The sequence below is a fragment of the Salvia splendens genome, chromosome 2 (genome assembly GCF_004379255.2).
Source record: "Salvia splendens isolate huo1 chromosome 2, SspV2, whole genome shotgun sequence".
NCBI lineage: Eukaryota > Viridiplantae > Streptophyta > Magnoliopsida > Lamiales > Lamiaceae > Salvia > Salvia splendens.
Genome location: NC_056033.1, coordinates 20,958,395 through 21,027,617, shown reverse-complemented (window position 1 = coordinate 21,027,617; position 69,223 = coordinate 20,958,395). Strand labels below are relative to the sequence as shown.

General features: G+C 36.5%; 9 protein-coding genes and 1 long non-coding RNA gene across 17 annotated transcripts; 4 read left to right on the top strand and 6 right to left on the bottom strand.

Moving 5' to 3' along the window:
• Positions 1-18,385: 18,385 nt before the first annotated feature.
• Positions 18,386-23,142, top strand: LOC121791367. Its single transcript, XM_042189341.1, has 8 exons — positions 18,386-18,543; positions 20,354-20,845; positions 20,935-21,010; positions 21,139-21,266; positions 21,364-21,434; positions 21,544-21,625; positions 22,428-22,477; positions 22,874-23,142. Exons 2-7 carry the CDS (start codon positions 20,435-20,437, stop codon positions 22,446-22,448), a joined length of 789 nt encoding a protein of 262 aa, XP_042045275.1. The 5' UTR covers positions 18,386-18,543; positions 20,354-20,434; the 3' UTR covers positions 22,449-22,477; positions 22,874-23,142.
• A 790-nt stretch (positions 23,143-23,932) lies between these two features.
• On the bottom strand, positions 23,933-28,740 carry LOC121762739 (mitochondrial import receptor subunit TOM40-1-like). Its single transcript, XM_042158724.1, has 11 exons — positions 28,436-28,740; positions 27,588-27,669; positions 27,367-27,466; positions 27,184-27,279; positions 27,012-27,062; positions 26,790-26,855; positions 25,172-25,273; positions 24,968-25,036; positions 24,791-24,874; positions 24,358-24,453; positions 23,933-24,236 (listed from the first exon to the last, which is right to left on the bottom strand). Exons 1-11 carry the CDS (start codon positions 28,554-28,556, stop codon positions 24,180-24,182), a joined length of 924 nt encoding a protein of 307 aa, XP_042014658.1. The 5' UTR covers positions 28,557-28,740; the 3' UTR covers positions 23,933-24,179.
• A 1,038-nt stretch (positions 28,741-29,778) lies between these two features.
• LOC121775750 lies at positions 29,779-30,483 on the bottom strand. Its single transcript, XM_042172790.1, has one exon. It carries the CDS (start codon positions 30,481-30,483, stop codon positions 29,779-29,781), a length of 705 nt encoding a protein of 234 aa, XP_042028724.1.
• A 3,469-nt stretch (positions 30,484-33,952) lies between these two features.
• LOC121791319 (adenine DNA glycosylase-like) lies at positions 33,953-36,872 on the top strand. 2 transcript variants are annotated; one of them, XM_042189321.1, is made up of 7 exons: positions 33,953-34,406; positions 34,488-34,547; positions 35,070-35,189; positions 35,250-35,347; positions 35,519-36,039; positions 36,150-36,247; positions 36,480-36,872. In XM_042189321.1, exons 1-7 carry the CDS (start codon positions 33,984-33,986, stop codon positions 36,555-36,557), a joined length of 1,398 nt encoding a protein of 465 aa, XP_042045255.1. In that variant the 5' UTR covers positions 33,953-33,983; the 3' UTR covers positions 36,558-36,872. The 2 variants fall into 2 exon arrangements, with proteins under 2 accessions (XP_042045255.1, XP_042045250.1); XM_042189316.1 differs by having other exon boundaries at positions 33,955-34,406; positions 36,147-36,247.
• A 532-nt stretch (positions 36,873-37,404) lies between these two features.
• LOC121791360 lies at positions 37,405-38,300 on the bottom strand. Its single transcript, XR_006048553.1, has 3 exons — positions 38,162-38,300; positions 37,839-38,081; positions 37,405-37,733 (listed from the first exon to the last, which is right to left on the bottom strand). It is a non-coding gene; the product is annotated as an uncharacterized LOC121791360 (long non-coding RNA).
• On the top strand, positions 37,505-38,560 carry LOC121791333. Of its 2 annotated transcripts, XM_042189327.1 has the most exons (5): positions 37,505-37,646; positions 37,720-37,789; positions 37,862-38,058; positions 38,131-38,203; positions 38,284-38,560. In XM_042189327.1, the coding sequence occupies exons 1-5, from the start codon at positions 37,557-37,559 to the stop codon at positions 38,439-38,441; spliced, it is 588 nt and encodes a 195-aa protein (XP_042045261.1). In that variant the 5' UTR covers positions 37,505-37,556; the 3' UTR covers positions 38,442-38,560. The 2 variants fall into 2 exon arrangements, with proteins under 2 accessions (XP_042045261.1, XP_042045259.1); XM_042189325.1 differs by having other exon boundaries at positions 37,862-38,203.
• A 226-nt stretch (positions 38,561-38,786) lies between these two features.
• LOC121791348 lies at positions 38,787-42,720 on the bottom strand. 2 transcript variants are annotated; one of them, XR_006048552.1, is made up of 7 exons: positions 42,440-42,720; positions 42,293-42,327; positions 40,671-40,859; positions 39,709-39,759; positions 39,387-39,451; positions 38,907-39,226; positions 38,787-38,822 (listed from the first exon to the last, which is right to left on the bottom strand). XR_006048552.1 is itself a non-coding variant. In XM_042189330.1 (6 exons), exons 1-6 carry the CDS (start codon positions 42,505-42,507, stop codon positions 39,131-39,133), a joined length of 504 nt encoding a protein of 167 aa, XP_042045264.1. In that variant the 5' UTR covers positions 42,508-42,720; the 3' UTR covers positions 38,787-39,130. The 2 variants fall into 2 exon arrangements, 1 of the variants encoding a protein (XP_042045264.1); XM_042189330.1 differs by having other exon boundaries at positions 38,787-39,226.
• Positions 42,721-44,481: 1,761 nt separating this feature from the next.
• Positions 44,482-49,746, top strand: LOC121791305. Of its 2 annotated transcripts, XR_006048510.1 has the most exons (7): positions 44,482-44,655; positions 44,749-44,847; positions 45,777-46,002; positions 47,108-47,199; positions 48,273-48,380; positions 49,198-49,409; positions 49,493-49,746. XR_006048510.1 is itself a non-coding variant. In XM_042189309.1 (6 exons), the coding sequence occupies exons 1-6, from the start codon at positions 44,560-44,562 to the stop codon at positions 49,357-49,359; spliced, it is 783 nt and encodes a 260-aa protein (XP_042045243.1). In that variant the 5' UTR covers positions 44,482-44,559; the 3' UTR covers positions 49,360-49,746. The 2 variants fall into 2 exon arrangements, 1 of the variants encoding a protein (XP_042045243.1); XM_042189309.1 differs by having other exon boundaries at positions 49,198-49,746.
• A 199-nt stretch (positions 49,747-49,945) lies between these two features.
• On the bottom strand, positions 49,946-55,250 carry LOC121791293 (auxilin-related protein 2-like). 2 transcript variants are annotated; one of them, XM_042189303.1, is made up of 9 exons: positions 55,096-55,238; positions 54,439-55,013; positions 52,059-53,682; positions 51,834-51,975; positions 51,638-51,732; positions 51,446-51,511; positions 50,912-51,001; positions 50,559-50,735; positions 49,946-50,244 (listed from the first exon to the last, which is right to left on the bottom strand). In XM_042189303.1, the coding sequence occupies exons 2-9, from the start codon at positions 54,924-54,926 to the stop codon at positions 50,206-50,208; spliced, it is 2,721 nt and encodes a 906-aa protein (XP_042045237.1). In that variant the 5' UTR covers positions 54,927-55,013; positions 55,096-55,238; the 3' UTR covers positions 49,946-50,205. The 2 variants fall into 2 exon arrangements, with proteins under 2 accessions (XP_042045237.1, XP_042045231.1); XM_042189297.1 differs by having other exon boundaries at positions 54,439-55,250.
• Positions 55,251-59,791: 4,541 nt separating this feature from the next.
• Positions 59,792-62,731, bottom strand: LOC121791270. Of its 3 annotated transcripts, none has more exons than XM_042189284.1 (3): positions 62,375-62,731; positions 60,684-62,264; positions 59,792-60,595 (listed from the first exon to the last, which is right to left on the bottom strand). In XM_042189284.1, the coding sequence occupies exons 2-3, from the start codon at positions 62,258-62,260 to the stop codon at positions 59,971-59,973; spliced, it is 2,202 nt and encodes a 733-aa protein (XP_042045218.1). In that variant the 5' UTR covers positions 62,261-62,264; positions 62,375-62,731; the 3' UTR covers positions 59,792-59,970. The 3 variants fall into 3 exon arrangements, with proteins under 3 accessions (XP_042045218.1, XP_042045223.1, XP_042045212.1); XM_042189289.1 differs by having other exon boundaries at positions 60,684-62,261; XM_042189278.1 differs by lacking the exon at positions 62,375-62,731 and having other exon boundaries at positions 60,684-62,368.
• Positions 62,732-69,223: the final 6,492 nt, after the last annotated feature.

Here is a 69,223-nt window from a genome sequence, read left to right as displayed (position 1 = left end):
TATGCTTCCTTGAACTAAGTAATGCATAAAAAATATTCCAAGTTGTAAGCACATTTCATTTTCGTTTAAGCTGAGAACAAACACCAATAATATAAACATGTAAGATATCATAGAATTTCAAATAACCACAAAACAATTCATACATCTTACATCCATAGAATTGCACATTTATGGTTATTTGCAATTCCATGATATTTTACATGTTTATATTATGGGTGTTTGTTCTCAGCTAGAATGAAATGTGATTACAACTTGGGATATTTATTATGCATTACTTAACAAGGAAGCATGATTCTGAATTATACAAGGAATGGAAAAGTAAACTCGATATTGACCTCTTGGTCAATGATTTGAAGTTGATTCTCAATGAGAATCATCCTTCTACATACCATCTACCTAATGAGGACAAGGAATGGCACACTCGATGGCATACCACGGATTGTCATCTCAAGGGGTTTCTGTTGGCCACGATTGACAAAGCCCTTGAGAGGTTTGACGAACCCATTAGGCCATCTATCAACAAACCTAAGTGGTTTGAAGAGGTGTCCTCCAAGGCTAGAGTTGTGAAGTATTTGAAGAATGAGAGATTGAAAGATGGCCAAAACGTGGGTAATTATGTCATGCATTGCTATTTTCATGAACTTCTCATGTCGGGGCAGATTGACCCAGAAACCCAGCCAATCATGATCCTTGATGGTTTCCCAGAAAGCTATAATGAAGTTAGGAATGAAATTTTGTTTAGTGACAAATCAATTTCATTTCTAGAGCTTTATAACAAGCTTGCCAGTGCTCAAGCTGAGATAAGGAAGAAGAATGGTTGTGTGGCGAATAACTCTTCTAACCTAGGAGACGAGTCTGACATGGCAGAGTGTTCAAGGGAAAACTGTGACCTTTGTATTGAAAAGGAAAAGGCTTTTCCCGGTTCGTGAGGGAAAAACTATATTCAGGTCAGACCATTTTGAGAGCAGTTTTGTGTTTTTGAACGGTGAGAGTTTATCTTGCTTATATTTATTTTTGTTGAATTTTAGTTTTTGATATTTTGGATATTGTTTTTAATGTCACCGTGGATTATTTGTTTAGAATTTTTATTCCTAGATTATCAATTACTATTTTGGAATATCAATATCGTTTTATAATGCTTGCATTATTGAAAAAATGAATTTTGATTATCTAGTTGTTGTCATCATGAGATAAACAAATTTAATATCAAAATTTTACTTGTGGTTATTCTTGTTTATTCAATTATGAAGAAGTTTTACTTCTAATTTTGTTGTTCCAAGCACTTAAACCACAATTAAAATCTATTTTGTTCGAAACACAAGAGCACCAAATTATTCGATATGCCTCATCTCGAAATCGAAGAAATTAATTAGGTCAATCGTACAATCAACCATCAACTGAATTAGGTCACAAAACACCAAATAAAAATTTCACTCGTCATTTAATTCACAGACGGCATTAAATACAAAAATTAGTGTTTGAAAATCAGGGTTAAAAAAATGGGGCGCTACATATTTAGAGTGGATCAACAAAAATGGGGCTGCTTATATTTCAAAGAGGGACAAAACAATGATTATAGAACAAAAAGTCAGTACCATTTCAAAGTTGAGCATGTTGTTCAACTGAAATATATTCCATTACCAGAATATAAAGTTTGATCTATTGATGTCTACGCCAAAAAACATTGCAAAACACAACTAATTGCACCATAATGATTTGTAGTCCTTTTTGTGTATTTTGATTAATTACGGCCGCTCACGTGCCCAACAATTTTTTAGAATAAAGCCGTAGGATTTAAGTAATTTCAACAATCAACACTAGCCCCACTATCTATATTAAATCAGCTCAAGCCCAACACTCCAAAAAATTCCCACAAGGTAAAACCCATATAAAGAATAAAGACAATAAAAAAAATAAGTAAAATGAAGACACAATTCACGCCAATCCATCTCTCTAACTCAACCAACATTGGCGATGTATCATCCCTCTCTCCTCTCTAACTCAACTAATTGATTTTAATTGATCAGTTGCAGATTTGAGGAAGGAAACGCATGAAGAAACATTCTTTGGCCTCAAGAAATTTATTCCCTAATTGGGCTCAGGATTTTAAATTAATTAATTGCTAGCCCTAACTTTGTATTTCACTTAATTGCAATTTAACTACTTTATTTAGTTTACTGTACTCAACTTCGAATTGAGTCAAATGAACTTGCTACTTTGATAATATGAATTCGGTTCTATAACATTATGTAGTGTCTTGTTATTCTAAGCACTCAAAAATTATCTTCAGTTCAATAGTGAGTCACATATTTATGATTCAACAGAAGTTCGTTCACCACACAAAGCATTTGAATCTCATACATATATCTACATATTCTTCCTTGCATATGTTATCAACGCAACTACAAATTTCTCCTTCATGTCTCGTCTCTTAATTAAACGATATTAATTTCATCGGTCGCACAATCAATTCACATAATTTAATTCGTGAAATAAAACACCAACCATTAATATAATGCATTAATTTCACACGCCACATTTATTTAACTAAATGTCACGACATTTAAAAGAAATAAATTCCGTAGAGTTAGGATTCAAAATTAGGGTTCAAAAAGTTGGCCATTACAAGACCGTTGCAGAGATAGTCATAGGGGTGAACATTCAAGTTTCGGTTCGGTTTTTTTTGCCGAAACTAAACTAAAATCGAAAAACTAAAAAATGAAACCGAAAAATTAAAAATTGAACTGCAAAAACTGAATTAAACCGAAAAATCAAAATTGAATGAGATTTTAAAAAAAAACATACAAAACCATAATATAATATATATTATACGTAGAATACATAGTATAATACTCCCTTCGTCCCTCTATAGTAGAGGCATTTCTTTTCGGCACGGGATTTAAGAAAAATTATTTTAAATGGGTTAAGTAAAAGGAGAATAAAGTGGAAAGGAAAAAGGTACAGAGATGAAGAGAAAGTAAAGTACTATTTGCCAAAAAAGGAAATGACTCAGCTACAATGGGGCAATCCAAAAAGGAATACGACTGAACTACAGAGGGACGGAGGGAGTATAATACTATCCTCGTCCATAAAAAATAGATAAGATTGTAAATGACACGGGTTTTAATGCATAATTGGTAAAGTAAGAGAGAGAGAGAGGGAAAATGTGGTGAGAGTAGTGTTAGTGGATTTTGGGGTCCACATTTAAAATGATGTGTAGGGTTAGTATTTGGTTTTTCAATTTTTCAGTTTTTTTCGTCCTAACCAAATCAACCCGAACCGAAAAACTGAAAAACCGAACTGGATTTCAAAATTTCGGTTTGGATCGGTTCGGATATTCGATTTTGATTGTTTTCTCACCCCTATATATTCACATTTTAATGTTTTCTTGATCTTCTTCTCTTGAACGGATTTCCATTACATTTTTATATAAATCATGCATTATTTCATGCACCAAGGAGAAAGTGGATTAATGGACTGAAGCTTCATTAGCCAACCTTATAAGCATTTGACATAGTTTCTGATACCGCTCATTACTTTGTAATTTAGAATCTTCGTCAACTACATTACATATATAGTCATGTACTACACCAGTTCTAGCTTCTTTTGCCCACCTATTAAGAATATAAGTCTCTAGAAGCAACTTCACGTCTAACACATAAACACTTTTCACAGAATGACAACATATTAATCCAACCATCTCAAACATTCGACAACTACAATGAATCATCTTTGTATTAGGATCATAGGTCACCCTCCATTCCCTATCCTGATCAATTAGTCCTATAACACATCCAAATAATTACCTCGTTTCATCTTTATGCTTTATATATGCAGCGGCAAACAAGACAAACTCATTCCGGAATAGATCAAAAATTGATGGAGTATAAATCTTAGCAAGTTGATGTAACATAGGAGAGCTCTCTAATCTCAATCTAGGTAACTTTTGGCGTGCTACAAAATCACACTTTAGTTTACTATATTGTTTATCCTCCACAACCCGCTCAAAATTCTTTAAAAAATTGAACAATGTTTACGTTGGGCATCGTACAATTCTTGATGCTAGAATTGATACTCTCACTAAGGTGTGTGCTTCTCATACCAAGCGTGAAGGCTTTTATATAGCAGCGTGCCCATTTTGCCTTCACACTGTATATGTGTTTCAACCAAGTGTTGTCTTGAAGATTATATTGTGTTACCAAGCCTCTTCAAACTTGATTTCATCCTCAAAGCCATAAATACACATCTTAAAATCTGTCAAGAAACACGATCCTTCCTTCGTAAGGTTTCCCAGATGCTTAATTCCATTTTGCATTAAATGCCAAGTGCATAACCCGTGAAATGTCTCTGGCATTACCTCATGCAAGGCTTTTGCCATAGCTTTATCCTGGTCGGTGAACACAGTGAGAAGCCTTTTTTGTTTGTGTGCCACCAAAAAAGTTTCAAACAACCATTTAAATGATGTTGTTGTTTCATCATACAAAAGTGATACACTAAATATGACAACTCTTCGATGATGATTGAAATCGGAGAACACGACAAGTGGTCTATTATCATGATTTGTACAATATGTGGTATCCAATTGTTGGGGTTTGGTGCCCCTTACACACCCGAAGTCATGCATTTACAAATAAATCATGCATACGGATCTATTTGACCGATTATGGGATTAAATATATCACATGTTAAATATTCAATTGCATACAAGAATGCACAATAAATCATCATTAGGAAATAAAACCCTAATTCATGATTTCCTACGGTTTAGAATTATAGAACAGATTCTCCAAAGAATCGTCGATTGCTTGCGCCTTCTCCATGTGATGTTCTTCCTACTCAACCACGAACCTTCTAATTTGTATCTTGAACTCAGATAATGGCCTTTGGGTGGGCAAAGCTTATCAAAATCGAAAAGGGTTTGATTAGAAAGAAGACAAAACTTTGGTATTGTGAAGAACTGAAGAAATCGTCCACTCACATAGGAGGGGAACGAAATTTATGAGTTAATTAGCAATAATTCTCCTTTCAAATCTCCTTTTATATAGAGTTATGATGGATCAGATTAGGGATCCAAGGAGGTTGGACTTGGGCCAAACCAGTTGATATTTTACTAATTTAATTGAGCCTCAATTTAATACAAGTCCAATAGAATATTATTATCAACCACTACAGTAAAATAATATTTATCCATCCAATCTCAAATTAAGAGTAATTCAGGCTTTTTACCACTTTAATTTATTATTTCATGTGTTTAAGATATAAATATCTATTAATTAATTTAAGTCTCTTATTTAAATTTAATTAGTTGATATCTTTTTCCAAGAGTTGTCTAATTTGAAATCTTTATTTATTATTCTGGAATAAATTCCAACCGGCCAAGTTTCTGAATAATAAAACCTTTTTTGAACACCTCTTGAGGATATTATCAACCTGGACTCACCCACCACACGATTCATTGCAATAATAATACTATCACCTCTAGACATTAATCACCACTACCCAATATATTAGGATTCTTGGATTATGAAAAATCAACACCTTTTGATAAATCAAAGTAATGCATAACCATTGTATGCTCATTGTTATGTCAACAATGATTAAGAAATAAGAATCACCGAGACCTCGTCTTTCAGTAAATAACAAGAAAGACTTATCCCAACTGTTAGATCTTTCGGTGCTATACCATAGAAGTGTCGTTTATTTCCTAAGGTAAGGAAACATGCGGACTAATACTCTTGGGGTTTGGAGTCCCTTGCACAGCGGAAGTCATGCATTCACAAATAAATCATACATACAAATCTATTTGACCGATTATGGGATTAATTAACTACATGTTAACAATCAAAAAAGCATGCTAGAACGCACATAAATCATGTAAAAGGAATTAAAACCTAAAACATGAATTTCCTACATATTAGAATTACCGATCTGATTCTCCAAAGAATCGTCGATTGCTTCCGGCTTCTCCACGTGATGTTCTTCGTACTCAACCACGAACCTTCTAATATGTATCCCGAACTCAAAATCCGACCTTTGGGTGGGCAAAGCTTGTCAGAATCGAAAAGGGCTTGATTAGAAAGGAGACAGAACTCTAGTTCTGTGAAGAACTGATTTTTCGGTCCACTCCCTGAGAGGAGCACGAAATTTATGAGTAAAAATCGACTTTAATCTTCTTTCTAATCTCCTTTTATATAGAGTTATTATGGGCCAGATTAGGGATCCATGGAGGTTGGACTCGGGCTAAACCTGTTGGACTTTTACTAATTAAATTGAGCCCCAATTTAATACAAGTCCAACAGAATATTATTATCAGCCACTATAGTAAAATAATATTGACTGTCCGTCCAATCCCAAATTATGAGTAATCCGGACTTTACCTCTTTAATTTATTATTTCCCGTGTTTAAGATATAAATATCCATTAATTAATTTAAGCCTGCTATTTGACTTTAATTAATTAATATCTTTTTCCAAGAGTGGTCTAGTTCAAAATCTTTATTTATTATTCAGGAATAAATTCCAACCGGCAGGGTTTCTGAATAATAAAACCTTTTTCGAACACCTCTTGAGGATATTATCAAACTGGACTCACCCAGCACACGATTCATTGCAATAACAATACTAGCACCTCTAGACATTAATCACCACTACCCAAGATATCAGGATTCTTGGATTGCGAAAAATCCGCCCCATTTGATAAATCAAAGTAGTGCATAATCAATATCGTATGCTCATTGTTATATCAACAATGATTAAGAAATAACAATCACCGAGACCTCGTCTTTCAGTAAATAGCAAGAAAGACTTATCTCAACTGTTAGATCCTTCAGTGCTATACCACACCAGTGTCGTTTATTTCCTAAGGTAAGGAAACATGCGGACTGACACTGCAACCTTTCACGATAGGTAGCCAAAACCTATCTAGGTTGTGAAATTCTATTTCTCTTCTACAAAGGACCGACTGCGTCACCTTCTGTGAACGTCGTTCACGACCAGTCTACTATGTAGAATAATTAGACTTATTTGCTTCTTATACATTTAAATGTTTGAGAAACATCTTATAAATGCATAAGCAAACACCAATGCGATAAAATTAATTCTTCTCCCCTTGGGTTAAAAGTGGATTGTAGAGTTTATTATATACAAGCAATTCTATCCGTGCAACATGCTCGAAATATGCTTTTCAGTATACCAATCCTAACAATCTCCCACTTATACTCAAAATCATGCTTTCGAGTATACCCACTGCCCAAAACTCTCCCAGTTATACTCTAAGCAGGTCTCGAACCATGATACATCGAACTACCATACTTTTCACCTCATGTGTAAATCATGTTACCATATAGGCATTTTGTAAAAAACAATTCTGCCTGGTTGTTCTATGATGATATCTTGGTACCCATAATGTCTCGTTGTGCACTTTTCCTTAATTAGTTTCATTCTTCCGCTATATGTGATTGTTTAGCCTCATCAGCTCGTGTTTTCCTTGAGTTAGGCATATGACTAGAGTAATTATAACAAAATATAATACTCATACACATACTCAGAATCACGGTCAAAGCTATTAGGAAGTTACTGAGATTAACAACTACCTTAGTAATTTCTAATGAAACCACACTTGTAATTTTCATGATAGAGTCTGTGATGTAATCACACTCCTTCATGACTCAGTTTTCAACACCTAATGTTAACACATAGTCAGAGGATAACTCGATCATCAATCAATTATAAAATCGAGTCGATGTAACCTAAAGGACATAACATGGATGTCTGGTAAACTAGAGCATACCGTTTAGTCTTCTTCAAGTACTATAGTATATTCTTTACCCAATTCAATGTCATTGGCCATGGTTAAAATGATATCATGCTTCTATGCCAACGGCAAAGCTAATATCTAACTTAATACACATCATAGCATATATGAGACTTCCAATTATGGAACTTGTCTCATTCTTCTTGATCTCATTCAATGTCGAAAAACACTCGACTAGAGACAAAATAATCCCGTCTAGAAAAAGAAAAACCTTTTCTTGGAATTTTCAATGCTAAAGTGTCTAAGTATTGTGTACATGTAGGATTCTTTAAGAAAACATACATTCTTTTTCTAGCAATCTAATGACACAGATGCTTACAATGTAACTAGATTTATCTTAAATCCATCATCCTTAAACTGGGCAGACGACCAGTTTCCTACGCTAGATAACCCTCTTAGTTGTTTATCAACTTTTATAGATATCATCATCATAGAGTACCAAGAATACCAAATATAGTGCACTTTCAACTTTCTTGTCCTGTATTACATAACCATTAAGATGTTCCATGCAGATGATCTCCTCAAGACTTCTACTTAAAGAAAACTGTCTTGACAATCATAGTACATACATCCTAATTTATGTAGGCTACAATAGACAATATACAGATCAACTTAGGCAAAAATGGCAAGCGAGAATATAATTCTCTCTGGGTATAACCCTTTGCCATTATTCTAGCCTTTTGAGATCCATGCTTACACTTGCAGGTCCACTAGTTCCCCCTCACTGAAATAGTCTATGGGTAGTATCTCAAGTCTTGCAAACATTCTTGTCTATTTAAGATTGTTATTCAGAATCTATCATCTTATCAAGAATGGTTATCTGAATAAGTCATTGCGTCCTTGTAGTTACATTGATTATGTTCAAGTTGATATAAGACTGAGTCTTAAGACTCTTTTACACCCATGCACTTATTATGTTGAAAAGAACGCTCCCACTACGACACGACTCTTACAATCTTAGGTACAAACGTTGATTTTCTTAGTGCATAAGTTTCTAATGGTATGACTTCTTGGTTAAGATGGAAAATAGATATTCTCATTATCTTGAGAATTATCATGTTTGTTAGGATTGTAGTTCTCCTCATAATCTTCATCAAAGAATCTAGTATTTATGTAAACAAACACATATCTTGCCGTGAAGATTATAGAACCTGTACCTTTTCTATCATTTGGGACAATCATAAAACATACATCAGTACACAACTCCAATTACTTGGATACCTTTTCCAAAACATGTGTTGGAATAACTCCACACCTTGTGATGTGCTGGACTAGACTTGCTTCTAGTCCACAACTCGCGTGTTGTAGAAGATACTAATATTATGGTAGTTTCTTTAAGGTATAACTCATTGTTTCCAACGTATATCCCATCAATGATAAGGTGTTATTGAGTAAAACTGTTCACTTATCGAACTTGTCTTCGAGAGACTTCGATATCTTCTTATATGACTATCCCATTCTTTAGAAGAATGCTTGGAGTAGTCAACTAGGATTTAACTCCCACTACTGATCTTAACTCATTTGCTCGTCTCCTATGGTGTAAACCATTGAGACTTACTAGTCTTTCTATGTTGCATCTCTATAAGTACTCTGAATCCCTTGAACCTCCAAAGGATTCTAACTTATAGTGCATCAACCAGACTTACTTGACCTTTAAGCTATTTAACAAACAAGTTGTTAAAATCTTGATAGTCACTTAAGTTAGACAAAATTAGTTTGAACAATTACTAAGTATTTTCTTGGCCTTATGTTTAAGTACCATAAATACTTTATCATTCATTGTTTAAGAAGTTGAACTGTCGTGTTAAACTCAATCTTTTTGCAATTATATTGTTTAGATACTATGATGTATAATTTATTTTTCTATGGTACTATGATAGATATTCGATCCACATTTCTCAATAATGCAAGCATTATAAAATGAAATTGAACATCGTAGAATCATAAATGAGTTTAGAAACTGAATGTAAATTCATTCTAAACAAGACCTTACCAATAAAACAAAATCTCTAACATCAAAACAAAACAATAAAGTGAGCATAAATAAATAGCTCCCAGTGCAACAACTGCCCAACTGGATGTAGATTTCTCCTTTAGAAGTTGCATTGTTATCTAAGCCATTGTCCTTCTATATAAAATGTCAATCCGACCTACAATGCATCTTCTCTTTGCCTTTTCACCAAATATTTCTTGCCTTTTTTGCTTTCAGCAGGCATTGATGACAATTCAGCTCTTCCCTCTTTCCATTGCTAGTCTCCTGTTCGATTGAACTAAGACATATGAAAGATACAACCTTAATGAATTCGTCAAGTATCATGTTATCTTCCTCCAATAGTAATAAAGTGAATATAATGCCAAAGGTTTCCAACTTTTCAGTAACAACCTTCATATAATCACTTCCTATTACATTTGACAATGAACTGAGTGTAGAAACTATTTGAGTAACTGAATCAGAAGATTCATCAAAACTTTTTATCTCTTTTGGATGTTCCAATAGAATCTGGACAACGTCCTCATTGGATATTCCTTTATCATCGGTGTAAACCAAGACTTGTCTCACTACTTAAAAGAAAGTAGTTTGACCTTCTTCCTCAAAGAACTTATCGAGTACATGCATAAAATGCATTCTCAAACTTTCTTTATAGAATTTTGTCGAGTAAATGGAGGACATGAATTAGTGAGTACAAACTTTATGTTTTCAGCAATGAGAATCTTATCCATTTAATATTTCCAGTCTACATAATTTTGGCCTTCGAGTTTGATTTCTTTAAGGTTCGTAGACATTATTAAGAATTTGGCTGAGAAGAAATAAAACTATTTATCACATACTATGCTTAATACATAATCGCAAACAACCACAAAACAATTTATGTATCTCGCAACCGTGAAAACCAAAATAAGTATGCCTCTAGGGAGGTCATACAAATTCGGATTCCAACAAAATCCTGGTCACAATACCGACGGATAGTCCAGAGACCACTAAGGTGGCATGGCCGCCAAATATTGCCTAAGCATTTACCATAAATATTTGCATCTAGGAATTTCATTTCTATTTTGATACTCCTTCTAGGGAAGGTCGTACGCCACTAACAAAATTTCATAGCTATCTTATAAATATGCTTAAACATACGAACTTTCAATTTCGTAGGATTATGGCTCCCACTAGGGTGGGTCGCGATAATATTAGAAACAAGCTTCTAGTTTAAGCAACCCACTATAAAGAAGTCTAATCTTATGAACTTTCTATTTCGTAGGATTATTGCTCCCACTAAGGTGGGTCATGATAATATTAGAAACTGCTTCATATATAGACCAATTTATGGAGACCATATACAACACACTGTTGTAATTATTGCTTAGTCATTTTAAATATGGCTTTTGCATAATTATCACATAAGTAGATAAGGCACATAATCCACTTAAAACATATTAACACCAAATAAATAGATAAATTCATTTAATTCATGGTGATTAATCACACTGGATAATTATTGAAATTATTTAATAAATCTAGGGAGATTTAAATAAATAATTAATTCCTTATCTTATCCAAAATATAAATTTCGGATTTGATAAATTTATCTTGGATAATGACTATCCAAATTAATTTAGGATTTATCTAGATAGAGTTGAATCTATCTAAATCCTTTTTGGGATTATTCTAGATTTTATAAGAATAAAATCAAATCCTTAAATTCAAGATAAGACTGATCTTGGATTATCATTATCAAAATCGTACTAGGATATTTCAGGATAGAAACAATTCTATCCAAATCCATAAGATAAAATCCAATCACTCTAAGATTTAAGAAAATCTTAAATTATTTAGAATAAGAAACTAGAATATATCATATCTATTATGATTTATTCTAGATAAAATTAACTTTATCAAAATCCAATTAGATTAGGATTATCTTGTATTATCTTTATCCAAATTTATCTAGTTATTTTCTACATAGAAATAAATCTATTTATATCCATAAAATTAGGATAAACTAGAATTAATATTAATTAATTCAACTAGGAAACTAGATATAACTAAACCTATCTTAAATCCAAAAGATAATTACAATACTGGATTAACAATTATTTAAAAAATCTAAGATATATTCTAGATAGATATAAATCTATCAATATGTATATAATAGAGATACATTTAATTATCTAAATCTACTAGGATATTTTCTAAATAGAATTAATTCTATAAATATCCACAAGATAAAGATAAACATGGATTTTAATTATCCAAATCTACTAAGATATATTCTAGATAGATATACATCTATCAATATCTACAAGATATGGATAAACTTAATTAATATTTATCTTAGTCAATCAAAGATTCAACAAGAGATAATAAAATCTATCTAAATCCATATGACAGAAATAAATTTAATTATTCATCCAAATTTATCTAGGATTTCTCTAGATATAATTAAATATATCTAAATCCATAAAATAAGGATAAAATCCAAATTTAATTAATTATTTATCTAGTCTATGTAGGATTCATTTTCATAAAATTAATTTATATAAATCCATAAGACAAAAGAAAATAAATTAATTGTTTTTATCCAAGTTTATCTATCCAAATCCATAAAATAAGGATAAATTTCAACTAATCCATAATTTAATTAAAAAATGAAATTCTTGACAATCCAATTAAATTGATTTATTCAAAACTTATTCTAAATTATATCTTGAAATTTATTAAAATTAGCTCCAGGATTTAGGAAATCATAACTAATTTTATATTATTTCCAAAATTAATTCCAAGGTTAAGAAACCCTAATTCAAGTCTTCTTAGGGAAAAAAACCTTAATTCAGCGCTGCTGATGGAGCTGCTCACGGAGGGACGCCGCTGCTGCCTGACGACAACGTTGTTGCGTCGTCGTCGCTGCATCGTTTCCCCACTGATACATCGGTCCCACTGTTTTGCAGCTGCTGTGAAAACAGCCTCATCCGAGCCCGGGAACTGCCCACGAAAGGCTCCCACTCGAACCGCCACCGCTGCTGTAACTTCTCCACAGCCGTCGGCGCTGTATCACCGCAAACTGTTGTGGCTTCATGTCCGCAGCGCTGCCGGAAATCTCCTCGTAGCCGCGATGCTACCAAACGACTTCAGTCCGCGTAGGTTGTCGCAGTGATACCACAACTCCAAAATCACGTACACTCATTCATACCAACATGAACGAACGAATTGATTTAAACAACCGCCGTCCATGTAATGATTGATTACTTAGTAAATTACACCAAGTAATTTTCGTGATTGGATTCTCGTACATAAAGGTAAAGAGCAACACCAATTACCCACACAATAATTACATAATTAGTTTATACAAATTACGCCAATTAATTACAAAAAGAATCAATTGATTCTAACAAGTAATGAAACACGTAATTTTATAAAACCAATTCTTATGTAAAATCTTTGAAGCATTCAAGCGATTCACATAACATGAAATTAATCCACATAATCAGAGCCAAAAATTGGCTCTGATACCAATTGTTGGGGTTTGGAGCCCCTTGCACAGCGGAAGTCATGCATTCACAAATAAATCATACATACAGATCTATTTGACCGATTATGAGATTAATTAACTACATGTTAAACAATCAAAAAAGCATGCTAGAACGCACATAAATCATGTAAAAGGAATTAAAACCTAAAACATGAATTTCCTACGAATTAGAATTACCGATATGATTCTCCAAAGAATCATCGATTGCTTGCGGCTTCTCCACGTGATGTTCTTCGTACTCAACCACGAACCTTCTAATCTGTATCTCGAACTCAGAATCTGACCTTTGGGTGGGAAAAGCTTGTCAGAATCGAAAAGGGTTTGATTAGAAAGGAGACAGAACTCTAGTTCTGTGAAGAACTGATTTTTCCGTCCACTCCCTGAGGGGAGCACAAAAATTATGAGTAAAAATCACCTTTAATCTTCTTTCTAATCTCCTTTTATATAGAGTTTTTATGGGCCAGATTAGGGATCCATGGAGGTTGGACTCGGGCCAAACCTGTTGGACTTTTACTAATTAAATTGAGCCCCAATTTAATACAAGTCCAACAGAATATTATTATCAGCCACTATAGTAAAATAATATTGACTGCCCGTCCAATCCCAAATTACGAGTAATCCGGACTTTACCTCTTTAATTTATTATTTCCCGTGTTTAAGATATAAATATCTATTAGTTAATTTAAGCCTGTTATTTGACTTTAATTAATTAATATCTTTTTCCAAGAGTGGTCTAGTTCAAAATCTTTATTTATTATTCTGAAATAAATTCCAACCGGCAGGGTTTCTGAATAATAAAACCTTTTTCGAACACCTCTTGAGGATATTATCAAACTGGACTCACCCAGCACACGATTCATTGCAATAACAATACTAGCACCTCTAGACATTAATCACCACTACCCAAGATATCAGGATTCTTGGATTGCGAAAAATCCGCCCCATTTGATAAATCAAAGTAGTGCATAATCAATATCGTATGCTCATTGTTATATCAACAATGATTAAGAAATAACAATCACCGAGACCTCGTCTTTCAATAAATAGCAAGAAAGACTTATCTCAACTGTTAGATCCTTCAGTGCTATACCACACCAGTGTCGTTTATTTCCTAAGGTAAGGAAGCATGCGGACTGACACTGCAACCTTTCACGATAGGTAGCCAAAGCCTATCTAGGTTGTGAAATTCTATTTCTCTTCTACAAAGGACCGACTGTGTCACCTTCTGTGAACGTCGTTCACGACCAGTCTACTATGCAGAAGAATTAGACTTATTTGCTTCTTATACATTTAAATGTTTGAGAAACATCTTATAAATGCATAAGCAAACACCAATGCGATAAAATTAATTCTTCTCGCCTTGGGTTAAAAGTGGATTGTAGAGTTTATTGTATACAAGCAATTCTATCCGTGCAACATGCTCGAAATATGCTTTTCAGTATACCAATCCTAACAAATACTGCAATCTTTCACGATATGTAGTCAAAATCCGTCTAGGTTGTGAAATTATATTTCTCTTCTACAAAGATCCGACTGCGTCACCTTCTATGAACGACCAGTCTACTATGTAGAAGAATTAGACTTATTGACTTCTTATACATTTAAATGTTTGAGAAACATCTTAAAAATGCAAACACAAATGCGGATAAAATTAATTCTTCTCGGCTTAGATTAAAAGTGGATTGTAGAGTTTATTGTATACAAGTAATTCTAATCGTGCAACATGCTCGAAACATGCTTTCGGTATACCAATCCTAACACATCCAATGACATTGCATCTTCAAAGTACTCATAATCAATCGGCATTCTTGCATCTGCCTAAAAAGCATTAGTTATATGCTCTTCCACATCAATTTGATTCGCTTAGTAAAATGATGGATTTTAGATAACTGGTCTTAAAAGTACCCCATGAGACAATCGACTTCGCCATATATCATGCTTCTTTGTATCTTAGATCAAAGATAATTCTTATTGTCTAAGATACTGTAACCAATTCCATCTATTTCCCCAGCTTGTCTGGTGATTTCTAATTGAGCCCAACATCATCTGCTATATTAATCTCATGTGCTTTAACTTTGGTGAAGCGGCGCTGAGAAGATAACATATGTACTGCCTCAGGAAGATGGAGAGGATAATTATGCTCTTTGTTAAACTCATTTACTTTGTATATGCCATTCACATAGGTCACCCTCAATCTTACTTTGCAATTTGTTCAAGTCTCAAGTCGAGGATTGACCGTCAAAGAATCTCTTTTGTCTTCTTTACACACACCTTCCTTACAAAAAATATATTTATATGATGTTATTTGACTAGTTTTTTTTTCTTTAGTGGAAATAATGATTCAAGCATCATCTAAAATATCAAATTCAAAATCGATTCTAGGCTTGAAATCAGAATCTGGACTCAAATTCATTGGTGACATAATTATAGTATGAATCTGTTGAAGCCAATAAATACGAGAAATATCAGATGAAATACAAGGAGAAATGATTATGCATATTAACATCAACGATTATATATGTGAGGGTCACTTCTACTACAATTTCTACACAAAATTCTAACTCTTCCAACATATCTCATACTCCCTTCATCCCATGTTACTTGCACTGCACTTTAATTTTAAGCCGTAAATTTGAGATTAATTTTTTAGTGTAATTAAATTAGAATTTGAAATGTAACGAGATATCACTTAATAAATGAGCTATTAACTTAATCTACCATATTAATTAAATACATTAATTATAACTTCAACTAGAAATAGTGTAAGTAGTTTGTGACGAGCCGAAATGGAACAGTGCAAGTAACATGGGAAGGGGGTGTATTATATATGTGAGGGTCACTTCTACTTCTTCAATTTCAACATAAAAGTCACTTCTACTTCTTCAATTTCAACATAAAATTCTAACTCTTCTAACCTATCTCACTTTTTCTCTTGGAAATAAATGATGGAAAAGTATCGGTGCTTCATTCCTTATTATATTTGGCAAGCTCAATAACAAGCAAAACTGAGATTATATTCATGAAGGGAAACCACACATTCCAACAAAACCTTAAAAATAAAAATTACTTGGATGAATCAAAAGAAATACATTCATGAGAAAACAAAAATCCATACTTGAAAGTTGTCAACAAGCTAGCGTGTGAATAAAAATTAATAAGTGTCAAGTAGAGAAGAAAGAAAATTAAAAAGTGTGAAGCAGAGAAGAAAGAAGATGGGGAGACTGTTTTGTTTTCTTTTGTACGTGAAGAGAAAAAGGAGGGAAGAAATATTTGGGAAAAATAGGAGATTTATTTCAAGAATCGTATTTGCATTTTATTATTCAGAGATCCACCAAAACGATACCGTTTCAGCCACATAAGCGTTTCAACGTGTTTTTTTTAATCACAGATTTGGCGAAAGATGGGAGATTTACCAAACGATGTCGTATGATTGAAGAAAAATGGCCTCTGTGTTTTTAACACAGGGCAAAGGATCCGCTCCCTCATTTTGTGGAGGAAACTTTGATGCGTATTTCAGTACTTCTACAATAAGCAATAATTGACAAAATGAGTTTAACACGTATAAATATTAATCAAATCCTCATCTATCTATTAAATTATCGATAATCACTAGTAGTTATCGTATAACTCCATGTCAATGCGCAGTGAGGTGCACGAACTATTTATAGTAATTAATTCAATCAATTAATATACTCCGATTTCTTACTTTTTCGATCCCTAGTTATAATCACATTTTAGGCACTTTTATGGAGTATTATTTTTGGACAATATCTTTGTTTTTATTTCTCTTTTCATAGTTTTGCCCTTTGATGGCAGAAATGTCTACTATTACCCTACTAACCATTGTTTTTTCATCAATACTTCGGCCATATTCAATACTTCGGCGATTAAAATACGTGCATTTTGCTACTTAGGATTAGGAACGTCTGCTAATAAAGGACACATTAAATTATTTTTTTTTTGGTAAAGACCCACATTGCACTAATTCATTATATTCATACTTTATTATATATTAATATACAAAAATGGGCCCACACTCCGTTAAATTTTTCACTAATTTTCTTTATAAAGTTAAATAATTTCTTAAAACTCACGCTGAGTCAAGACGTGTCCTTTAGGGATTATTCATTTGTAGGACCCAAAGTTTATTCCCTCTCAATATTTCATTATCCATTAGTTTTTTTGGGTAACATGTGATTTAAATAAGTATGTAGGTATAATCGGAAAAGAATAAAAATGAGTAGATGAATATGGAATATTCTTTTAGAATTGAGAACATGTCCGGAAGAGCACGTTCATGCCATAAAAATCTCACTTCCCAAATATAACAGTTTTATGACATTCTTTAAACTTTTTTAATTTTTTCAACCCCAATTCGTCCATTAATGATATATAAATACCCCCATTATGCAAGAAGATAGAAATTTGAACATCGATGCGCGATAACAACGCCCACATTCAACTACAAAAGGATCTAATCGAATATATTTGGGTGAAATTTTCCGTGTAGTTGGTTCGATTAATTGTAATTTTATCGCTTTCAATAAATTATACTCCCTCCGTCCCGAGATAAGCGAGTCGTATTTATTTTTTGGATGTCCCATTATAAGTGAATCATTTCAGTTTTAGCAAAAAATCATCCCTCTTACATTATTCTCCACATACTTTATTCTCTCTATACTCCTCTACTTTTCTCTCTCTCATACTTTACTCTCTCCACTTTAACTTATTTAATATCAATTCCTTAAATTTTGTGTCCAAAAGAAATGCTCCTTTTATCATGGGAGGTAGGAAGTAGTAATTTAGTATTTAAATTTTGTAATTTCAATTTTTGTTTAAAGTTTATATTTAATATGATGCATTTTTAATATAAATGCACTTTTAGAATTTAATTATTAACATTTAATTGAAATTAAACTAGTTGGGTGAACATTAAAATGAATAAGATTTGAAATAGTGGGACCGCATGTACAAGAGTCTCATTTTCATACATTAATTTTATAATAATATAAGAGTAAAATGTGGTAGTACAAACAAATAGAGACGTCTAATCGCAACATTTTTTAGAAATTGAAGCTGATGTTTTAGGGCAAAACTAATTTGGATGGAGTAACATTTTTTGGGAAATCAAACATGATGTTGTAAAATGGATCCATCTCAGATATCACAACCTGATGCCATCCGCGTTCACTGTCTCACCTTATCCATGGTCAGATTTTAATCTTAATCTACACACCCATGTATGTTTGTTTTCTCGAGTAATTCTATTGATCTTCATTTGCTTAGCTTGTTGCTTGGGAAACCAACGAAATGAGCGCGGGAACTAGCTATTTTGTTGGATTTAATTATATAGTTGATTGTGATAATTACTGCTGAATTGATGGGTGTTTTCATTTGTTAGAGTGATGATTATTCGTGATTATTAATCTTTTCCATTTAACCCCGTGTTTGCTTGAGTGGTATATTCGATGGATAGTTATCATACAGGCTAATCCTCCACACAATTTGATAGATTGAATAATTTCATGCTTGTTTAATCATGTAATTCCTTAAATACTCAGTTTTGGATTCTAGTGCCAGCGTTTTAGTTTCGTTGTATTCTGGTCATCTCCAACCATTTACACCAAACTCGGACCCATTTTTTAGTATATGTCACACCAAAAAGTAGTTTTACTCCAAACATTTACACCGTTTTTGTGTTTTTGTCTCACAAAATTTTTGCAGTAATACCATAGTTGGTGTTGTTTCACAAAAACCCTCAAAAATGGGTTTGAGTTTGGTGTATGGTTGGAGAAGATTTCTTCACCAAAACTCATTTTTGGTGTATGGTTGGAGTTGGTCGTGATTGTGTATGTGGTTGGTTATACTAGGATTGGATGTAGGCATTCCATTATTTTTCTCTCTGGGATTCTATTTTGTGGGTGCCTGGCCTTTCCTACTCTATTCTGTTGTTTATTTCCGAATCAGCTAAATGATGCCATTGTCGTCCGTCTTATACCAACACAAATACTAGATAAGTACATGTTAAAGAAGTTACAGAATTCGACTAAAACAGGGTACCATTTAGGATATTTTTATACATTGTGCACTGTTGAAATAGTAGTTGAGATGGGAATTCAGGAGCATGGTCGTTTTGATTAGGAAATGGGGTGGGCATTAACCTTAAGAAAGGGATGTGATTGGAGACAATGGAGGTTTATACGATTTATGGAATATGCAATGACATTCTGTAATATGAACACAAAAAAAAGAGAAGGGGGAAAAGGAGAAAAAACGTGAATATGTTCTGCTAATACCAGTTTTATAGGGGGTCCATTTTTAGATAAACAATGAGTTGAACTGAAGGGAGTAAGTAAGTAAGAAGAGAATGGATATTCCTTTCTAAACGAGAGTGAAGCATCTTATGACAAAATAGGTGTATGATTTTTTCCTGATATATTTTGGCATCTTCCTAGTTTTAGTTATCATACTTTGACATCTACAGTCCATTCGTTACATGAATAAAGATACTCACTATTAATGTATAGGCTACTGTGAAAGTAATATGGGGAATGTAAAGACCATAATTTTAACTAAATGTCCATCTAATACTTTTTTCTTGTTTTTCGTTTTTTGAACCTTTGTTTTGTTTGAGAAAAAAGGATTTGGCTCAGGATTGCCCATTTTTATTAATTCCGGGGTTTCTCTGAATTTGAAAGTTATCACTTAGTAAGTTTCCATACCAAGTTATCACTTAGTAAGTTTCCATACCAAGTCTCAATCTAATTAAGTCCGTAGCGTCTACAGATTTCGGCACATCCCCCCCCCCCTTCTTTTTGTCTTTTGTTTTGAGATTCAAATTTTATTAGAATATTATTCCCTTTTTCTTTCATTTATACTGGAACCTTTGAATTTATTAGATAACGATTACTATCTCGAAAAAGTACGTAAACAAATCCAGCTTTGTGTTTGTTATGAAAGGGTTTCTTGTTGTGGTTCAAACTTCATTCACAGTTTTATGTCCTTCCCTCTTCATACAGAACCAGTAATGATGAATCATGTGTGCTGGTCAAGTGCTGCTTAGCTGTATTACTCATGCCTGCTGAACCATTTCAATTAAGATGGCTCATTCTATTCTGAGATCATTTTTAAAGTTCCCAAGCGGTGGCGTCTGCAATTTCACAAAGCCTGCTCGTGCTTACTCTCGGTGGCATGGCAGTTTTTACTTTAATAGGAGAGCTGATAATAGTAGGATTTCAGATGGAGTTACAAGTTTCCAGTTTGTTAAAGAAGCTAGTATTAGATGGTATCCCAGTGGAGCTATAGTAGCATGCTCTAGAAACTACAATTCAAATGTTACTAGTACTTCTGAGACTGTTGATGGTAGCGATTACCTTGCAATGACAGATGAGAAGCTAATGAGTCAGTGCGAGATGGATACTTTTAAGGTATCAGGTCCAGGGGGACAGCACCGCAACAAGCGTGAGTCTGCTGTGCGTCTCAAGCATATTCCAACAGGAATCACGGCTCAGGTTCGTGTAGACCATAGACGGCATGTTAATGTTTGTCCTTTGTTTATCTATCCACTTACTTCTGTATTTGTACTTTTGATATCAAACAGGCATCAGAGGATAGATCCCAACACAAAAATCGGGCAGCAGCACTTTCTCGTTTGCGTAAACTTTTAGCTCTCAGAGGTGCATATTTATAAAATTTGGACCCATTTACTGACTTACTTTTACTCTAATCTAATGAATGAATGCTGATTTCCGTTAGATCCGGAATTTTATTCTGCGCATGAAAGAATCCTATTCCTTCTGTCTAGTTAGGAACACTATCGACCTTGAAACCTACGTGCCTCCTCCAGAACTTGTTCAGATTCTTCCAACGAAGTCCACTATCAGACTGGACAAGGGGTCTCAGATTGGACCGAACAACCCCAAATTTGCTCTGGTTTACCTTAAACCCTTCTCATCATGTCCAGCTCTTGTTTTTTTTTTCAACACAACACAATTATAATTTGATCATTATTTATGTCCAAAATTTTCAGGGAATGCAAGCTTTGATTGACCTTATATTTGCAGTTGGAGGTTCTGTTTCAGATGCTGCAAAGAAATTAGGGTACTACTCTGAACAAACTTTAAATTATAAATCGTTTTCCTCGTTTGTGGTTGTCAAATATTATACACTTCCTTAGAAGTCCTAAAGTCTTCCGTCTGATGACCGATAGGTTGAGCACTGGAGGTTTATCACGGTTGATATTATCTGATGATTCTCTTCGACAAGCAGTCAATGAATTCAGGGTTGAAAAGGTAACTTTTTGTACATCAGACGTGTATATTAACCTTATCTGTTCACGAGCACGATTTTAGGTGCTTAAAGGCTTCATACAATAATATTTGCTCTTTCCACCTCCAGAGAAATGCCATTTGTCTGGTAGGTAATGTTTAAGGGAGATGTCAAGTATTGAGTATAAATAAAGGACGGTAATTTTACTGTAGGGTCTCGTAAGAGAATTATCTTTGTTCATTTCAGAATTCAGTTTATATTTCTATTTCCGTTTTCATGGTGGTTGTGCAGTATGCTACTTATGCTGACATACTATTGAGATTACACAATCCACCCTCCTTTCACTTTGTATCATATATGCTATTAGACATGTTGGAGGAGGATACAGTAGAGGGTTTAGGTAAACTTACTCGTGATTCAGCGCCTCGATCAAGCTGGATGAAGGAATAAATTGTTAATGTGGTGTTCGGTTTCCTAGATAAAATAGTACCAAAATATAATCTAGGATTGAGTTGTGAGATTATTTTAGTTGGAGGGGGTTAACTATGACTAATTATTCCATGATTATCCATCTAGGATTGAGTTATGGGATTGAATCTCATTAACCAAACACACTACATATTTAATCACGGGATACAATCTTGCAAATCGAACACCCCCTAAGCCGATACATTACAACATGTTGTGGACAATCTTGCAAATCGAACACCCCCTAAGATGATACATTACAACATTTTGTGGACTGCCTTATTGCTTGACATGCCTCATTTACAACCTCTGCTTAACATTACAAATTTACAATGCAACTTTTGTGGATTATCTTAGGGTATGAAACCTCTCAAGTAGGACTCTCACTAGACAGCCAAATGTTTCAGGTACGTTTCTCCTTAAAATCTGACGCCTCTTATATTTTCTTTTGCTTTGGCTTCTATATCTTTCTTATGTGTGGATATAAGAGTTAGCATGAGTTAATTCTATTTAATGCTCACCAGGAATAGGAGCTGCAGCATAATTACGTTATGTAGTTTTTTTTTTTGTGTTTTTTTGAGAAACTATTACATAACATTTCCTCCATTCCTGACAAGTATGAACATTTGGTTCGGCACGAGTTTTAAATGTATAATTGGTAAAGAGAGAGAGAGATAAAGGATAGTGTAAGTGTCGTTCATGGTATAAGTTGTAAATAAATTATTGTGCAAAGGTATGTGTTGTTTAACTATTTCAAAATTAGAAAGTTCATAACTAATAAAGAAATAGTTCATTATTTTCAGGGACAGGACAGGAGGGAGAGTAGTTTTATTATTGAATCAAACCAGGAAACGGTAATTACCAATGTTGAACCAATGGGCTACAACACAGAATCTTGCAAGAAAAGGTAGAATGCAAATATGACCCGTGTTGCTTGTAAATGTAAATCTGTAGCCTAGGAAACTCATGTCTTGGGAAAAAATGTGCACAATGTTTGGATTAGTTGGCTGTATTTGTTTATTATATTATTGCTATTGAATATTTCTCCAATAAATTGTTAAATCTATTAAAATGTGTTGTTTTTAGATCTTTTTATTTGCTTGTATATACATGAACCAACATTTTTTATTTTCCCATGGAACTTTATTTTTTAATAGAAATATAAAAACTTTGGACATTTCTGATTTTTCCATAAAAGATAAATTAAAACAGATGCGGCAATTTAAAGCTTACGTGACGTCGTTTTTAATTTATTATTTAAAAACATTAAAATTAAATTCCACACATCAATCTTCATTTGAGCTACATCTTCCACTGCTGATGATATGGAAATGTTTTGAGTAATAAAGGGATATGTTGCCATTGCATTAATTGTGTTGTGCTTGGAGGTTTCAAAGCTATGCATTACAGTTGCTAAAGTAGTGCTCAAGTGGAGAATTTTGCTAACATAATGCACAGAGATGTTCATCTTTGGAGAATCACAATTTCGGTGAATTCATCATTAACATCCAATTAATATAATATAATATAATTAAAACAACCAATATCATTAAATTAAAATACATAGGGTAGCGAAAATATTTCTTATTCTTATAAATGTGAAATAGAGTTCTACAATACAAAAGCAATTATTTAATATAAAATAAACTCAAAAAAAAAATTCCTCCAATAATTTCCCACTTATGCTCAAACATGCTTTCAAGTATACCCCTTCTCAAAACTCTCTCATTTATAGAGCCTTCTATGCATTTAACTCCAAGGTACGAACTATGTATTCTCAATTTTGATTATGGGATGCTGAGATTAAATATTTTATATTTTGTTGCAATGATAGGGACTTTTATAAAACAATTCACACAACATACCAAAAAAATCGATAATATTACACAAACAGAAAGAATATCTTCTCATTTATTATAGCTATAGAGCAAAGTTTGTCTCGAATAAAAAGAATATCGCCAACCTGCAAAAACCATCTACTAGCAAATGCGCAGCAGCAGATCTCCCTGCTAACGAATTAAGGTCATCTGAGCATACAAAACTGATTCCTGCTCTCACCTTGTAATTATCAGCTTAATTTAAGACTCGATACCGAATATGGCTCATGTCCTATTCTCCTACTGTCAAGCCGAAGCCAAACTTGTAATCCTTTTTTCGGTGATCTATCTGCAAGTCACAATTTGTGAACACATTAATAAAAGTTTTCCATGGGACACAAAAGTAGCGAGAGGCCGAAGGAGTTTGGAGGGAGGGGGAAGGGTGGGCTTGTTTACCCCGTTGTACTCACCTCGGCAGAAAGAAGAAAGTTGAGACCCATATTGAGCCTCTCCTCAAGGAAAGCAGACACAGAGCCATTGGAGTCGATCTTTCCTCGCAGGCGGCACTGCCAAGAAACAAAAGTAGCCGGTTAGATGCCATATCTATTTGAACAATAGCATTAGTTGTGTCACAAAAGCTAATTAGAAAATTTAGGCAAATGTTAAGTTTCAGAAAAGCACATCTGACAAGTTGGTTTATCAGATTAACCAACAAAAGGGGTGAATTTTATTTATGGAAATAGATGCCCATCCATGAACAAATGGTGCAAGGAGAATAAACCTAAAGCAGGCTACAACTAAATAAATGATTATAGTAGGGATATAATAAAGGCAACTATCCAAACACTAACCTGCTTGTTATTACATCAAAAAGAATTTTTTTACTGTTGAAACAAATATTACCTGCCGAAGAATGTAATCATAACCAACGCTGGATGTTACATCCCCAGACATATAGTTATACATGAAGTCAGTTGCCAGAGAAACCTGAAGGCAAAATAATTTGACATTAGGTATACAAACATGAAAGAAAGAAATGGAATCACTATTATTCGGAACCACAGAATAAACTCAGATCACCTTGTCAGATACTTTCTGGACATAGCTAAGGGCTACCATCCCAGTGCTGGCAACTTGTCCAGTTGCTACCTGAAAAAGAAACAGTCGAATAGACAATCTGAATCATTGATTTGTATCTTTCTAACCACAAGTCATTGAAAACCAGAGGAATATGCAAGTTTTAAATCGAATGGCCACAGCCATGTGAAGGCTTCAGAGGAGTACCATCTTGTCAGTGTTATAACGTGCTGCATAGCCAATGCCAGACTTCCGATGTTGTCCAGCCCAGAATACCTCGCCACCTAAAGATAAATTAGGAGTCACACTCTGCAAGCATACATGAGAAGAATTGGTCAGTACAACATAAATTTATATTCATATTCACAACTCATTTATAGAGTCAACTGTGGCATTAGAACGCATACATCTTGCCGCACTAAAGAATAACATATTTGGTTTTCATAGTCAAAAAAACATTTAGTCAATCAATGCTGTAAATTCATCAACTTCTGAGAGAGATTACGTGTAGATACTGGACAGCATATTAAACTATGAAGGAATTCTACAGCCATCAATATTTTTGTCAAAACCAAAGGAGCTTTAGAATCATTCATAATTCATAATTACAAAAACATAAATTTATCCCGTTCATTTTTGCCATTTTGGTAGTACCTCTACAAAAATTACCCACTTTCCATTTATAGTACCTCTACAAAATATTACCATCAATATATCAACTTATTTACATTTCTACCAAATGACCCACCATGTCCTCCACTCGCAATTCATTTTTAATCATTATTAACCCTATTTTAAGGTGGGAAACTTTCTCCACTAACAATACACCAACAACTTCTTTTAAAATTTGAGTCACACTGAATTAGGCCTATTTTGAGAGATGGAGGGAGTATTAGACTCAGTGTAATACTTTAAGACATAATTATTTAGTATTTATGACTTACGAACTTCTATTTTTTTATGTGTTTTCATATTTTTTTATGCTTTTATGTTTTTTATTGTATTACCTATAATATTTATGGATTATGGTTTATGCCCCCGGACCGCCCCAAGGCTGATGTCTCTTGAGGCAGCAGGTGAATGTCTCTGCTTAAAACATACTCCCTCAGTTCCATAGTAATGGAGGCGTTTCTTTTCAGCACCGAGATTAAGAAAATTGTATTAGGTGAGTTAAGTAAAGGGAGAATAAAGTGGAAAATGAAAAAGGTAGAGAGATGAAGAGAGAGTAAAGTAGGTGTAGAGAAATGTGTTGACTTTTACTAAAAAGGGAAATGACTCTATTACTATGGAACGTACCAAAATGGCAAAATGACTCTATTACTATGGAACGAAGGGAGTATATTTTATAACCTTCATTATTTCTGCATTAGTTTCCCCATTAAATTACTACAAAATATACTACATATTCGTTCTTCAGACTATCAAACTTGTTTCCCTCTAACAGGATTGTAACAAATTAAGTATAGTTTTCCAAGCCGGGAAATCCTTTAAGTCTTCCATAAATCCAGACGCAATGTATGATATAAAGCAACACCAATAGCATATTCAACTTAGAACTGTGCAGCCCTATACAATGATTTACCCATTCCGGCCACTTGCTAGATCAGCTAATGCTACAGGTCAATAACTCACCACACAAAGAGATCTGTAAAGCATTTTAAAATTATGATACCATTGTGAAATGTGAATGACGGAAAGTATACCTGGATTATAGATGTTACCCGATTTTTAAATATACCCAGGGTTCAAGCACATGCTCAACAACTTTAATAGTTTGATTGATTAGCTATGTAAATATCTTCCAAATCAGAGTCAGATTACTCACCTGGATGTAACTTGCACCAAGTAAGGCCCCATTTCCTACTTGAAACTGAGTCCTATAATCTGAACCCTGTATATTATGTGAAGAGAGCACTTGTTAGCTTCAATTTGTACACCTATGTCCAACACTGTATCAATTATATGATGAACGAGTACCATCATGGCAAACTTAAGAAAGCGAATTTAGAATGCTAACATACAAAAGAACTAAATATACAACAATTACCTTATAATCAAAATTGAACATGCCATGGGACATATGAGGCTCGTTGGTGAGCTACAGATAAACAAAACAGATATTATGATATAATTTCATGTTATGAATTCAGGAGTAATGGACAGCCCGTGGACAGCTGCCAACTTTAAAACATTATGGACGAGTTGACAAATATGCCTACCTGGGCATTGCCCTTCAAGGTAAGATTATCAGCCAAATCGCATTTTAATCTTGCATTTAGTCTGCCATCTGTCATCACCCTCCCGAAAAGCATCAACTGCAAGAAAAAAGTAATGACCCTTCATTAACCAAACTAGCCTAGTAGCGTTTATATAAGTAAGAATTTATAGTAGACAGTGACTACCTTTGGATCTATAAAGTTGGTCCCAAACTCATAATTAGCAGTGGGGATTTTAATTGTCTCGGCAGATTGAGCAGGAATCGCAGTAGGTCCCATCATCACACTAAAGGCAGATGAATTAGCACTTAAAACAATATGCACTAAGGGGAAAATGGACAGCAATTAATGATATGCAAATGTTAAAATATGTACTATTGTACGGCAAAAGAACAAAGGTGTATAACCTGTGGCTGAGTGAAAAACTTTGATTGAGTCCTTTTGTAAAATCAAAACGCAATCCTTCAAAGAGTTCTGGCTTCAAAGACACTGGCAGCAACAAGTTCCATTAGAAATTTAATTATACCTCGTCATTACAAAAATAAGCAAAAACTGGCTATAGAGAGTTAAATAAACTTATCTACATAAACATGTAAACTAAAATCCTATGGATGTCCCTATCTAGACAGTAAACCATAATGGTTGGTACATTCCCACGATTTTTAGATAAAAGCTGAATTTATCAGCTGGCTCCAAGAATAATAGTAAAGCAAAACTCATAAAAGAGGTTAAACTATGAAATGATAGACACATGTTATGAGTAAATTACTGACATAAAATATGCCAAAGGCTCAATGCTTTCAGTAATGGACCTGAACTACAAATTATTTGACACTGCAATCGAGCTTCACATAGAATGGCACCATAAATTCATCTTTACAACATTAATCGACATGCAATTTTGACTTTACAACCTAAAGCAACAGCAACAAAGTACTAGAACTGCATTCTCGCATATTCAAGCTATAGAAAATGTCTGGCTGCTCACTGTTAGTTGCTTCATCAACAGCCAGCTGAGTTTAGCATGGAACTGGTCTATTTAGTTAGGGTTCTAGTACAATACAAGACAAGAAAACAAACCAGCTCCTCACACTAATGCGTATCAACATCGATTTACAACCAGAAACAAAATCAAACCCCATGAACATAGACAATAGAACCAACATGCAACTAAAACACAAAATGCAGACAAATTGCAACACACAGCTACATCAAATTTCCAAAATGAAAATGGAGAAAAGTGAGAAGCACTAACTGAGTGCCTCGCGGTGAATTTCTTCGTAGGGAATGGGGCAAGACAGATTTAGGTAGTCGACTTTAGGCTGCTCCGCATCTGAACTCGAAGCGGCGGGGGTAGGAGGAGTAAGCGCTGCCATTTCCAGCTAACTCTGAGCTGTTGCCGACGAAGAGGAGTTCCGTTCCTTCTTTCCGATTGCGGAGATTGAAGTTGAAGAAGAGTGGTGTTAAAATCTTCTTCTTCTTCTTCTTCTTTCTATGAGAAAAAGAGGCGATTTAATGTTCAGAAACTCGAGCTAAAAACATTGGCTTCCCCAAAATCATAAAGCCCTAAAACCCACCGGATTTGACCCGATCCGTTTCGAGGATAAATTTTGATATGCATTTTGTGCAGATAAACTATTTTATTCACTTTTTGTTTTAATTTACACTTTCCATTTTTAATTATCTTGACCATAAATGAATGCTCACTTATAAAATACTTCGCTCAAATGTGAACTTAAAAAAAAAATACTTCCTTCGTCCATTGATAAATATCTCATATTGTTATTTTCGTATTCACCAATAAATATTCTATTTGTTTTTTTATTACTTTTAGTAATAGACTTGTATTCACTAATTTTATCTTACTCACATTTCATTATAAAATTAATATATAAAAATAGGATAACCTTACACTAAAAATATAATTATCAAGTCATCACAGTAACACATGAAGTTTTAGGCCTAGCCTTCCTCTCTCTTTCAACCTTTATATATATAGAAAAATAAAAAATATATATAATACTCGGCATAAATTGACCTTCGTTTAAAGATGATATGCATCTATCCTACAAGTGATATGGATCTTAATTTTATACATCACTTAGGAGGTTTATGTTATTCTTATACATTAATTAATCTGAAGGTTTAATCACTTCACTAAGAGTGTCCACAATGGTGGCCCTTGAAGGCCACCAAAGTTGGCCGGGCCACCATTTGTGGCTCTCTTGTGGCCCTCCGCAATGGTAAATGAACAAAATTAACAATAACAACAAGGGCCACGAAATGTGGCCCTCTCCAAAAAAAAATAATTTGTTTGCTTTTTTAATGATATTTTTAAATTTAACTATATTAAATTTTATTAGGCTAATAATTTGGAAAATAAACATAATTAAATAAAGTTACGAATTAAAGACAAATTTTCGTCGTACTATAGATAGAGGAAAATTCTACAACGAAAATTTTTAAAAAACACAACATCAAAAGATAAAAAAACGCCACCGCCTCCTACTCGGTGGCGTCATCGGAATCCGACACATCTTCTTCACCACCTTCTCGCCCGCCGCCACCGCCCCCACTGCCGCTAGCTTCGCCCGTCTCCTACCCATCGGTCCACCCCAACTTCGACCTCAATCTAATAATGAGGTCGTAGCACATCTTCTTGGTGAGAGGGTTTGTCGACTTCTCGTACAAGGACAAGTTATCCCCAAGTTGCTTCATCATCTGCACCTCCAGTGTTTGAGCCAACGCCGCAGTCGGTGATGAACGCGGTGCCGACGCGCTCGCAGCAGAGACTTGGGATGCGGTTCTAGCTTCCCGGATGGCGGATTGTTGGCCCTGCGGGCGTTGGCGCCTCGACATTGTCAAGGGGGGCGCATCCAACACATCGTCATTCAGGTCGAATGCACGTGTGTCGCTACCACTTCTGTAGGTGCCGTCGACACGGAGTTTTGTCCGCTTCCCGGTGGGACCGGTCTCATCATCGCAGATCGCCTTGAATTGAGGGCAGTCTCGGAGAAGCATATATTCATTCCAGTAGGTGAACTTGGGCCAGTTTTCAGTATTAAACAACTGATACGATAACGCCCGTACGTGGGCTTCGCTGCGGCCGCTTTCGGCATTATGGAGTTGCCGCTCGTAAATGCTACTAAACCTCTTCACAGCTCTACAGATTCGGCCGAACTTCTTCCGGATCTGGCCTTCATCAAGGAGGGCACTGTCTTCTGGTTTGAAGCCGTGGTACACCGTCAGGACGCGCCTCCAGAAGCAAGTGTCGGTCTGATCCGTACCGATGATCGGATTCATCGTGACCGCCTCCCAGGCCCGCGCAACGACAAGGGATTCATCGTCGTTGTACGGGACCCCCCGCCGCCTCGGCTGCCGCTTCGGCCGCCGCTTCCGTCGGGCCCCTGCTCTCCGTCTTCGCCGCTTCCGCCGGGCCCCTGCTCTCCGTCTCCTCCGCCTCGCCTCCCACGACCGCCGCCGCCTCGCCTCCCACCACCGCCGGTTCGGCCACCCCCGGTGGGGGCCTCCACCTCCACACTACCGGACGTCGGGGTCTCCGGTGTACCCATCAACTGTTCACATGTGAATATATCAGATTCAGACAGAGGAGACTGGGAGTATTGAAATTGGGAGGATTGGAAGTGCTGAGACGGGTTGTTGATCGCGTCCATATTCGGCCGGTAGTAACCGAACCCCGATTGTTGGCGAACCATGTTCCTTTGCTGGGATGATTGGACCCGGTATTGGGGCGATTGCGGACTCCACATCTGATTGGGGAAGTTGTCGTATCCCGAGTCTCCGTACCCCGGGAAATCACCATCTCCACCTTGCATTTTTTGTAGGATGTTAATTAGGGATTGGAAGTGTAAAATGAAGTGGAAAAAATGAAAATGGAAGTGCATATTTATAAAAAAAAATTCAAAATTAAAAAATAATAATAACAATTTTTCCGCGGCCCAGCCGCATTTTGTGGCTCGCTGCAGTGGAGGGCCGCGGCTCACACGGCTCAGCCGCGTGAAGGCCGCGGCCGCGGCTCTCTCGTGGCTCTCGGCCCTCAGCCGTAAAACGTGGCTCTCTGCAGTGGGGGGCCAAATTAAATTATGATTTATTTTTACTTGGTTATAATTAAATTAAGAAGATTTAATTATTTGTGACTAGTTTAAGTTGTTTTAAGTACACGTGACTAGTTTAAACAGGAGTTTTAGTTATTCGAGGCAAACTAAATTAAAGTCTAATAAATTAAGTTAAAGAACTCATAAATGTTGTTAAGTCAATCATATTGGGAAGAAGAATCACTTGGGGTGGTCTTAAAGTGAGAGAGAAAACAAGAGTGACGTGAGAAGTTGGCCATGTCGGGTACCTTCTCCGTGTCTAATTTTGTCTTGCAGGCTACGGATCTCATGGTCAGCGAGAATCTGATACGCGAATGTGGGAAACTTGCTTGCCTTACCAAGAGCTCAACTCCATGTTTGGTTTCCCCTACACAGAAGACTCAATACCAAAGAGAGACTCTTTAGACTTCGTGTTGCCGGGATTGAGGATGACCGGTGTGTTCTGTGCAGTGAAGAAACTGAATGTATTGACCATCTAGCAGCCTGTGATATTTCTGTTGTGATAGATTGAACATCTCATTGTGTCTCCCCAACCACCCAAAGAAATGCTTGCTTTCTTGGATGAGTGCTCCTTTCAAGAAGTTTGACAAAATCCTATAGACATATATGTTCTATGTCATCTCGTTGCCATCCTGAGACATTTAAAATAGAGTGAACTGCACAAAAGGTCCCTAACTTTTCGCCCTGTAACAGCAGAGACCCCTCACATTTAAAAATCTCATCACATGTATCTAACAAAATATATAATCACAAACCTTGTTTTTTCGGACCATAACACCATCAGGGCTTGAAAGGGCAAACTCGACCTTTTGTGACGCCGTCATTGCATCCCACCTGCTGCATGTACTGCCAATCCTAATTGATGTGACACAAAAGGGAATCAATGATTGGTTTGGTGGGGGTGGGGTGGGGTGGGGGTACACGTCATCATTGACTAAGGGAGACTCCATAAATTATTCTAAATAAAATTAATAGGCTAAGAGTTGAAGTAAAAGACAACAGAAATTGGTGCCGTCCTTTTTAATTAATCGTTTTATTAATTTAATTTTAATGAACATATAAGAAAATTGATAATGAAAGAAAGTAGTATAAATTTATTTGTTATTGATTCTTTGAAAAAATAGTGTATTTTAAATAATATGTCGGCATGTTTTTTTGTAGATCAAGCCTTCTCTTTTAAAAAAAGAAACTATATATGTAAAGTCTATTTTGTTTTTCAATCTTATTATACATATGTTCACATCACTTTCAGCGTATATTTACAAATAAATAAAGCGTATAACTTTTCGAAACAATAAAAACATAGTAGCATATAAATCTTCCAAAGAAATAGAATATCTCTCACGCATTCAAGAAACAAACAAAGAAAATAGAAAATACTATATCCCACTTAAAATAAAGCCTTGCAACGATAAAGACATATTTATAGTTAATTATAATTTTTTTCCAAATTACGATTTACCAATTCAATCTACAATTAAAATGTGTTATAAAATTTAAAATTTCTCGCATTTAAGCATTAGATCATGCATTTATTATCCTTACACTATTAGGAATTTAATTACGTGGGTTAATCAATTTCATATAAATCCAATATTTTAGCTCGATTTATATACAAGAGTTTTTTTATTAGTTGAATTTCAAGTTTTCTTTATCCTATATACATGGCTACACGTGTTATATACTACTACTATGACTCTATGAGTTATTTCCCACTTAAAGCAAAGAAAAAGAAAAAAAAAACAAAACGAACGCAACTTATAAAAAAATTCACATAATTTGCATTGTAATGACAAGTACATTGAAAATGATGAATCGCGATATTAATAAATGATATATAGAATAGGCCAATTAGCTAAGAATGCGTGTACATAAAATAAATTGCATGTTCTGAAAAGGGAAATATGGCACAGTCCCACTACACATGCAGACTAGATGTGCAGCATAGGGTGCAGGTTTGGTAGGTAAAAAGACTAAACTGCCCTTCAGCCCATTTGGGCATTTTCGTCCGGAAAATGGCAAAAAACACAAGGTTTGTGATTATATATTTTGTTAGATACATGTGATGAGATTTTTAAATGTTAGGGGTCTCTGCTGTTACATGGCGAAAAGTTAGGGACCTTTTGTGCAGTGAACTCTTTAAAATAAAGTTGCATTTCAAAATTTCAAACTGAATTAGGAATTTGAGAAAAAACGATGGTGTCTAGATTTCTCATCCTATCCGGAGCTTTGTTTTTGAGAATCTGGACCGTATTAGAGAATGACAAGCCCCAAGAAAGTCAAGAAGAAGTATGTTTTGAATTATGGTTCTTGTGTTGCTTTGTGCTCGCATTTGTCGTGTCTATTTTGGTGCTTGGATTGATATCATGTGGTCCTCTTACTTCTTCCTTATGCTTTGTCTTTGTTTTTTTGTTTTCGGCTTTCAGTTGACTAGCTGATGGTGCTGAGTCCTAGGATTTTAGAAGTTTTCTTCTTCGCGTTCCTCGATTGTTTGCTCATCACTTTTGATGGTCTGAGCATTTTGGTATTTTTTAAAAAAATCTATAAATTTAAAAATGTTACTTATTCAATTTGCCACTTTGGTAAATTTTAATTGGAAGATATGGAGTATAGATAAAGGTAGGTATAGATTTTGTAAAAAAAAAATTTATACTACAAAGTAGATGAGAGATATAGGAAAATAGAAATATGCTTACCTCAAACTTCAAAATCAACTATTTAGCGGGAAAATTACATTCACCACTCCTTTCCCCACACCACTTGCCGCCGGCCGCCGCCGTGATGAAGAGATGTCGGCAGCCAAAATCCGTACAAAATCAGGCTGTCGATGTTGCTGACATAGAAGATATTAGTTTCAGCGGAAAAGAAATTCAAGAAATTAGGGCTTCTCTGCTCCAATGGTACGACGAGAACCGAAGGGATTTGCCATGGAGAAGAATCAGCAGCACTGCAAATGAAGTAGGCATTGAACAGAGAGACCGGAGAGCCTACGCCGTGTGGGTATCCGAGGTGATGCTTCAGCAAACCAAGGTTCAGACTGTAATTGGCTACTTCAATCGATGGATGGAGAAATGGCCTACAATTCACCATCTTGCTCAGGCGACTATTGAGGTCCGTCACCTGCTTTTTGTTGCTTCGCTTCGATTCGTTTTTTTGAATTTTAAAAGGTGTTGTGTGTTGTGTGAGGAGCAGGAGGTGAATGAGATGTGGGCGGGCTTGGGCTACTATAGGCGCGCCCGGTTTTTGCTTGAGGTAAGTCTTTGTATGATTTTCACTACAATTTATTGATTAGTCGGTTAATTGGTTTCATAGATAGTGGATTAGTGATTAATCAGTTGGTATCTTCTTTAAATAGCTATAAGCCTTCTGTGGCATTTAATCAAGGAAGAATAGAAAATCATATTTCTCTTTCCTTTAGTTTATCAAGTTCTTCTTAAATTTCCATACTTTTAGTTATTTTGTTGGAGTTAGAATCCACTTGAAGGATTCAAGTTCATAACATGAAGATTTTGCATTAAGAAATAATATGGTATTTGTTCCATCAAAGAGCTTCATACTTCATAGGTCCTTGTTCACTCCCATCAACGTGAGAGCACAACGATGTCTGTACCTATTCGATTGCCAGGAAAGTATCTGTGGCATATTTCAATCACGTTTCACCTTACTTTGTAGACTGAAGTAGAAGCTTCTTTCAATTTAGAGATACGGGTTTTGCTTGTCCTTTATCGTGCTGGTGTGATAGGATTCTTATTCGCAACGACTTTACTATTGTAGGGAGCTCAAATGATTGTTGAAAGTGGAGGTGAGTTCCCGAACACAGCATCTTCTCTTCAGATGGTCAGAGGGATCGGAAACTACACTGCTGGAGCAATTGCATCTATTGCCTTTGAGGAGGTTAGTATTGTACTGTTTCCCTCTATCCTGTGACGAGCTTGTCGTGATAGTGCTATTCAGGCAGTGCCGGTGGTCGATGGAAATGTTGTTAGAGTAATTACCAGATTGAAGGCCATATCAGCAAATCCAAAAGACTCAAAGACAGTCAAGGATATATGGTAAGATTAAAGATGATAAATCACTAAAATTGTTATCCTCTTCCTCTTTTTCTACCCAAACACACAACATATTGCCAATGAAGGCTTTCATTTATAGCAAAATTGAAGTGTGTGTGTATCTATGTATGCCGTTTTCAGTAATTTTTATCTGTTGTATTTCAAACTGCTCAGGGAACTGGCGAGGAAGTTAGTTGATCCGTTGAGGCCTGGGGATTTCAACCAGGCTTTCATGGAACTTGGTGCAACGATATGCAGTCCAACATCTCCGAGCTGCTCCAAATGTCCTACATCCGTTCAGTGCCAAGCGCTATCTCTCTCCATGAACCAAGAATCAGTTAAAGTGACAGACTTTCCAACCAAGGTTCCAAAGGCCAAACAAAGACATGATTTCTCAGCTGTCAGTGTTGTGGAGATAGTCGAGGAGGGATCCGACAGCAAATATCTTTTAGTGAAGAGACCAGAGGAGGGGTTGCTGGCCGGACTGTGGGAATTCCCATCAGTGCTATTAGAGGGAGAAGCTGATTTAACCGCACGGAGAAAAGCGATTGACAGTTTCTTGAAACAATCATTCGGTTTAGACATGAGAAAGTCGTGCAAAGTAGTTTTAAGGGAAGAAGTCGGGGTGTACGTCCACATATTCTCGCACATTCGTCTCAAGATGTACATAGAGTTGCTGACTTTGCGCATGACAGGTTCATTTTATCCCTCAGTAACTCCAATACCAAGATGTATAAGAAATTTTCCAAAAAGTAGTTTCTCATTTCTTGCCAAACTGATGAGGTATACTTTATTTGGTCAGAAGGTATGCAGGAAAAGCAAGAAGAAACCACAACTATTAAATGGAAATATGTTGATGAAAAGGCACTTTCAACTTTGGGGCTGACATCTGGTGTAAGAAAGGTAATAATATTGTGATTCTCAAAGTTTTTTTTTTTTTTTTGAGTTTATATTGTGTTCAATCAACTTTTTGATATAGGTAGTTGAAAACTCATGCTGCAAACCAAAATGAAAAGATGAAATATGTTTCTATTTTGCTCTATTCAGCTATTGGTCTGTAAATCTTGAGTCTTGAGATTGATCTTGGTGGAATTTGTAGAATTCAGTAATTTTCTGCTAATATTTTGTGATGCAGGCTTACACCATGGTCCAGAAATTCAAGAAGGATTCATCTATCCCTGCAACTGCAAGAAAGAGAAGAGACAAAAAATAATCAACCGAAGCTTCAAGCAGTTTACTGTGAATTCATAACTTGTTGGTCCAAAGCAGTAACCATATACCATCACTTTTGGAGGAAGATGTAAAATGTAGGTAACGTCAGTCACAGAGGTCAAATTCAAAGTTTGAACTTAGTTTCTCGACAGGAGATTAGCATAGATAACTCCCTGTCTCATAGCTAGTTGGTATCCAGCCTGAAGAATTATAGTAGTACTGCATAAGATTATGGAGTTTTGCTACCAGTTTGTCTGCCTGTCTCACAACGACAGGAGATTAGCTTTACCTTCATATCTTAGCACTATTTATTACTCCCTCCGTTCCTTAAATTTTGACTGAGCATGTTTTAAGAAATGTAATGGAAAATGGGTTGAAAAAGTTAGTGGAATGTGGGTCGCACTTTCAAATATTTGTTTTATAATAAAATGTGAATGAGAATGAGCTAGTGGAGTCCAATACAAAAAATGGGTAGGCAACATAAGAGATAAAATCCATCATCGATTTGGGCTCGTTCTAATATCATATTAGAAATGAGTCACTCACCCCTTTAAAAGGGCTCATAAAGAGGAGGATTATCCACCTTTGTATAGATGACATATGATTATTACCAAGTCAGAAATGGGACAAGATTTATAGAATATTTAACAAACTCTGTTATCAAAAGTAATCGTAATTAGATCAAATTATTTAGACCTCGTTGCTTGTTACCAGTTTGTTCATCACAAATAGTTTCCATCCTTACATATTTAAATCAAGAGAATTGAATGGGCCTTTGTAACCAAGTATGACAGCCCAATAATTTTTTTTGGATGTCTTGAAACAGAAAATCAGTGGCACTCATGCACTTAACCAATAATATGTGGATGATAGAGCTGCAGCCTTCATCTTCCTCCATGTTACTGTGAGCAGTATCCACATTCTCAAAATTTTACACCAAAACAAAAAGTTAGTTGAAAAATAGCAAAAGAAGCTTCTTATAAAAAACAATACAAGAAAAATGGCTACAACAGGAGGGTCCATTGCATCTTTCAGATGCCCATCTTCTTATTTGTGCCAGAAAAGCAGAGCTACCTCATCATCATCACAGGTATCAGTTCAAGATTTTCCCTATTGCATGCAAAGATCTTCAGTGATTAATTTTCTCGGCTTAACCTGTGCAGGTTGTGAGTGTAATCTGCCGACGAAGAAACACATGCTGTTTAGCAGTTCAAGAGCCATCTACATCCACAGGTAAGCAAGCTCATCCACAGATACTACAATAAATAGATTTTGGTCTTACATATATGGTGATTGTTAAATCAGTTGCTGCTGCTGAGACGAAGGAGGAGAAAGAGGCGGTGGAGGGTGCGAAGCCAAAGCCGAAGCCTAAGCGTGCAGAAAAGGCTCCGGCAAAGCCTCTTCCTGAGATGATGGAGGAGGATGTGATCCCTTCACTCAAAGCAACTCTTGCAGCCCAACAAGACATCTCCGAGCTCGAGCTTTCCTTCAGTGAGAACAAGGTAGGGGAAAAAGTGATTCCTCCCTGCATTTGTAAGTTGCTGATTCTTCATTTTGCTCTGTTTTTTTTACAGTTGGAAGGCTCTTTTGTGAAGAAGGAGATACCTTATTCATTCTGGGCATTTTTCCCAGATGGAACTCTCAATGGTATGTGAATGAAATTCCAGAAAATAAAATAATATATGTATGCTGACTGGGTTTGTGATATGCATTGTTATCAACTATAGGGCCAAAGGGTTTCTCCATATCCTCATATGGGAGAGGAGTTAGCACTGTAGAGCCATTTCTGGTTGATGAGAAGAAGCCTACATCAAAACATGTTGTCTTTTGGGTTGAGAAGCGTTTAGCTGCTCAAGGCATTATCCCTGTTTGGCAAAAGTGGTGATGCACCATTTTTTTTTAATGTAAATCAAATCTCTTACTTCCACTTATCAATTTTCTCACACCAAATGTTTTGCTCTTCTGTCTTAAAGGGTGACAAAATTTGAAATGTTTATCTTGAAATCAAGAGCTATAGATCCAACACCAAGAAACATTCATTCCAACTCTATCAATATAAATATACTACTATCCTTCTAAAAGGACACATTGATAGAGCTGCAAAGTCGAGCTCGTCTCTTGAGCAGTAGACACAATTCATCTAAGACAAACAGTCCGGGACTGAAACACGTTTACCTGTCGGATTATAAGCGCATGGACAGCAATGCCACCATTCATTTTACGCCCCAAATCATAGGAAAATAATTATATTCAAACCTAAGTGTCCCTTCCCAAGGAAGATGAAAATCATTTTATCGAATGTTAGATCAAAGCAAGTGCTACTGAACAAGACAAGACCTGATTGTCTTACTAGGTGAAATGTGGTCGTAAACGGACTTCAACAGAAATATAGCATCCTATGATACACGAGCAGGTAACAACACTGAGTCATCTTCGACATTGGAGCCAGGCGGATAGATTACATTGGAAGTGGGCGGCATGGCGTAAAGCACATACATCAAATCCTAGTCATACAGCTCAAGGATCAAATCCACCAAATGCAAAGTTAATTGCATATAGGTGGTGAGCAACTGATTAGGAGAAGGGACTTGCATTATCCATTGCCTGTCGGAGTTCATTTAAGAAATCTCCCTGCAACCCAGTAGAGATCCCACCAGTAGGCTGGATCAGCTGTGCATAAACCAAAACTTAATATCAGGAAGATATAACAAATGGCAAGCTTTTGCAGACTTCTTTGCGTAATTTTAACGCTTGTTTTTACCAATTTACTTATATTTCTAGTTTCTTGGCATTTTCATATTAGGAAACTGCATGAAGAAATAAACCGTACCAGGTGTGGAAGAATTGAGTGACCCCATGGCGCAGCACTCTTCCTTGCATACACAACTGGCCTCTCTGAAAAACACAAGAACACCATCAACACAAACCAAGTCACAGATCTCAAACAAAGACAAATCATTTTTGTCATCTTACATACAAAGATCCAAGTTTGGCGCATTATAAGACTGACATACTACTACTTTTCTAACACTAGTGTGACTGATTCAAGATGTACTTTACAATCGTTAGACATATTTATTCAATGAGAAGATGGGTGTACAATGAAATCCCTTTAAAACAAAGTCAAGCAATACCAATGTTGTTATGCTCACCAGATGAATCTTCTGGCAAAATGCTATGTGCATTCATGGCAGCTGTCCAACCTTCAAAACATAATACAACACTGAAATGCATTAACTCAGAAAATTTTCTAAACTTATTGCACCTAAGGAAACCCAAACAAAAGAAACAAAAATCAAATAAAATTATTTTACAACTTTATACTCCTAACACAACAGCGATTCATAAACACAAATGATAGAGCAAACTACATCATTCAATGCCATTGTGAATCTGTGATCAACACAAATGATAGAGCAAACTTCTAGGCACAGGCCAGTTTTCTATTATTTACTTCTCAGACTGCACAAGAAAGGGTTTAAATTCAAATAAAACTCCTCATTAAAAAATAGGCACATCAAATTGAAAATAATATGAGAACCCATATAATGTGTGAGCTAGACTGGTAGTGTAGTAAATCCAATCATGATTCAGCACATGAAGCTGCTATCAAAACTTTGACGTCATCAATGCTCATTTCTAATATATACTCCCTCCGTCCGTCCCATAAAATTATCCCATTTCCATTTACGGAAAATTATCCCACACTCATTACCCATATACATCAATTTATTTACAACTTATACCACTATGACCCACCATTAAATACTAACAAGTAACAATAATGTTGGTTCCACTATTTACTAACACTATTTTAACTACCCTTCTCCACATCTCTGTCACTTTACCAATTATGCATTAATTTCCATGCCTTCCCAAATGTCATTTTTTGGGACGGAGGGAGTATCATCTTTTTATATCAGAAAAGAGCTCAAGTTCTCACAAGATTAGATGACTAATTCTGTGCATCCATTGCATCAATCTTAAGCTTTACCTTGGAAGGGTGGAAGCAGGGTAGAGGGCATTAGTTCCTCTCTAAATCTACATAAGTGATCTCAAAGAAATACTAAACCAGTATATCAACTCCAAAAGAAAGGCAAATAATGAAACATACGGCTGTTCAGCAGCTGAGAAGCTTCACTGTTGCAACATCCCTGTAAAGGTATTAACTTTGCACGAAGACTTTCATTGGCACGAACATTGTAGCCTATATCCCCATGATCTGTGAGACCACCACCTTTGGTTGCACCAACTGGGTTCCTATCTACATCATTCGCATAGATGTTTGGCCGTTCTAGTCGATCTGCATTATTGACACAAAAAACAAGAGAACAGAGACAGGGTCATTAAAACAGCTCATCTACAAGACCCTTTAGGAATTTGTGAATGGGTGAGTTTTTAAACAATTGTTCACGTGGAATAATTTGGAGAGTATGATCAGCTTAACTACGAGATAAAACTTCTATTCATATCAATTGTAACCTAATGATGATTTGAAAATTCACAATTCAGCTTTTTTCTGGATTGACAAAATCGAGGGAAGCCAAAGTTATTTTAACTGACCACGTTCAGGTTCAGCCCAAGAATGCTGAAGCTGTGGAAGAAGAAGGATTGTTCTATGCAATTTTGGGATTATCACAAATACAAAAATTTCATAATGGTATGGTCTAGTCAGATACTTCATCAAGAGCCTCCCGTAAAAAAATTCGTCAACCAGCACATGTGGCAAAAACACACAGTCAGAAAGAGATATCTCTCTCTCTCTCTCTGTATCCAAAGGTTCCACATTTTCATTAAGATGTATGTACTACTCCCTTTGTCGAACCATTTTGCCATTTTTGAAGTGCCAACGATTTAAAGAACCATTTACCTTATTCCACTTTTAGTATGTGGACCCTACATTCATTCCATTAACTCTTTTCACTTGTTAAAACTATTAAATCTTGTCCCACATCGACTTGGTGACGATCCTAGCTCATCTATATAAGTGTGGATAATCCTCCCTCTTATAAGGCCTTTTAAGAGGTGAGTGGCTCATTTCTAATATGGTATCAGAGCGGGCCCAAGTTGATGATGGATTTATCTCTTTATTTCTTCTCTTGCCTACCCACGTGATGGAAGTTCGATGTGTCATTCCGACCCACAAGTGAGGGGGCGTGTTATAAGTGTGGATAACCCTCCCTCTTATAAGGCCTTTTAAGGGGTGAGTGACACAATCTATTATAAAACCAATACTATTAAAATAAGGTCTTATAAGGCCTTTTAAGGGGTGAGTGACTCATTTCTAATATCACTCACAATCTATTATAAAACTAATACTATTAAAATAAGTAAGGTCTTTTAAGGGTGAATGACCCATTTCTAATATCCGTCACTATCTATTATAAAACTAATACGAGTGAGTGACCCATTTCTAATATCACTCACAATCTATTATAAAACTAATACGGGTGAGTGACTCATTTATAATATTACTCACAATCTATTATAAATCTAATACTATTAAAAATGGGATCCACATTCCACTATCTTTTTTCTTTCACTTTGTTCACAAAGTCAAATAATTTCTTAAAATCTGTCCCGAGTCAAAATGACTCTTTAAAGTGCTAAAACTTTGAAAAGTAATCCACAAGTGAAGTCAATAGGAGAAACTAAATCGGAATCACAACTTGCCCAAACGGAAATCAGGAGAAAGCTATCAAGAAAACCTAATTTTTGCAGTTCGAATGAAATTACCTCCACCAGATTTACGCCTGCCAAGTGATCGGTTCCTGCATCCATCAATCAACCCGAATTTCTCACAAATCCAATTTTTAAACCCAGTTGGTAGCAAAAACAATAATTGGCAAGACCAAAATGTAAACATATAGTATAAAAAAATACCGTTGATTCGGAGGAGCGTATCGCTTGACGGTGGCAGCTGGAGCATCTAAACTAGGGTTTCCCAGCATTGTCGATTGATTTTACACTTCACGCCACCACCGCCAACGAAATCACCGCGGCGGTAGCTGAAATCACCAAAGTCCAAGTTGCTAATTATTCAAAAAATTTGACTCCGGGAATGCAGATTGATCCACAGGAAATTGTTCCGACAAATTTATTTTGCAGTTTCGAGAAAGAGAGAGAACAAATTTGGTAAGACCATCAGCGGTGGGGCGCGCCTTATGGCGCCACGTCATTATTTTTATCCTCCCCCTTCTCCACCTGCAGTGGGCGCCCTAAGGCGCGCCCTATGACGCGCCACATCATCATTTTGTTGTTTTGTTTAATTAATTTAACTGTTTTCAAATAACACGTAACGAGTAAAAAAACGATTAAATAACAAGCGGCGAAGTTTTAATAATAAAAAAAATTACACCATTCAACTAAAAAAAGAAAAAAACTAAGTCGGGCCAATTCCCAATTTCCTACGCAACTCATCGAGTAATGCACAGAGATACTCGGCTTGTTCGGGGTCGGTGCACTTCTTGAGGGCCTTGTGCGTCTGCAACATCGTCCTTGCCATCGACGCTGTAGCTAACGACGCAAACGCGGTGGCCGTCTGCGTCGGGAGCTCATCCGGGTCCGGAACAGGGGATGCAGCGGTCGACGATGACGTCGCGGTCGCCTTCCCCTTGGCCTTCGCAGCCTTGATGCCGGGAGGACGCCGGGAGGACACCGGTGTGCCGGAACTCCCTTCATCCACGTACGTCCGGTTGAGGTCAACCGGGTTAGTGCCGCTGCCGCTGCTCGTGTAGTCACCAGCTTCGGTGACCTTCGTCCTCTTCGGCGCACCAGTGTGCAGAATTCCACCTTGGAACTTCTGCTTCTCCCTCAAGAGCGCCCAGATGGCTTCGTGCTTGAACTCGCCGAACATCGACCGGTACGACAACATCGCTTTAGAGCGCACGTCGTGCACGCTCTCGCCGCTCCCTTGTGACCGCGCGCACTTCTCGAACTCCGCCGAGTACAAGTTCACTTGCTTCTTGATTTGATTCCAGTGCCTGCGGAGTTGCTCACTCTTGCGCTTGTACGCGGTCGGCGGCTTGACCGAATTGTAGAGGTCCGCGATGCGCTCCCAGTACGCGGTCTGTCTCTGGTTGTTGGCGAATATCGGATCTTCCGATATATCTACCCAACACCGGGCCAAAGTGAGAGTTTCGTCGTCGGTGTAGTTCGTACGACCGGGGGCGTACTCATCGCAGTCACCGGGAGACGGCAACTTCTGCGCCTGCTGTCGGTTCCGCTTCGCCTTCCCCTTGGCGGCACCGGTAGCTGCGGGGGCGGGATAGGCCGATGCGGTTGGGCGGTGCGGCAACGGCTCTATATCAGACAACCCATACGATTCCGTACTGAAATCGGGATCGTAATGGGTGTTGTCGCCGAACGAACGATAATCGCCGGGTTCTGTACCCGGCCAATGCGCCTCTCCGCTAAACGTAGGGCTATTGGGGCTTGAATCCATCTCGTAGTAATTATGTAAATGTAAGTTTCGAAGATGAAATCGTGTGAAATGAAATGTTACAAATGAACGCTATTTATAAAAAAACGAAACCGCGTGCCATCGTCCGCGGCCTTCACAATAGGGCGGACGATGTCGCGGACGATGGCCATCGTCCGCGACCATCGTCCGAGACGTCCGCAATGGAGCGGACGATGGCGCGGACGATGGCCATCATCCGCGGTTTAAGTCGCGCCCGAAGCATAGGCCGCGACTATCGTCCGCGGCCTATGCCACACACCCACAGTGGGGGCGGACGATGAATGGCGCGGACGATGCGTGCCATCGGGCGTGCCATCGTCCGCCCATTGCGGATGGCCTAAGCAGATTTCTACGCTAATTCATTTGTTATTTTCAGCCACGCGCCTCTCCGGAGCGTGTTTACCACGACATTACTTCTTCTAATTTTCCCAGATGCCCCTCAAGTTTTATTTTATTAAATATTTGACATTCAAATTGAGCTTGAATTTCACAATCAAAAAACTTGAATTGATGTTGGCTTGGGTATCAGAGGCAGACTATAATGGCGGGAGAGGGTGAGGAGAAACAGCTACGAAACCATCGCCCTTCTTTGAAAACTCCTCCTTCCTTCTGTAATTACCCAAACTGGAAGAGCAAGGTAAAGTATTGCAGCGATTTCAATCGATCATAAATCCGTTTATTTGTGTAATTTTGTGTATTAGACTTTTTGGTTATGGTGATGATGTTGTAGCTTCGGGAGAATTGCTTCAGAAGAGTTCGGGAGGATCGATCTCGGTTGCTCTGGAAATTGAGGCTACCCGACGTTAAGAGCCAATCTTCCAACGATAAGGTTTTCTTTCTCTCTCTCTCTCTCAAATTGTTGTTGATGGAAACTTGAATTGTTTTCATCTTTTCTCTCTTTTTCATAAGTGTAAGTCAGTGTGCGTATAGTAAATCACTAGAAGTGATGATCAAGGATTAATGTATCTAGATGAGTTTTTTTGTATTAGAAAAAATTAGATGAATGTTTGAGCTTACTGATGCTGCTAAGTTGACAGAAATATGTCTCAAGGACACACTGACACTCATGGTGTTGTTTCATCGTAAAAGACACGACTTAGTATGTCAATGGCAGGCAAACATAATGTGCAGGGACTTCAATCCTGATTAGGATCAAAGTTTTTGAACTTTGTGGAAGTAATTTTTTAGTTAAACCGACTGTTACTCATGGTGAACCAGTTGAAGGGTGGGGATGACTAGTGGTTAAAACTATGAAAGGACTGAAGGTGGGAGAACATAGTAGTGATCAAAGCATTAAAGGAGGTGACAGGAAAAAATAATGTGCAGCTACTAATGCAGACATATTATTTAGAATTCACGGTCCACCTGCCTTTCGCTACACATCAGTGAGCCTCTAAAAACTCGTTGTCATAAATGCTACTAGGCTCGCTCACAATGTGGCAGATTGTAGAAGTCAAGCTCATAAAGAGCAGGCAGGCATCTTTGTTGTTTTGGTCAGTGTTTTGCTTAAGAACTTTGTCAACTTGGATCTGATAAATGCACAATAAGAGATACTGGGACAAGGATTAAAGAATGGTGGAGGGGGGCGGGTCGGGACATAAGAATTTCCGCTTTGATGAGAAGTCATGTGGTGGAATCTTGTTCTCATTGTCAGGCCACCAGATGTTTTAGTGATTTCATTCTTTTCCAGTGTATTATAGTATTTATTTTATTTTCTCTTCTGCATTCAGTTAAACACTATTATGATTTTGGATGCAGGATCTCATCAATTCAAGCCTTCAAGGCATAGTGTCTGATGAACTAAGAAAAATTAAGGGATCATCACTCGATGAAAGTTCAGTTCCAACATGTTGTAGTGCTACTGATGACATGATATGGGAATATGATGGTCTTCAGACAGCTTATGCAGGCGACTGCGAAGAGATTCTGTTAGAAATGCAAAGAATATTCTATGAGGATCTTGGACGAGGAGAAATTAGAAAAGGTGTAATACCCTCTCTCCTTTTGTGATTAAGAATGCATTATTTGTGTTAGTTTTGATCATATTATGGATTATGGATTTGTGATGTTTCGCCAATAGAATATCCTGTGTGTGTGTTTGTTTGTGTGTGTGTGTGTAGGAAGTGGTTCAGATAAAAAAAAGTTGTATTGTGAGAACTCTAGGCCTGAACTCTATAGAGTAACTGCACTGAATTCAACACTCAGCAAATGTAACAAATTACTGAGTATAGACCAGTTGCTTAAATTGCTATTTAGGTTAAATTCAATGCAAGGGTTCTCACAACCCTTACAATTATTGTTATCAATTGCACATGGGCCACACATGGGTCTCCACCGGAATTTCCCCGAGATAGGTGGGGGCGAGATCCCAGGGAGAGGGCGGGCGACCTAGGGCGACTTTTTTTCTTTATATATAAAAAGTGACTTTTCTGACACTCTTTCCCCTAGGTTATGTTTTGTTCTTTCTAGGTGGCTTTTTGTTTTCTGCGTAGGTGACTTTATATTACATACGTGACTTTACATCTCTTTTATGTGCCCTTGGTGACTTTATATCTCTTATTTTGATTTTAAAATTATTGATTTGAAATTGCAATCTGCAATTTTTAAGTTTTAATTTATAGTAATTAGTACATCATATTTATTTTGTTTTATTTATAGTAATGTTAATTAGGGATAGATATATACATAATTTGGCTGTTACTGGACCCCGGTGCGATCCGTGCTCCTAAAAACACTGCTCACAATAAGAAGTTTTAATTTGACTATTTGATCAAAATGAAAGTATGTATAAGTAAGTTTTTCTCTGTCTTCATCTTCCTTTCTATTTTAATGCTAAATTAAAGTGAAGTATTACCAGAATGACTGATTGTCTGTTCCGTGGGGTAGATTAGATATTGAGACTTGAAGATCTCTTAATTTTGACCAAGTTTATATTTTAACATAAAATCACTATGCATAACATTAGAGTGCGACTTTATCTGTACTTAACATGATTAACAATAATCTCAAAATGGGTGCATATTAAACAATCTATGTGGAAAAATTGCCTCCTCTTTACGGGCCTTATATTGATTTTTAGATCTCTGCAGAGCCTGAAAATTTGATCACGACATGGGAGGATGAGGAAGACGAATATTTGGCTCGTGAAGTGTATGATCACATGCAGCTAAAAAGTGATCAGGTATGATCCGTTTGCAATTAAGTCTCCTACTACTTGCTCAGCAAGGATGTTCATTGCTAATTGTCTAACTCTGTGAAAAAGGACCTTGTTTAGTTAAACTGATAAACATGCATCATCCTTTTCTCGAACAAAAAATGAAGAATTTCTGCATACAACTTTTTGGAAGAATGCTTGCCAGTGCTAAATCTGATTCTGTACCTATAAATTCCATATGAAATCTAGGTAATATCAGAAGGTGTTGGAAAAAGTTGGCTTTGCAGCAATTTTGGATTAACATTCTCCTCTCTAAAGAATATTAGAAAGACAAATGGGGGTTGTGCTTTACATATGAAATAGCCAATTTTTAGCTCTTAACAAACGATGGTTGAAATCAGGTTTATAGAAATTATTGTTAAACAGTCTTTGTTTTATCAATGTTTCATCTGCTAGGTTAAAATGATTAGTGTTCTTCGTAGTTGCAACTTTCCATGGTTGGATCACATTTTGGTAGTAGCATAACTGGAGCTGCTTATTGTATATGTTATGACAGTATGGTGTTGAACTGTTACCAACTTAACCTTAATAGCAACTTTTAAGTTCACGTTAGATGGTTCGCCTAGATACCTATAGAACATATTGAGTTTCATCCAGCCCTTTATCATGATATTCTAGGAATCTGGCTTCTCAACTGCGGAGGTGGTCTGATTCTCTACTTTCTTTCTATCGTTGGGTAAGTTGAGAGGGAATGCACCTTATGAAATTGATGCCGCTAGTTTGAATCATATCCACCCTGCATAAGCACTGAACAAGCTTGATTTCTGTCCCAGACCCATTTTGCATCCAGATTTGTTTTTGGTGAACAGTCAAGTGTGTTAAGTATGATTAACTGGTGGCAATTAAGTAATTACATGATAATTATGCTATTGTGGTTGGTAGAACACAATTTTAAATCTCATATCCATGTAATTGCAATTGCACTACTTTTTTGTTGAAGAGTCACGGTTGTGAATTGACAGGTTTACAAAGTATTTTGTTCTATTGTCTCTACCCCAGTGAAGCATGGCACTCCTTAACGTTCTTGATTTGCCATATAGGTTACACAGGAGGTTTGGTGTCCCATCTGCAAACAAGGGAACCTACAGGAAAATAGCCATCATATATATTGCAGTTGTTGCAAATTCGAACTAAAAAGAGACCATGAGGTACCTTTCTCTCTCTCTCTCTCAATGGTGATCTGAGAGGGAGAAATGTGAGTTTGAATAGAGGAGTTAGATAGGAAGCTTACTTGCAAGTAGGGGTGAGCAAAATACTTAAAAACTAACCAAACTGAAATTCAAAATTCTGTTTGGTTTTTTCCAGTTTAGTTCAGTTAAATTTTTTGGCAAATTTCCGTCGGTCCGGATATATAAAATCCAAAAAACCAAATTTCTTTTTAATTTTATATGCATATAATATATTACTAAAAGCAAACTCTATTCATGTTGATTTATATTAATAAATGTAATAATATTTAGATATTATAAATGTTGTAATTGTTTGGATATGTTAATTAGTTGATACGATATACTCCCTCTCCCTCTGTCTCATGCTACTTGCACATTTCATTTTTGGACTGTCCCGAACTATCTGCACTATTTCTATTTTAAATAAAAAAGTATGGTATTTAATTAAGATATTATAGTTAGTTAGTGTGTCCCTTGTTAAATGTTGTTTTATTACACTTAAAATTCTAATTTAATTACACTAATTACTCGTGTTCAAATTTACGCTGTCAAAGTGAAAAATTGGAGTAGCATGGGGCGGAGGGAGTATATTTTTTTTTAATTATAGAAAAATATAATTTTGGGTTTTTAAGGTTTTTTTTGGATATATTATGCACTTTCTATGTTTCGGGTTTAGTTTTATAGTTTAGATTTTGGATTTTTGGAATTATTGAATATAATTATTCAATTTCGGTTTTCTGGATAATTCGGTCCGGTTTTTATTTTCACAAAATTAAAGTATATTCCGTGATCTTAGGTTGATCTGAACTTGTTAAAGCTGAGGCTGGGTGAAGCTCACATAGAGCATCTTGTTAAGGGATGCAGACTGAAACCTGAGTTCTGCGTAGAAACTAAGTTTCAACTGACTGCAATATACATCAAGTGTGTAGGATGCGACACATTTGATATTGTGCTATAACCGGTCACCTTACAACGAGGCCAGGGAGACGATGTGTAGCCAATTCCCAGGTAAAGGAAATCTACTAAGGTTGCATTTGGTAATAATTATTGCTTTATGCTGCCATTTTTCTTGAAAGAATGCTTTATTGCAGAAACAAGTTTTATTTTATATCTTCTGTGAGGATTCTAGCTTCTTGAGGAATGTTTAGAGCATACATACACCATACCAGTCACCTGTATATGTTAAATATGGCATCTTGTTTCAGATCGTTCAAAATGAAATTCTTGCATTTTCCTCAATGTGCATTTCCTCATAATCCACAAGTAAGTGTTTGGCTCGTTGTAAATCCACAGATAATTGATGATATTTTATTTATTTTCTTTAAATTTGTAACAATGGTGTAAAGGAATGAATGTTCAAATTCAACTTACAGCCAAATCAAAATCAGTGTGCCATAAAAATAAACAACCTGGCAAGTTCAATAAGAAAACCGACACTGATTTTAGCAGAAAAAATTCTATAATCAAGAGAATCGAATGGTATAAAATATGAAAGAGATAATACGGATGAATGGAGAAAAAGAAAACAGAAAGAGAGATCGTAATTGGTAATCAATATTTTCTCTATCTTTCAAGTTTGTTTCCCTTGTATTACATGTAGCATTTCCATCAAATTTACACTTAGATGTACAAACTTTTCAAGCATCTCAGCAGAGCAGGGGTCTCGTATCCATATTCCATCCTTCGAAAAACCCAAAAACCACACCAAAGAGTGTCATTACTTGCATGCTTTGAGACCACTGATTTTACACTCTTGAGATGGTGTGTACTTCCTTCTCAAAGATTAAAGAATTCGAGCCAGCACTTAGAAAAGCTCCTCCGAGTTGAATTTATTCCACGCCTCCTATTGGACGTATCAAAATGACAAAATCAATATCCAGATTCCAGACAGAACTACCTCATAAATATGTAATTCACAATTGAAAGGAGATATCTACAAGCATAATATATCATTAGCTCAATGCTCCCTCGCTCACTCTGCTTTGCTCAACGCAAATGAAAGATCAACGTGTGCAAATTTTGGTGGAGAGAAGAGAACAATAAAGCAAGTCCATTCGGGGATAGCCAAGCAACGGACTTCCCCAAGGTCTCAGTTCATCCCCACCACCCGTCCAATTCAAATGGAGAAAAACAATGATGCAAGAAGCTTGATACTACCTTCAGCAAGTCGAAGACCTTTTCAGTGATGTACTTCTGTTGGAGAGTGGCACCCTTTTGCTGCATCTTGTCAGGATGAATGCATAGGGTAGCTTTTCTATAGGCTTTTTTGACAGAGGCACCAACGATTAAATCTGTCAGTGAAACAGGCTGCCAGCCACATTCGGGCCAAAGCACCTAGCATTCAGGGAACACATTTTAGCAAACTCAAGAAACATAAAGATTTGGAAATGAAACAATCTATTGACATCAGTTCTGATATTGGAAGTGAAGAGGAATAATCACATATCTATAATTAGCATAAGCAAAAGTTGTTAGCATGCTGCATTAGGCAGACACTAATATAAACGCACATATTGCAAACTTGATAATAAGGCTCGCAGATTTCCTTCTTTTCCAGCCGCCCAGCGCTTGATTTCAATATCTAATGTTGCGGCCATCCTCTGCAGTCAGACCAGATAAAACATCAAGTCATGGCACCCAACATGTACTCAACTATATCTAGTAAAGCAATTGAACTCAATCATATTAGTAAATAAACTCAGACCCAAACTAGTTAATATGTAAAACCACCATATTAGTACAATGTAAAGGATAAGGTAACTTAAGGATTCTCCATGTGATCGCCCCTTCTTTTCTACTATAATTACCCGTCATTTAGAACTATTAGCTAATAACAGATCATACAAAAAATTTGAAACAGTTATCTGCACCTATTAACAGAACAAACACGCAACATAGTACAAAGTTGCCATCATAAAATGGTAACAATATTGCATAAACTTACTATGAATGCACAAAAGTAATTATGAATTTTTAGTACTAGCTGAAACACCATACCTAGACAAATTCAGTCACAAGAATGTCTACTTTACTGAGGTACTTACATGTCTTTCTTCCTGCTCCATCTGAGCTTGCAGATCCCGTTGATTCTTCTCAGCCACAGCTTTAGCCTGGGTATATGACACCAAATTCATTAACAAAATAGCAGATCCAGAAGATGAAAACCCATAAAGTCAGTACGTCTAAATCAATCAAGAGATATAAACTAGGGTACAAAGTATGGCAGAAACACATACAGCACGCTCTTGAGTGCGTTGGTGGCGCTCCAGCCTGGCTTGTCTTCTTTCTTCAGTTTCCCCTCCAACCTCTTGGAATTCTCCAGCTGATGGAGCTGTTTTGAATTATTTCAAGACAAAAAAATTTAATCGGTCAGATTCAGTATAAAGATACCAAATAACATCAGCTTCATAAGTGATATAAACAGTCATATACCTCCGAAAACAGAAGATAAATCATCAACAATATTAGAAGTGGAAGAAACTTTCTTTATGTTGGACGATGCTCCATTAGAAGATGTTCTCTTTCCAGATTGAGCACCTCCCTTGTTCTGATACTGCTGACTAGAAAAGGGATTCTAAAAATACATCAAAGAAGAGTCAGAACATTAAATGGCAAAATATCATCAACTGAAGTATGGATCATGATTCTACCACTTACAGTAGAATTTTCTCGTGCCTTAGGTGCACTGTTTGCTCGTCCCATGCCAAAAATTGATTCAAGATCATCATCATTCCTCTGTTGATTCATCATTGTAGCAGATGCTGCTGCTGCTGCCCTTTCACGTGCTTCTGTTGCAGCCCTGTCAACAGCAGCTCTTTCAGCCCGACGTCTTGCTTCTACTTCAGCCCTTACCGCAAAAGCTTTTTCCCTAAGTTCTTTATCTTTTGTTTCTGCAGCAGTGGCCCTTTCCCTAGCTTCTGCAGCAGCCTTTTCGGCTCTCCCTCTGGCTACTGCAGCAGCTCTTTCACGGGCCTCGGCTTGTACCCTTTGCACTGCTACTTTTTCAGCACGTCCCCGAGCTTCAGCACTTACCTTCTCAACAGCAGCCTTTTCAGCTCTTAAGTGAGCTTCAGCGGCTTGTTTTTCACGTGCATGAACTGCTGCCCTACCACGTGCTTCACGATTAGCCCTTTCTACAGCCTGTCTACCCTTCTCTCTTTCAATCTCCATTGATCTCTCCCTCTCCCTCTGAAGTCTTATCTTCTCTCTCTCTTCCTCTTCCTTTTGTTTCCTTTCACGCTCCAATATGTCATTGATATCTCTCAGATTTCTCTCCTGGCTATCTTGTTCATCTTTCTCCAGCTGCACAGATTCCTTATATCTTGCAGTCTTCGCATATTCCCTTTCGCGCACCTCCTTAGCATGCCTGAATTTAGCCTCAGCTTTCTCCATGGCCTCCTTCATAGCTGCAGCTGATGCATCAGCAGCAGCAGAGAATGCATTGGTATCTTCAGTAGAGTGTATGTTTACACTTCCATCAAGGCCATTTTGGGACCCACCCTGGGCAAAGTCATCAAGTTCACCAAACTGCGAAAGCTGCTGGCCCTTGGTCACAGGACGTGACGTCTTAGGACTTTGGGAATATTGACGATGATTTGGCGGGGAAGGGAATTTACCACCTTTCTTTTTTGAACTTGAATAAGAGGAAACTGTTTCTGCCCTTAACTTATGATGAGGAATGGGTGGCGGAGGCCGTGAGGGAGGTGGAGCAGCTGTGGGTTGCGTGAAAAGAGGAATCTCAGATACAGTCAACCATACAACATCTGACTGCTGTCCTAATCCTGATGATGGGGGAGATGCATCAATATGTGAGCTTGTTTCAAAATATTGAGCAGTTTGATCAAAAGATTTCTGAAAGTCTGTAGAAAATTTTGGCATGTCAAATAAGGGAGGTTCCTGAAAGTTATCTAGAGGACTTTTCGTCTCCATATTGCTTTCTGAGTATCTGGAAGAAGAACTCCCTATCTTTTCTCTCGTTGAAACAAATTGCGGAGATGCAGATCTTGAAGGACTCCCTTCTTTACCTCCTGTATCCTTCCCACGGGAAAAAGACTGGGCAGGTTTTCCAAAACTATTAAGAGGATTTAAGTCCTCAAAGCCTCTGCTACCACCTGATGAAGCTTCAGCCCTTGTTTTACTAGATTTTCCATGCTTACTGATCTCCTCTAGTGGATCAGAAAATACCCTGGATGACGAACAATCTTGGGCAGAAACTGTCTCATCCCGAGCACTTCCATGCTTTGAGCCACCAACTGGTACAGAGAGCAAATCTGACTCTGTTCTGTTCTCAGACGTAAAAGGAGAAATTTTCAGGTTCCTAAGGAAGTATATTAGGATTTCTTTCCTTCTCTATGGGTTCTGTGTTTTTATAAATTGGACTCATAACAAGAAGATACACAAATATCAAGATTATGTAAGATTAGGAAAAATCATTACTGTTTCAATTCATATCCAATTACAAACTTTGAGCATAAGGCCAACACCCAAATAGAATAACTGGGCTATATTTCTGATCGTCAAATTGCAAAATTGTGCTCTCATAATGACCGGGCTAAATTTTTTGATTTTTTTATAGGAATATTAACAGTCAAGAGAAAATATATTGACAATTGCACTCTGACTTCCAGAGATAGCCACGAGACATTTGTATGCACATTCTTTGAGCGAAACAGCAAATTCTGAAAGTTGTGAGAAACTCTACCTAGAGAAATAATCCAGCCCCTTTGGCCCACAGAGTGGATAGGACTTATCTTTTAACTTTTAACACAAAGTGACGAGTTGCTATCGTTATTTCAGATAATTACATCAGAGTCACACAAGGATACAGTATAACATTCGACGAACAGATAATGCACAGCACCTTATCATAATCACTTAGTTTCAAACACTTGAACTACATTTGCCTACCTACATGCTAGCTAATATAAATGACATGGTTCAATTGAACAAATGATAACATGAGCACAAGCTTCCACTCTCTAAAACAAAGTTAAACAGTAAAATTTAACTCTTAACTAAAACCAAAGCCAAAAATCACCTGTTGCTAGCAGCAGAAGGAGCACTCCCAAACCCTGCAAGCAGGTCATCATATCCCTTCGAACTCGAATTGCTCTTGCTCTTAGCACCATTGCCCACAATGTTCTTGTTCTCCTTTGCCTGCTCGCTCCTCCCAAAATTCCCCAACAGATGATTGTAATCACGGTTCTGATTTCCAGCAAACACGTCATTGTCAAACCTAACCGCCGAGGTAGGCGAGCTGCTCTTCAATCCCGGCAGCCCTTCAAAAATATCGTCATCATACACCGGCTTATCATAAACAGGAGCCGACGAAGTCGTTTTGCGGCTGCTACTATTGTTTGCCTCCGAAGTGAACATGGAATTATAATCGATTTCCCCCATAGAAGAGTGTTGACTGCTAGGCGTGAACTTGGCGGGCTCGCCAAAGACTTCGCTGAACTGCGCGGATCTCATCGGTTTGGATTTCCCAAATCCGAAGTCGCGGGCCATGATATCCAGATCGTCCATGGATCCAAACACACCGCCCTAATATTAGCCGGATCGGAAAAATGCAACGGAATCTAGATGGCTCCGACCAAATCAAAGCGGGTGTGACTAGGAATGCGCGATCACATGTGTGATTAAGGATTATAATTAAGAAATGGATACAAAACCTCAGTAGGTATAGGCGAATTACCAAAATTTGGCATAGCCATTGCAGTCATGAGAAGAGGGGGTAAACTCTAGGGCTTCTGATTGTACTTCACTTCTCTCCCTCTGAAAAATCAATTGCATCTCACTTAGTCTCCCTTCCTCTTCATATGGCGATAAATTAATTGATTCAACTTATTACTATTGTTTTCGTTTCTTCTCCTCTTTTTTCTTTTTTATCATTTTTTTTTTGTTGATTTTTCTCATACCTGTCGTTGACAATTGGAGTAAAGATTAAATTTAATTTTACAGGGTCTCCTTCTATTTTTCATCGTATATTTAAAAAAATACTAGTAGTATTAAAATATTTCTCGGAACTAATAGTTTGTTATGAAAGAATGAATGATCGTGAATGAAAATCCAAATTGGATGTTTTTATCTGAAGTTAGAAAGGGTGGTCTTTATATCCGACACGTTTAGAGCATCCACCATGGTCGGCGGACAAGCAATAGCTCAGCCATGCCACATCAACAGCACTAAATTCCTCCTGCCACATCAGCTGGACAAGCAACTGGACAAGCAATAGCCCAGCCACAGTCTTGCCACATCATCAGTACTAAAAATAAATATTAACAATCACACAAAATACAAAATTAAATTCATGCCACATATACGGGAAAATTCGATAATTTCATTTAAATTAAAAAGGTACATAATTTAACAAAATTACATAATAAAAAATTACATAATTTAACAAAATTACATAATTAAAAAAAAACCTATCGTCGTGCAGTCCTCCGCGCCCACAACTATTCAATTTTAAAAAAAAAATTCGCTTGTCGGTTCCTCGCCGATCGGGAGGCTGCAATAGCGGCGAGCCGATCGGCGAGCGCCAAAAATCGGCGATCCGCTTGCTCGCCGGCCACTGGAGATGCTCTTAGTGTCGATAACGTTATTAAATACTAGTATCAAAAATTTATGAAATGATGTTTTTTTTCTTTCAAAACTTGCACTTTCATTTTTTTTCAATATTGTCTTGTCATATACTACTTTATTTTATTGTATGATGTTAGTATTTTTTTTGGTTGTGTCGAATTCAAACTCTAATAGGACTTCAAATCCTATTCAAATTAGTGTACACAATTGATTAACGGGCTTCCTAGAGTTGGCATGTCAATTATCCGAGGAAGGCAACCATCTACCCGGCACGAGAAAATTATGGGTGATCGTGGGAGGTGGTCACCTCACGGCACAAGGAAACTATAGGTGATCGCAGGAGGTGGCCACCTCTCCGAGACAAGAAAATTTATATTTGACTGACTAAAGAAATAACTTATACTACGTAGTCAAACTTTAACACACAAAAGAATTTGGTAAGATGAAGCATTTTTAGAGAAAAATTATCGTGCATTATGTGATGACACAACAATATTTCAAAGTATGTGAGTACAAGCAGTGGTGGACGCACAAATGAACGTAAGTAGGGGCTAAATTTTTAAAATTCACCTTAAAATTAAATTTGTACGTAACTTAGATTATTAATAGGGGCTTTTATATAACAATGTGTATAAAATATGAATAAATTTTAGAACTTCCCTCATTACATGTAGTTCCGCCGATGAGTACAAGTACTTAGCCAACACATACTTTTAAGGGCTCGTTTGATAAGCTAGTAATGCCTAGATATAGATTTGTATCTATAAACTTCCTCCGTCCCATAAAAATATGGGCGAATGAAATGGCATGAGAATTAAGACACAATTGATAAAGTAAGAGAGAGGAGAAGAATGATATGATAAAGTAAGAGAGAGGAGGAGAATGGTAGTTAAAGTAGAGTTAGTGGATAGTGGGACCTACATTATTAAATTGATATAACTTTCCAAAAATGGAACCCACATATTTTTGTGGGACGGACGAAAATGAAAAGTGCACATATTTTTATGGAACGAATGGAGTATTTCTAAGTGTTTGGTAACATAGTTACATTACCTTACTAGACTGTGTTTTTCTCTACAGCTCATCTCGGCCCGACAGATTTAACGTCAAATTAAATGAGCCGATATGTATCCCTCCAAATCCGTCGGATACAATTCTGCCTCCATTCATGTACCCAGATTAAAATTTTTTTATCTCTTTCATACTCTTTTCTTCCATCGCTCTTTCAATCATTTCTCTATTTCAATCTCACAATATACTTTTGTTCCAAAGCTCTTCAAGCAAGTCACTGATATCTGCAAAATTTCAATTGGTGAGTGTTTATCAATTATCAGATCTTTCTCTATTTCTCTCTTATCTTCTTTTTCATGATGAAATTATTTCTGAGTTATCAATGTCCAAATATTTTAAATTAAAATTTGCGTGATAAATTAATTCTTCGTTGTATTACAATATTGGGAAAAAGAATAAAACAAGAAGCAAATTTCAATAAAATTAAAAATAAAAAATAAAAACAAGAGAGAAGTAAAATTGAGATTGGGATTGGAGAGGGGTGAATATGAATTGATGGGGAATAAGGTATATATAGTGGATAAAAGATGAATTAAATTTTATTTTTTAAAAAAGGGGAGATTGACTGGGCCGATTTATCGGCTTCAGGGCGGAGCCGCAGGGGATGAGAGAGAGGCCCCCTCTCCAAAATGGGGCATTTGAGAGCCCATGGGGGGCCGATCGCTAGGCCCTTGTGATCGCCCCTATTAAGATTGCCCTTAAGGACTTGTACGTGGAGATAGAGAGAATAGAGAATGCAACAATGTTATTTTTCATGCCATTAAAGAGAAAGAGAGGCATGATGAATATTTGGTCACTATTCATATATGATCAATTGAAAAAAAACTTCAAATGAACAAAAGCAACTAAGAAACAAAGAAAGGAAAAAAGCAAAAGCATTTGACATCCAAATGAGAAATTATCTCAAATGCTCCATTGTGATCATACTCAAAGCTTCAGAATAAGCAATACACGAAGCAACTACATTCTTGACACTGGCCATATTTTTTATTTACACAAACTGATAAACATAAACAAATAAACATGAGGATGATGAAGATTTATTCACTATTCATATATAAAGAATTTCATAAATTATCTTATGTAAAAGAGATAATATTTCAAGAGCTATACAAAAAAATAATACCAATTAGCAGCAGCTATCTCTGCTATCAATCATAGCTCGCATAAAAACACTAGTAAATCAAGTACAAATATTGGATTCCATTGAAAGAAAACAATAGAAAGTAGAATGTATGAATGAAAAGGAAAAATGAGCAAGGTATCTGGCGCGAAATCCTTATCGAATTTCCAACCCTGAACAACGAGGGTTTAGGGTCACAACGAGGATTTCCAACCCTAAACCCTAAACAACGAGCTCCTTCAAGGTCACAAGTAGAACCCCTTCCTCCCGATCAGTCCAAATACGCCGAGTCCTTTCGCTTTTGGGTTGTTGGGGTCCAAAACCCCTGCTAGTTCCTGATCATAATATCAGGAAAACACACACCAAATTCAGCGCATAGGATTTTGCAGAACTAACGAAAGCTACAATAAATTATCTTAACACAAACCGTGACCACCAGAAGAGGATTCCATAATTGCTTTGCTAACCTGGAAATCAGTCATGTAGCCTAGAAAAACCAACTACATCATGTGTGGCCACGACAATCACACACATATAGTGAAAAACCCAACACGTGAAGATTTTTAGTAAGGTTTAGTAGAGAGCCTAATACCATTAACAGAAGTTTGTTTACCTTTCGAAGAACCATGCACAAGAATGAAGTCGCTTGAGAAATAAGGAGGGGAAAAAGAGAGTGAAATAAACAGATTCAATAATTTAGGTTTAGAGGGAGCCGCCATAGGAGGGAAAAAGAGAGCCAAATTTTTGTTATTGTTTTTTTGTTTCCCATGTAGAGTATATAGGAATTAAAAGATTTGATTAATGCACAAGATTTGATTTGTTAGCTACATCTCGAAATACAAATAATTACATATTTTGCTTGAATAGAAATAATGTTTTGTTAAACATCCTCTGATCACCTACCTCTTTTAATATCAAACTCAAATATTGTTGCATGATGCAGGTAAATATCTTGAGAAGATACTCGGGCACTAGTATTGACATGTTATTGTTTTCTAAAAAAGTTTTAATACACATAATAGACAGTTTTCACATGGCATCGCTCTAACAAATGAGAAATACTTTAAAACAATCGAGATTTGATTGTAGTTTAGGAAAAAAGTATTTGTCACTAAAGAGAAAGAGGAAAAATTTGCAGAGAGCATTTAGCTAAGAATGGAAAGGATGTTACTATTTTATTGGTTGATTAAAAACATGCACTATTGCAAATACATACACTCCCTCGGTGAATGATCTTTCACTTGTAGAAAAATCCATTCGATCCACACAGAAGATGGTCGAATAAATAAATATTTAATTTAGTTTCTAAATATATTACAATGCATTATTCATATTGTATGGAAAAAGTGAAACCAAAAGGGCGGCATGAACTCTTGCACAACCTTATAGAAATACAATTTTGCAATCTTACAACAAAAGGGATAAGGAACTTCTGCACAGCTTCCTACTTATAAACCACAATCAAACTTTATGGAACATAAATACAAGTGTTAAATCCAAAGCTTGCTACTATCAGCCTAGACTATGCGGCACCGATACGGATACGCGTATCGGTATCCGAAGGATACGGATACGCGGATACGGCTCTTTCCCAAACAACCCGATACGCGGATACGTTTTAACTATTTTTTTTAATAAATAATAATAGTGCAAAATAAATTACAAAATAGATATTCTAATTCAACATAGAGACATTAAAGGTCTATTACACTCAAAATAACATGATAGCAGCAGGTTCTAAATTAGGAAATAATTAAAAGGTAGTAGCAAACTAGCATCAAGCCATCAACATCAAGCTTCTTCCTCATTCCCCGTCTCCTCCAGCTCCACACCTTCATCCTCGGCATCACCCAATCCAAATGATACAGCCTGCAACTCAGGTTCATCAATGGAGAGGTCAGCAACTTCAAGAAGACCAACACCACTAAGGGAATCAAAAGAATCTCCCCCAACATCCCACATCCTTGTCTCTCCTTTCTTGTATGCATCAGTTCTTCTTGACAAATGTCTCAGATTTGAGTGCACAAAGACCAAATCTTCAGCCCGCTCAGGAGTTAAGGCATTTCTCTTGACACTATGGATGAAGCTATATGTGCTCCAATTTCTTTCACAGCAAGAAGAAGAGGCCGGTTGGCTGAGCAGTTTCATGGCCAAACTCATCAAAAGAGGGATAGATTGTCCATGATTTGTCCACCATGTCATTGGGGAAACAGCCCATCTATCATGTATAGAATCAGGGTCATTGAATTCTTCTGAACAACTAGAAAACCTTGCATATTCTTCCTTCACTGCAGCCAACTCTTGCGGTATGCGAAAGAATTTCTTGAAGCAAGTCATCCTCATTTGTGATATTTCCTTGTCCTTGTGGGGGGGTAGTCGGCCAGCACCTTCTTGAAGCCACATGTTGCTGTAAAATCTGGAATTGGCAGCAATTTAGATCATGAAGTTAAAATGAAAAAATGAAGAGCAAAGAATCTGAATTTTAATTGCACAGTGCATATTACCTTGGATTGAGTGAATGAGCCAAACAATGAAGTGGATTATTGCCTTTTGTCCACCTAGCAATCAATATATCATGAATAACAGAGTAGAGGTCTGACTCCTCATTTGGTTCCTTCCCTTCATACAAATATATTTCTTTCTTCACTTTCTCAATCATTGAATCCCACATCTCATAGATTAAGTGAAGACACGGGGTGTCGGTGTCCGCAAAGCGTATCATATCATAGATAGGACTAGTGAACCTAAGAATGTATTCCACATTGCCCCACCAGACATCACTTAGTATTTTTTCCTTTACATGTTGGGCAGTTGAAGCATCCTCTTTGTAGATGCTCCATTTGTCACTAATCACCATGTGTTGGAGAGCTGCTTTTACCTCAACAAACCGTTTTAGCATACACACAACCGATGCAAATCTTGTTTCAGCAATAGAGAGCAACTTCAAATGGCTGAACTCATTAAACATGGAAAGACGCATGCCATGATTCATTATGAAATTCTTGATCATAGTAGCCTCAACTTTGACATTGTTTATAAATTCTAATCGACTCCAAACCTGCATATCCTCATCAGTAGGTGTCCTTGGCAGTTTAGGTTCACATATATTTTTCATAGCAAGGTTGAGAGTATGCACTACACAAGGTGTCCAAAATATGTGATCATTTTCAGCTTCAATTAAAAGACCCGCACCTTTGCAATTTGCAGCATTATCTGTGATGATTTGTACCACATTTTGTCGACCTACTTCATCAATGATAGCCCTCAACTTCTCAGCAATATATTCTTTTGACTTGTATTCTCCTTCACAATTGTCAGCCCTCAAAAACATTGGTGCTTTCTCAGAAACAGCGGTGAAGTTGATGATTGGCCTCCTCTGAGGATCTGACCAACCATCAGAGCAGATTGTGACCCCTTTCTCTGGCCATGTGCTCTTTGTACTCTCCAATAGAGTCTCTATGTGCCTTCTTTCTTGCTTGAGCAGTGATTCCCTTGCCCTGTTATACCCAGGTATTGTGTAACTTGGCAAATTGCGGCTGCAAGCAAATGCAAAAGCTTCTCTAAAATATGGGTTTCTCAGAAAGTTGAAAGAAATCCCTCCAGAAAACATTGCTCTAACAATTAAAGCATCCAAGTGCTTGCGGTCTTGCAATGCCCATGATTTTTCCAATTGAGAAACAGGCCCCCTCTTGGTCCTCTTGCTGTTGTCTGAAGGAGCTACAGGCAAAGAAACAGTGCATGCCTTTGATCTTTCCAATAGCTCCTTACACTTTTCCACTTCCCTCCTCATGTCACTCAGCATTTCAAATGAAACATTTGGACATGTCTTAATCCCCTGTCTTAATTTTTGCAGCAAATGAGCTTCAACTCTTGTATAGCTAGTGCTTTTTGAAAATGGACAATAGTTGCATCTCCATAATATATTTCCTCCACCAGGTTTAGGCTTCTCTAGAATGGTGACATGATCCCACAATGGAGCCCTGATATCAGTTATTTGTCTGGACCCAGATCCAACACTAGAACTAGCAGCAGAACTAGCACTAGAACTAGCAGCAGTAGCACTCAGATTTGGAGATGCCATACTGCTGAAATTATAATTGAATTGAATTGGGGGAGCAAAAAACTGAATTATAACATAGAAAAGCGATGGCAAAAATAGATACATAAAACGAAAAATCTAAAAAAAAAAGCATACCGAATCTATGGAGGCGGGGAGTTTTTGACCTAGCTGCGGCTTTCTCAATTGTGTGGAATCTTATATTGTATAGAGCATCATTATTTATAGAGCTAGATTTGTTCATCCAGCTGCAATGGGCTACATCACAAATGGGCTTTTTGGTCCAGCCCGTTAATTCTATCGGGCCGGCTCCTTTAGATGGGCTTTAAACTGGGCCGTATCCACCGAGATACGTATCGAATCTGAGGTTTCCCGGCCCAATACGGCCCATCCCGCGGATACGCCCAGGATACGTATCCGTCGCGTATCCGTCGCGTATCGGTATCGGATACGTATCCGATACGCGATACGGCAACAAAGTGAAGTATCCGTGTTATATAGAGCCTAGATTGTCAAAGCTTGGGCCATATTCTACACCAAATGACGGGTTATCAAAGAAATACTACATCCGTCCCACATTAAGAGTCCACATTTGACTCGGTACTGATTTTAAGAAATGTAAAGGAAAGTGGATTAAAAAAGTTAGTAGAGTAAGGGGTCCCACTTTATATATTAGTTTTATAATGAAATGTGTGTGGAATGAGTTAGTGGAATGTAGGGTCTACTTACCATTTATAGTAAAAGTGAACTCTTATTGTGGGACGGACTAAAATGGCCAAAATGGACTCTTACTGTGAGACGGAGGTAGTACTTGAAAAGATCACAGAGCATACTCAGCCAAGACACGTTTTTAATATAACCAACATGATCAATATGTCAAATTCACTCACCACAAGTGTTAATTCTGATGCTTAAAGCAAACACCTTGCATCTAACCAGACAATGCATTGTCACTAGGAGGCATGATGAAGATTTTATCAGTCTTAATACATAATAAGAACTTCATAAATTATCTTCTCTAAAAGAGATACTTATTATTTTCAAGAGCTATACATAATATTATCAATTAACTTCAATCCAACATAGCTAGCATAAAAACACTAGCTAATCATGTGCAATTGTTGGAATTTATTGAAAGAAAATGATAGAAAGAAGATGTACAAATGATAAGGAAAAATAAGCAAACACAAAATATATATCGGTTCAAACCACATTTCCTAGTTAAAAAAAAAATCACAAAAAAGTTCATACTTCATCATACAGAAAATAAATATTGATTCAAAACACATTCCTAAATTCAAAACATCATAAAAAGGCTTATCTTAGTCTAAGTCTCTGTTGAAACTTGATGGTCAGACGTTGGTTGGGCATGACGAAATCTCAGAAGTCCACGTTATGGCATGTCTTCCACGTTGGCTCGGTCCTTACCAAATATCTGCTTCCAATCGTCAAAGTAAGGCCATGATTGGGCACGCATGAACCTTGCATATCCATCTTTCTGCAATAAAAAAAGTAAGAAAATTTCGCATCACTTATCATACATTTACAATAATTAACAAGAGTTTTTATCAGTAATAAAACAAAAGTAAAGAAGTATACAAGATTTATAATGATAGAATCACTTTTTTCTCAAAAGAAAAGAAATAAAATAAGCCAAGTCCTAGTCACAGTGAATAAACAATTGGCCAAATTTATTTTACTTCTTCCATCCAACAAAGACGTGATATGTATACTACAAATTAGATCATTAGACACAAGCATACCTTCACAATTTCTGGCTACTGCTGGTCATCACAGTCGATTTTGTGGTCTCCATTCAAATTAAAAGCGACACCGCTCTGCTTAGGGATATATTCGAGAGTGTAATAACTCTTTTTCCAAGCAGACACCTTTGATATGATTTTGAGATAAACCTTTGATATGATATTGAGATAAACCTTCAGATCGGTTGTCGGAAACTCACAATACAACGCTTCTTCCCTAAGAAGGTATCTGCCACGAAATCCATTATCTAATTTCCAACCTTGAACAACAAGCTCCTTCAAGGTCGTTAGTAGAACCTCTTCATCTCTATCAGTCCAAATACGTCGATTCCAAATACCTTGAAAATCAGCCATGTTGCCTAGAAACCAACGGCGGCATGTTTGGATACAACGATCACACATATAGTGAAAAAAACTATTAATTTGAATGTGTATGAAGTGTGTGCACAATCTTCTTGTTAAAATTATTTACAAAACATAGTTCAATAACATGAGTATACTGATTTACGACAGTAACATAAGTGTTTTTTTACCTTTCAGGAACAGTGCACAAGAACAAGGAGTCGCCGCACGTGAGCATTAAGGAGGGAAAAAAGAGAGCGGCAATTGGATGCTCAGTTTTTTTCCCACGTAGAGTATATATAGGAAATCAACAGATTTGATAATTTAGGTTAGGAGCGATCTGTCGTGAGAATAAGGAGGGAAAAAAGAGAGCCAAATGTGATATTCTTTTTGTTTCCCACGTAGAATTTAAAGGAATTTAAAAGATTTGATTAGGTCAATACAAAGGACAATCTAGAAAATAGATGAATTTAATTAGGTCAAATTTGTCATTGCATATATATTTCTTATTTCATAACTTCCCTATCAAACAAAGTGGGCCTATTAGAAAAAAAATTAACTAGGGTATCAAACATGTTATTAAAATCATATATTTTCCTAACTTGTCTTTAAATCTAGATCACTAACTAATCTAGGTATATCCCACATCACTTATCAAAGAGGCCTTAAATGTGCACATTGAGCTGCGATAAGAAGAGTGTTAAGTAGAGCTTTAATAAATCATCTTCTTTATTCTAAGTCAGGACTCTTGGAGGTGCACATTTTCATACATATACCAATGTGTTTATTTCTTCTTATGACCAAGTGCTACTTTTTATAGTACCCCTGTTTAATATCTACAAGTGAAAGCTCGATCATTGTATGATCCATTTTCTACCTCTCCCCCCTTTATCCCTCTCATAGTGACACTTTTATGAGCCTTGTTATCCTTAGCAAAATGTGGTTGAAGTAAGCTTATATGTGTGTTGTGTTACTTGTGCTATTGATATATCACAAACTCCTAGGTCCAGAGGATTCGCTAGATCACAGGGTCTAGGAGATCCTGGAACCTTCAGAATTCGGTCGTTGGACACACAATTTTCCGCTTCAAAAACCTCAACCTACTACACTATTGGCTAGTATAGAGAAGCAAATGATTGATCTCACGAGGACGGATGAGTTAGCATGCATTTGGAGGGTTTTAGAAGGGTTTGGCTGCTGTCACGCAACAAGTGGGTTGAGAATTTTAACTACTGAACTTAGGAAATGAAAACTAACTACTCTATCTACTGGGTCTAGGAAACGGGTCCATACGGCACATGCATGACTCAAAATGTAAATCAACTTGAGAGACAAAATCAACGAGCTGGGACTATACTGACTTTCCTAAAATGACCGAACAAACTAGCACAGAAAGTGGGGACCAAATTTCCCTAAGTGTCCAGGTTCTGGAAAAGCTACAGAAAAGTAAAAGGACAAAGCAGAGAGAACATACAGATTGTAGATTTGATCCTAACTACCAACAAACTTCATCTTCTTCAGGAATCTAACGGGAAAACAGAATAAACCAGAGTAATAAACATCATGAAAACAGAGCAAGTTCCAGATCTAAAATTAAACAAGGAATTAAAGGCTAAACTCAACAGATCTAAACTACTGGGCCTAGCAGATGTGAGAACAAACAGTAAACAGCTATAATCATGCAGAATTCAAACAGCAAACTCCAGATCCATCACGATTCTCCAAATCCCAACGTCTCCATAATCAGATCCACAACCTCCAATAATAATCCAACAGATCCCAGCTCCAAACATCCAACAAACAACAAAAATACGAAATGGGAAAACAGTAAACACACATCAACTCAACAAGATCCAGCAAAACCAACGGAAACTTCCATGATATTTAGAACTGAGTTTGATTCCAGCAGATCCAAGTCAGAACAGAAACTGCTAAGCTAAAAACAACAAGTACTTAAAAATGAAAAGTAATCCAAAGCAGAATGTAAAAGATTGTTTCTTCGCCTTCACAAAGCGGTGTTACACAGCAGCAAACGAACTAAAACCACCACGGTAGCCGGAAATCACCTCATAACCAAGTGCGCAGCAAACTGAAGTGTATTTTTGAAGTGTGGAGCTAAGTGAAAGAGCTAGGAGCCTCCTAAATTGATCTAAAAGCGTATATCCTCCTTCTTCAATGTTGAGGTCTTTATATAGGTGAGACTCTAATCCCTAAGGCATGTTCTTGGTGAATTGACGCTTGTGCCCCTGAATAGGATCTTTTTAAACTCTGCTCTTTGCTCCATTCTGCTCCTGTGCCAACTTCTTGATTCTCCTAGGTCCGAGCGATGACTTCTGATATTTCACTTCAAAATTCATCTCTTTTGCGTTTGCCAGGTTAATTAGCACCAATTCCTGGTCCTGACAGATTTATTACGCACCTGAACTTAGAAACATACATTAGTGCACCGAAAACATAGAATTTAGATCTACAACAAATGCATGAAATGAGCCTTATCAAACTGCTCACACTTAAACCATACTTGTCCTCAAGTATAAAAGACAAGAAAAAGAAATAAGGCAAATTTCGATGCATGGTTCCCATTTTAACCGACCCTACGGAAAAGAAAAAGATATAACTCCTAGACCTAGACGCAAAAAGACTTGGACAAAGAAAAAAGACACAAACACACATACAGAAAACAACAAGACAGAAAAACACATTGACACATAAATGCATAAACTGGTATTATTTTCTAGCAACCGTCCCCACAAGATTAAGGTCAATCCAAGCCTCTACAGCCTCATATTCCTTCCCCTCCCTTCTTATATCTGGTTAGGTTGTCAGTTCGTCAAGATAACCTTAGTTCTTAACATCTGTTGGATTCACTCGATCACTCATTCCTCATCAAGGATGTTAGGATCATTCGCTCATCATTTTGCCATACCACTGATGCCTTGAGATCAACTGACATATAATAGTTCCTTAAGGTCAATCATTAGGTTGCAATGAGGCTAGGGGGTTACAGTGTATATAGGTGAGAGTCCTAGGGGTCCTAAGTTCAAGAAGTATAAGTGAAAACATACTGCGGACATGTGAACTTAGGGATAAAATTTGGGAACAACCTCCCTATGTACAATTCTAACATCCCAAAATTCGGAGATGTTCCCTGGCTAATTAGCCTTATTCTCTACTCTTTTCTACTAGGTCAGAATAAAATTTTTTCTGCCCTTTGTTTTTATTTTCTCTATTTTTTCTAATTTTTTTTCTATATACATATATATAGGGGTGCATTATAATGATAATCTCAATTTTCGTAATAACCCTATAACTAAACCTGGACCACACATTTTTAAAATCACGTGGTCCAGATTCAAACTTAGCTTTCCTTCATAAAAAAGGCGCATAGGGTAAATATGTCATTTCGCTCATTTAATTTCTGAATTTCACTCATGATAAAATGATAACATGATAAAATGAACACCTACTTCGATTCGGATTTAACATGATAAAATGAACACCTATCTGGTTTGTAAGGTGTTGAGCTGCGACTACTCGTGTTTTAATTTCTGAAAACAGATGTATGAGGTTCAGTTACACGTATGTATGTATGTATGTATGTATGTATATGGCGTCCGAGTCTTTTATATTGATGTGGATTGGTTGTGGACTAGATTCAACATGGATAGAGTAAATTGAATTGTGTTTTGACAGTCTGCATAATCGTGTGGATGCATAATAAATTTTTGTCAGTTATCATTTTATCATTTTATAGGTCAAAAGTATCATTTTATTATTTTATCATTTTATCAGACAAAATTATCATTTTATCAACTCTGAGTATGATTCTATCCGGCAAAACTATCATTCTATGCAATAAACCTAACATATATCATTTTATCAGTCAAAAGTATCATTTTATAAGTCAAAAGTATCACTTTATCAACTCAGAGTATCATTCTATCCGACAAAACTATCATTCTATGCAATAAACCTAACATATATCATTTTATAATTTTATCAGTCAAAAGTATCATTTTATCAGTCAAAACTATCATTTTATCAACTCACAGTATCATTCTATCCGGCAAAACTATCATTGTATGCAGTAAACCTAACATATATAAGCCAAAAGTATCATTTTATCAACTCAGATTATCATTCTATCCGGCAAACTATCATTGTATGCAGTAAACCTAACATATATCATTTTATCAATTTATCATTTTATAAGTCAAAAGTATCATTTTATCAACTCAGATTATCATTCTCTCCGGCAAAACTATCATTCTATGCAATAAACCTAACATATATCATTTTATCATTTTATCAGTCAAAAGTATCATTTTATCAGTCTAAACTATCATTTTATCAACTCAGAGTATCATTCTATCCGGCAAAACTATCATTGTATGCAGTAAACCTAACATATATAAGCCAAAAGTATCATTTTATCAACTCAGATTATCATTCTATCCGGCAAAACTATCATTCTATGCAATAAACCTAACATATATCATTTTATCATTTTATCAGTCAAAAGTAACATTTTATCAGTCAAAAGTATCATTTTATCAGTCAAAAGTATCATTTTATCAGTCAAAAGTATCATTTTATCAACTCAGAGTATCATTCTATCCTGCAAAACTATCATTCTATGCAATAAACCTAACATATATCATTTTATAATCTTATCATTTTATCAGTCAAAAGTATCATTTTATCAACTCAGTCAAAAGTATCATTTTATCAACTCAGAGTATCATTCTATGCAATAAACCTAACATATATCATTCTACACGATAAAATGATAGATTCTGGCAAAATTATCATTCTATGCAATAAACCTAACATATATCATTTTATCATTTTATAAGTCAAAATTATCATTTTATCAACTCAG

Excerpts from the sequence above, each read along its gene's own strand:
- LOC121791367 (XM_042189341.1), top strand. The coding sequence starts at position 20,435 with ATGGCTCATTCTATTCTGAGATCATTTTTAAAGTTCCCAAGCGGTGGC. Across the intron at positions 21,435-21,543 it reads GATGCTGCAAAGAAATTAGG|GTTGAGCACTGGAGGTTTAT; the intron begins GTACTACTCTGA and ends GATGACCGATAG. Across the intron at positions 21,626-22,427 it reads ATGAATTCAGGGTTGAAAAG|GGTATGAAACCTCTCAAGTA; the intron begins GTAACTTTTTGT and ends GGATTATCTTAG.
- LOC121762739 (XM_042158724.1), bottom strand. The coding sequence starts at position 28,556 with ATGGCAGCGCTTACTCCTCCTACCCCCGCCGCTTCGAGTTCAGATGCG. Across the intron at positions 24,875-24,967 it reads TCCAGAAAGTATCTGACAAG|GTTTCTCTGGCAACTGACTT; the intron begins GTGATCTGAGTT and ends TTTTGCCTTCAG. Across the intron at positions 24,454-24,790 it reads ATGATTACATTCTTCGGCAG|TGCCGCCTGCGAGGAAAGAT; the intron begins GTAATATTTGTT and ends GTTTCTTGGCAG.
- LOC121775750 (XM_042172790.1), bottom strand. The coding sequence starts at position 30,483 with ATGAATCCGATCATCGGTACGGATCAGACCGACACTTGCTTCTGGAGG.
- LOC121791319 (XM_042189316.1), top strand. The coding sequence starts at position 33,984 with ATGCTTACCTCAAACTTCAAAATCAACTATTTAGCGGGAAAATTACAT. Across the intron at positions 34,407-34,487 it reads TTGCTCAGGCGACTATTGAG|GAGGTGAATGAGATGTGGGC; the intron begins GTCCGTCACCTG and ends TGTGAGGAGCAG. Across the intron at positions 36,040-36,146 it reads GCTGACTTTGCGCATGACAG|AAGGTATGCAGGAAAAGCAA; the intron begins GTTCATTTTATC and ends TTATTTGGTCAG.
- LOC121791333 (XM_042189325.1), top strand. The coding sequence starts at position 37,557 with ATGGCTACAACAGGAGGGTCCATTGCATCTTTCAGATGCCCATCTTCT. Across the intron at positions 37,647-37,719 it reads CTACCTCATCATCATCACAG|GTTGTGAGTGTAATCTGCCG; the intron begins GTATCAGTTCAA and ends TAACCTGTGCAG. Across the intron at positions 38,204-38,283 it reads CCCAGATGGAACTCTCAATG|GGCCAAAGGGTTTCTCCATA; the intron begins GTATGTGAATGA and ends TATCAACTATAG.
- LOC121791348 (XM_042189330.1), bottom strand. The coding sequence starts at position 42,507 with ATGCTGGGAAACCCTAGTTTAGATGCTCCAGCTGCCACCGTCAAGCGA. Across the intron at positions 42,328-42,439 it reads TACGCTCCTCCGAATCAACG|GAACCGATCACTTGGCAGGC; the intron begins GTATTTTTTTAT and ends TGATGGATGCAG. Across the intron at positions 39,227-39,386 it reads ACTCAATTCTTCCACACCTG|CTGATCCAGCCTACTGGTGG; the intron begins GTACGGTTTATT and ends GTTTATGCACAG.
- LOC121791305 (XM_042189309.1), top strand. The coding sequence starts at position 44,560 with ATGGCGGGAGAGGGTGAGGAGAAACAGCTACGAAACCATCGCCCTTCT. Across the intron at positions 44,848-45,776 it reads GCCAATCTTCCAACGATAAG|GATCTCATCAATTCAAGCCT; the intron begins GTTTTCTTTCTC and ends TTTTGGATGCAG. Across the intron at positions 46,003-47,107 it reads ACGAGGAGAAATTAGAAAAG|AGCCTGAAAATTTGATCACG; the intron begins GTGTAATACCCT and ends AGATCTCTGCAG.
- LOC121791293 (XM_042189297.1), bottom strand. The coding sequence starts at position 54,926 with ATGGACGATCTGGATATCATGGCCCGCGACTTCGGATTTGGGAAATCC. Across the intron at positions 51,512-51,637 it reads AACGCACTCAAGAGCGTGCT|GCTAAAGCTGTGGCTGAGAA; the intron begins GTATGTGTTTCT and ends TCATATACCCAG. Across the intron at positions 50,245-50,558 it reads AGGTCTTCGACTTGCTGAAG|GAGGCGTGGAATAAATTCAA; the intron begins GTAGTATCAAGC and ends TACGTCCAATAG.
- LOC121791270 (XM_042189278.1), bottom strand. The coding sequence starts at position 62,344 with ATGTATCTATTTTTGCCATCGCTTTTCTATGTTATAATTCAGTTTTTT. Across the intron at positions 60,596-60,683 it reads GCTCATTCACTCAATCCAAG|ATTTTACAGCAACATGTGGC; the intron begins GTAATATGCACT and ends TGCCAATTCCAG.